The 72,089-nt window shown below is 43.2% G+C and overlaps 2 protein-coding genes across 2 annotated transcripts; one reads left to right on the top strand and one right to left on the bottom strand.

Moving 5' to 3' along the window:
- Positions 1-34,530: 34,530 nt before the first annotated feature.
- Positions 34,531-37,867, bottom strand: LOC146351403 (zinc finger protein ZIC 1). The gene is made up of 3 exons (XM_084842037.1): positions 36,877-37,867; positions 35,635-35,798; positions 34,531-34,728 (listed from the first exon to the last, which is right to left on the bottom strand). The coding sequence occupies exons 1-3, from the start codon at positions 37,865-37,867 to the stop codon at positions 34,531-34,533; spliced, it is 1,353 nt and encodes a 450-aa protein (XP_084698163.1).
- A 14,593-nt stretch (positions 37,868-52,460) lies between these two features.
- LOC146351402 (zinc finger protein ZIC 4-like) lies at positions 52,461-59,224 on the top strand. Its single transcript, XM_084842036.1, has 2 exons — positions 52,461-53,679; positions 58,764-59,224. The coding sequence occupies exons 1-2, from the start codon at positions 52,464-52,466 to the stop codon at positions 59,222-59,224; spliced, it is 1,677 nt and encodes a 558-aa protein (XP_084698162.1). The 5' UTR covers positions 52,461-52,463.
- Positions 59,225-72,089: the final 12,865 nt, after the last annotated feature.

Raw genomic sequence — 72,089 nt, 5'->3', positions numbered from 1 at the left:
TATGTACTGTTGCAGTTCTTCTCTTTCCTAACTCCAGTTTATATGACTTTTTTTCTTACCATAGCAGAGGTGGGCAACTTATGGCCCACCAGATGTTTCGACCTACAACTCCCATCAACCCTACCAATGGTGAGGGATCATGGGAATGATAGACCAAAACATCTGGAGGGTCACAAGTTGCCCACCCCATACATAAAGGGTTGGGTTCTTCTGCCCCACTTATACCATGGAATTAGGTATGAAGAAGGAATTGGGAAAGGTAATAGGTCCAGCAGGTGCTGGAATCACAACCTGATTGGCAAAGCTCAGAACACAGATTGTTGAATTTGTATTGACCCTGTGGTCCAATATAGATATTACATTTTTAGGTGTATACCTAAGAGTTCACTGTATATCTAAAAAAATATAAAGTCCTCTAATGCAACATATGTTTTTTCAAGTAGACTGAATAATTAAGGAATACACAACTGAATCGTGATTGGGTGCAGTCCACTACTGAATATAGATAGTGGCAATCCAGGTTTCTCTCTGCATGAAGTGTACGATGGACATCACTCTATAGTTTGATACATAATTTTGCATGCTGAAACCTTTGTATTTTACTTCCTGAATTGTCTAGATCCCTGGTTGACAATTTAACTTTTAATAGAGGCCAGATGTGGAGCAAACCAAGGTGTGAACGATCAGCAATATTGGCTCTATACTGGTTATGGAACACCCTCTCTGTAGAGATTTGACTCGCCCCCATACTGTTTGTGTTTAGGCATCAGTTAAAAACATACCTGTTTTTGCAGCCTTTCAGAGCACGGTGAAAGTTGATGGTAGTTATCCAATTCTGCTGCTGGTTGCTGTCATTGTATTTGTTGTTGATTGGTGATTCTGTTTGTGTTTTTAAGTTTAAATGTTTTTTGTTGAGATTGTTAGCTGCCCTGGGCTCTTTCAAGAGGAAGGGTGGGATACTAGAATGATTACTAAATAAATTAAACCCAAATTAAACCCTCTTCCCCATGTGCAACAACAGAAGCTCTCTAGCAGGGATCTTCCCTTATATGTTTATCAGCTAGGGAGGTGTGAACTCCCACCAAATTGATTTCAGAATCAGCTTGCTATTGCTTTCTGAGTGAGCATTTGCAGGGGTGTGGGGGTGGGAGTGATGTGAAATCGTTTTCTAAGAGGTCACTCCTGTATTGTAATAGATTGTTTACTGATGGAACCCTGATAGAACCTTGTACATGTGTTTACTGTTGGAACATTGCACATTTTTGTATTACTGCTGCGCATTATGAGCAGGACAAATTTGTTTACTTAACTTAAATAAAAATTTCAGCAACCTTGGAAATATGTCAACTGCTACTGTGTTCACATGGGGGAAAGAGAAGGGGATATATTATAGCAGTCTTCCCCAACCTAGTGCCCTCTAGATGCTTTGGACTTCAACTCCCATTAGCCCCTTTGCCTGTATGTCCATTTGACTATGAACCACATTACACAGAATGAGGTGGTAGCAGACATACAGAATTCTGAAGTGTACCATCAGATTGTAGAAAGGGGATCATGTTTCTTTAATGTTCCTCTATGAAGTAAACTAGCACTTCCAGAAGGGGGCTGTCCTAAACTTTATTCTCTGATGCATTTGAGGCAAACTAGATGTGGTGTGGGAAATCCATGAGTAGGACCTTCTATGGTTTCTTTGAAAAATCAAAGCAGCCATAATAAGCCCCAGCTTTTCCCTCTGTGCCATTTTCCTAGTTGAAATCACATACTTTCAATACTGTGACTTGCCCTGTGGAACAAACAACAGCTTGAAGGGGTGATTTCAGCTAAGAAAACAGCATGGCCATGGCTCCCTTTTTACAACACCCTCACAGACTACATTCCAGGCACAATTCAAGGCACTGTTTATGATCTATAAAGATCTATATGGCTTAGGATCAGGCTACCTAAAAGATCATCTCCTCCCATACAAGCCTGCCTGGATTTTCAGGTCTTCATGAGAGGCCTTTCTCTCAGTCCCATTTCCTTCAGAGTAACATTTGGTGGCAATGCGAGGGCCTGCTCAGTAGATGTTCCCAGGCTATTGAACTCTCTGCCAAGGAAGGCTAGGTTGGTGCCCTCTCTGCTGTCCTTCCACCAGCAGGGAAATACATGTTTATTCAAGCAGGACTTTGGCATGTAAGCTAGACTGTCAGGTTGGGTGCTATTTTTATCCTGTTATTGTTGTTTCTGTGTTTTTAATATATTTATTTTATTATTGTTTTAACCATGTTTTTATGTCAAAAATTTGGTTCCTATGATTGCTTGCTATCTTGAGCACCGTTTCATGGTGGAAAGGTGGGGTACATATTAAAAAAATGGAGGAGAAGAGGGTTTTTTTAACCCTCTCTTAGCACCATGATCCCACTCTGAATTGGCTTTGATTTTTAAATAAACTTTGGTAGATTCTGGCCATGGCTCTCTCTATCACATTTCCTATTGTAAGGTTCATCAGGAAATCAATTGCATGAGGATAATTGCCCGTCCTGATAAAATCAGAAATGAATAATATTTACAGATAAATGAAAATATATATGAGCAGATAAAAATATATTCAATTAATGAGGGAATATATTATATTGATTGTTATGATAATTTTATAAAAGGGACTTTATTCCATTCATGTGAAGCCACAGAATTTAAGTTGGGAGGGGAATCCAATAGATCTGAACCCAATGGTACTTACTCCCAAATAAGTGTGCATAGCAGTGCAGCCAATATTTTGAAATGTGTTCCATCAAAATTAATAGGACTTTCTTTCAAACAAGTATATTTAAGCTTGAAGTACCATTGTTTTATTACAAATATAAGAAATATAATAAAATACAGATATATGTAGATATGTCCTGTACTGCTTTACAGGATGGATCTTGTCTGACTTCATGAAGGATTAACTCAGCTGCAAAATGATGAACCAACCACAGACATGAAAGTGATGTTATTGTATCATTGCCTATCCTGACATAGCAACATAGCTGCTATTTAATTACATTTTACTAGAGCAGTAAATAAAAGTTAAATGCCCTTTCCTCTGAATATCAAGAGGCATGCATATATCTGCTTGAATAAAATGTCATTTCCAATTTATTTTCATGTAATAGGGTTGCAAGTGTCCAATTTGTAGGCTCAGTGCACAACTGCAATAAGGTCAGAACCTGAAAAATTGTGATCGTATTAGCCCTGTTTCCATATGACCTTGTAAAAATGTCTTTTAACTCAACACATGCTCTATCATGCAAGAAGAATAGCCTGACAAATGATTTAACTCAATTGAGGTTTATGTAAAAATAATTTACTGGCACCTGAAATGTTAGCAATAACGGTCTTTTTTCCTTTCAGTCTTCTTTTTGTGGTTAGTGTGTGTCTCTGTGTGTATGTGTGAGTATATCTGTATATCTATATCTGTATATCTATATCTCAGAGGGTTGTTTGTTTTTAATAAAGATAAGAAATATACATAGAAAAGTTTCACACTGTCTGTGGAACTTTGACAGCAGCAGTACATGTACCTTCTGTAACTGAATAACCATGGAGAAGATGAATGACTCCTCAAAAGTGCACTTTCTGGGAAACCAGTTTTTAATTCTGAAGTGTATAAGCTGCTAACTTTTATTGTAGAAATTGTTGTTGAAACACATGTGAGACTTTTCCAGATATTCATCAGGCTGAAATTTTGAGCAGCAACTTAAATTCAAAGGCTACAGCTGGTGCTAATTATGGGCCATCTAGAACATGATATCCCAGTAAACCATAGTGTATTGTGGCTTATTCTAGCCTTCTGGGCACAATTCATTTCTATACAATTCTACATCACTTGCTTGCTGCTACATATGGCAAAACATGTCTCCTTATTTCCCATCACAACTATTAAATCAATCAAGAGTGCTCTCTTAGAGTAACATGTTTGACTGGCAAGGGAATATGAAAAGAGGTTCTGCATCGCTGCCCCACCACTTTGGAACTCCCTTCATTTGGAGATTCATCAAAGCCTGAGCCAAGGTGGGGGATTTTCTGAATCCCAGACAGTGTAAGACCGTTCTTTGGGGACTATTACTAATTCACTTGGTAGCAGGAGCGAAGACATTACGGAGTTATTGTAAATGAATGTTATTTTATATGTTTTAATTAATGGAATTCCTTCTAATACCAACCTGTGCCTATCAGCAATGGCCCCATACAGACCACGCAGTAGTTTCTGCATATTTGGTGGATTTTCCATATAAGCAGAAAATATTAATTTGTAAATTAAGAGGGGAATGTAAAAACCCAAACTGGTGATGAAGACTGAGCATGGTCAGTGACCTCCAGGAGCTGACCAGAATGTTGAGGGTCAATTTGGAAAAAAGGAAAATGGAGGAGGCAAGTATTTGGCCTGCTTGAGTCCCTCCCTAATAGTTTATAGTGTCCTGATGGTAGGGATTAATGTAAGGGGGATGCATGGCATGAGGCTAAACAAAATATCCCCTCCCTCTGTTATATATGTGGTGGACAGAGGAAAGAGAAAAGGACACCTTTTTTTCTTACTCACTCACTTGAAACTTCCTTCTCACAATATATAGAAATAAATATGGTTAATAAATGATGTTTACAGTTGTTTGCAAAACAAAAATACAATTTAAAAACCATCAATGTAATATAACACAGTTACAGCAATGACATATAAACCACAACAGAAAACAGTATTGTCAACCAAAAGCCTGGTGGAGGATGTGTGTCTTTTACCCCTTCCGAAGCATCACCAAAGAGGTAGTTTTCCTTAACTATTTAGAGAGGAGGTTCCACAAACATGGAACAATTACTGTGAAAGCTTGATTCCTGGCCATCAACATCCAAACTTGCCTCAAAGTTAACATGGCCAGTAAAGCCTGCTAAGTAGACCTCAGGTGGCACACAACCAGGTAGAAATGGGCCTTAAGATATGACAGCCCCAGGCCATGCCAGGGTTTGAAGGTTAAATGCAGAATCTTGAACTGGTCTTAGAAGCAAATGAACAACTAGTGTAGCTGGAACAAAATAGGTTGAACATGAACCCCACGTGCCTCCCAGTACCCTCTAGGAGGTGTTCAGCAGCATTATGCACCAGCAGAAACTTCTGAGTCCTCTTCAAGGACAGCCCCATATATAGTGCTGAAAATTACAGAAACATGGATAAGTGCAGCAAAGTCTGACCTGACCTGAGGGGAAAGCTTACTAGCCAAAGAACAGTCTTAGCAATAACTCTGACATGCTTCTCAAGAAGTAACACCAAGTTCAGGACCTTTTTATCTGATCAGATACAGTCACCAAGAGACCACATCAATCACAGGCAAGCTGATCACCTTTCCAGACCATGGCTATGTCCTGTGAGCATCACCTCCATCTCCTCTGCAGTCAATATAAGCTTGTTCTCCCTTAGCCAATTGAATACAGCCTCCAAATACTGGTTTAGGTCAGAGACTGAGACAGCAGCTCCCGGATGTCTTATTAAAGATATGCCAGTGTGGTGTAGTGGCAAGAGTGTTGGACTAGGAGCTGGGAGATCCGGGTTCTAGTCCCCACTCGGCCATGGAAGCTCACTGGGTGACTTTGGGTCAGTCACACACTCTCAGCCCAACCCACCTCACAGGGTTGTTGTTGTGAGGATAAAATGGAGAGGAGGAGGATAATGTAAGCCGCCTTGGGTTCCTTGCAAAAGGAAAAAAGGCGGGGTATAAATGCAATAGATAGATAGATAGATAGATAGATATGTAGGTATAAATAAAGATGTATAGAATGTTTGTGCTACATATAGTATCTATCTATCTATCTATCTATCTATCTATCTATCTATCTATCTACCTATCGATCTACCTGTGTATACACACATACACAAGTATATGTTTTAGAGACAGGCATTTATTTGGATTTAGTCCAGTAAAGGAAGTGTAATTTCTGGCTATTCCAAACCAACAATGCTCTTAAAATACCATTTAATAATCACAGAATAGTAGGGTTGGAAGGGACCTACAAGGCCATCGAGTCCAACCCCCTGCTCAATGCAGGAATCCAAGTCAGAGCATCCCTGACAGATGGCTGTCCAGCCTTGTCTTGAATCCCTCCAGTGTGGGAGAGCCCACTACCTCCCTAGGTCATTGGTTCCATTGTCGTATTGCTCTTACAGTCAGGAATGTTTTCCTGATGTTCAGCCAGAATCTGGTTTCCTGTAACTTCAGCCCATTATTCCATGACCTGCACTCTGGGATGATCGAGAAGAGATCCTGGCCTTCCTCTCTGTGACAACCTTTCAAGTACTTGAAAGCGCTATCGTATCTCCCCTCAGTCTTCTCTTCTCAAGGCTAAACATACCCAGTTCTTTCAGTCTCTCCTCATAGGGCTTTGTTTCCAGTCTCCTGATCATTTTTGTTGCCCTCCTCTGAACCCTCTCCAGCTTGTCTGCATCCTTCTTAAAATGTGGTGCCCAGAACTGGACTAGGGATGGACGAATCCCGTACCTCCGGGTCCGGAGGGGGGGTCCACAGGGGAGGGAGGCCATCCGTCCCTCCCCCCAGAACCTGTCCGGGCTGGCTCTGCTCCGCGGCAATCCTGCGGAGCTGGCTGCCAGCTATGCTCCACTGGCGATATGGCCGGCTGCCTTTGCCGTGCCGTATCACTGGGGTAGGGTAAGTGAGTCTCCGGATGCAAATGGCATAGTGGGCGCCATTTGTGGCCATAAAGCTGGTAGATTAGCCTAAATGCAGCTGTAAATGGCTGCATTTAGGCTAATCTACCAGCTTTACGGCCGCAAATGGTGCCCACTACACCATTTGCATCCGTAGACTCACTTACCCTACCCCAGCAATATGGCATGGCAATGGTGGCCAACCCTATCGCCAGTGGAGCGTAGCCAGCCGCCGGCTCCGCAGGATCAACACAACGAGGGAGCCAACGCGCACAGATTCTGGGGGGAGGCAGAGGTGAATGCTCCGTTCCGCCATGGGCCCCAATGGGGCCAGATCCGGCCTCAATAGGGGCCGTGGTGGAATTCTCCCCCATCCCTAAACACAGTACTCCAGATGAGGCCTAACCAGTGCTGAGTAGAAGGGAACTAGTATGAAGAGAAAAGTCACTGGAATGCGAAGAGAAAAGTCACTGGAAAAGACCCTGATGCTAGGAAAGATTGAAGGCAAAAGGAGAAGGGGACGGCAGAGGATGGGAGGGGAACTAGTACTTCCCAGGAAGATCTCTAGTCTTTCCCATTCTATTGTGCACTCAATATGCCAACAAATTTGGAACACTCAACAGTGGCCGCAAGACTGGAAAAGGTCAGTTTACATTCCAATTCCAAAGAACAGCCATGCCAAAGAGTGCTCAAACTACCGTAGAGTTGCGCTCATTTCACATGCCAGCAAGGTGATGCTCCAAATCCTACAAGCTAGGCTTCAGCAGTATGTGAACCGGAAGTACAAGCTGGATTTTGAAGAGGCAGAGGAACTAGAGATCAAATCGCCAACTTTCGCTGGATCATGGAGAAAGCAAGAGAATTCCAGGAAAATGTCTATTTCTGCTTCATTGACTACGCTAAAGCCTTTGATTGTGTGGATCACAACAAACTGTGGCAAATTCTGAAAGAGATGGGAGTACCAGACCACCTTACCTGTCTCCTGAGAAACCTCTACGAGGGTCAAGAAGCAACAGTAAGAACCAGACATGGAACAACCGACTGGTTCAAAATTGGGAAAGGAGTACGACAAGGCTGCATATTGTCACCCTGCTTATTTAAGTTATATGCAGAGTACATCATGAGAAACGCCGGGCTGGATGAATCACAGGTTGGAATTAAGATTGCCGGGAGAATTATCAACAACCTCAGATACACAGAAGATACCAGCCTAACGGCAGAAAGCGAAGAGGATCTAAAGAGCCTCTTGTTGAGGGTGAAAGTGGAGAGTGCAAAAGCTGGTTTGAAACTCAACATTAAAAAAACGAAGATCATGGCATCTGGCCCCATCACTTCCTGGCATATAGAAGGGGAAGAAATGGAAGCAGTGACAGATTTTATTTTCTTGGGCTCCAAGATCACCGCAGACGGTGACAGTAGCCATGAAATGAAAAGATGCTTGCTCCTTGGGAGGAAAGCTATGGCAAACCTAGACAGCATAGTAAAAAGCAGAGACATCACCTTGCTGACAAAGGTCCGTATAATCAAAGCTATGGTTTTCCCAGTAGTAATGTATGGCTGTGAGAGCTGGACTATAAGGAAGGCTGAGCGCCGAAGAATTGATGCTTTCGAACTGTGGTGCTGGAGAAGACTCTTACGAGTCCCCTGGACTACAAGGAGGACAAATCAGTCAATCCTAAAGGAAATCAACCCTGAGTGCTCATTGGAAGGACAGATACTGAAGCTGAAGCTCAAATATTTTGGCCACCTAATGTGAAGAGAAAAGTCACTGGAAAAGACCCTCATGGTGGGAAAGATTGAAGGCAAAAGGAGAAGGGGACGGCAGAGGATGAGATGGCTAGATAGCATCACTGATGCAATGAATATGAATTTGAGCACACTCCGGGAGAGAGCAGAGGACAGGAAGGCCTGGCGTGCTATGGTCCATGGGGTCACGAAGAGTCAGACATGACTTAATAACTGAACAACAACAACAACAACAACAACAAAATAGCATTTGCCTTTTTTGCAGCCACATCACATTGTTGGCTCATATTCAGCTTGTGATCGACAACAATTCCAAGATCCTTCTCACTTGTAGCTTTGTTGAGCCACGTATCCCCCATCTTGTAAATGTGCATTTGGTTTCTTTTTCCTAGGTGCAGAACTTGGCATTTATCCCTATTAAATGTCATTCTGTTGTTTTCTGCCCATTGCTCCAACCTATCAAGATCACTTTGAATTTTGTTTCTGTCTTCCAAAGTATTAGCTATCCCACCCAGTTTTGTGTCATCTGCAAATCTGATCAGCATTCCCTGCACCTCCTCCTCCAAGTCATTAATAAAAATGTTGAAGAGCACTGGGCTATTATCAAAGATAATAGACTGTGGTTCTGAGAGTTCTTCTGCCAGTTCCTTGATTACTCTAGGATGCAGTTCATCTGGCCCTGGAGATTTGAAGTCATTCAAGTAATTAGGTATTCCTTGACCATATGCCTATCGATCTCAAGCTGCAATCTTGCCCCTTCAGCCTGTACTTCGCCTTTGCCAGGGGGGTCATAGACCCTCTTTTGGAAGAAGACTGAGCCAAAGTAGGAATTGAGCGCCTCTGCCTTTTCTTTGTCATCTGTTATCATTTTGTCATCCTTATTTAATAGCTGAGCCACCATTTCTTTCCTCTGCCTTTTACTATGCACGTAGCTGAAGAAAGCCTTTTTGTTGTTTTTAGCATCCCTCGCTAACCTCAGCTCGTTCTCAGCTTTAGCCTTCCTGACGCCATCCCTGCAATTCTGTGCTACCTGCCTGTACTCTTCCTTAGTTGCTTGGCCTTCTTTCCACTAGGGATGTACGAAAGTTCCACCACGGATCTTGGGGAGGCCGAATGCCAGCGCATTCGGCCCCCCGAAATCGGTGGCGGAATGGCCCGCTACCCCCCCAGGATGGGACTGACCTTGGGCGGATCTTCCTGGTGGTGGTGGTGGCTCCGGCGGTGGTTCGGCAGCGGTTCAGCAGCGGCGGCTGCGGCGGCCGGTCTTCCGACTGGCTGCCACTACTGCCATTTCCAGGTAAAAAAAACAAAAAAACCAAAAGAAGTGATAGGCTACGTAAAGATTTATGTAGCCTATCATGGCTAGATTTAAAAAAAAAACACAGTGATAGGCTACGTAAATGTTTACATAGCCTATCACGGCTGATTTAAAAAAAAAACCAAAAAACCGCGCGTACGCAAATGGCGGTGCGTTCCTTATTTTGGCACGTCTTAGTCTACGTAAACATTTACGTAGACTAAGACGGGATAATAAGGGGAACGCAAATAGCGTAGACACTACGCTATTTGCATTCCCCTTATTTTCGCCACCTTAGTCTACGTAAATATTTATGTAGACTAAGACGTGCCAAAATAAGGAACGCACCGCCATTTGCGTACGCGCGTTTTGTTTTGTTTTTTAAATCAGCTGTGATAGGCTATGTAAACATTTACGTAGCCTATCACGGCTGACTGCAAGGACACAAACGGTGGCGGCTATGGCCACCGCCATTTGCATCCCTGCTAGCCAGCGGCCGGATGTCCAGCTGCTGGCGGAGCTGGCCGGCGGCTCCGCAGAATTGCTGCGGAGCACAGCCGGCCGGCCAGGATTCCGGGGGGGAGGAACGGAGCACCTCCCCCCCCGGCCAGGATTCCGGGGGGAGGGACAGAACGCCTCCCCCCCAACATCAACATAATCCGCGGAAAGGTAAGTCACTTTCGTACATCCCTACTTTCCACTTCCTATATGTGTCCTTTTTTGTTTTCAGGTCATCTCTAAGCTTTTTGTGAAGCCACATTGGCTTCTTCTGTTGTCTTCCACCTTTTCTTCTTGTTGGAATTGTTTGTAATTGTGCCTTGAGAATTTCCTTTTTTAAAAGCTCCCACCCATCTTGGACTCCTTTTCTCATTAGAGTCGCTTGCCATGGGACCTTACTTATCATTGTTCTGAGTTTATTAAAATCAGCTTTCCTAAAATCCAGGGTACACATTTGACTACACTCGGCTTTTGCTTCCCTTGGAACCAAGAACTCAAGTATAACATGGTCGCTTTCCCCCAGAGTTCCTGTAACTGCTGCTTTATCCACTAAGTCATCTCTGTTGGTTAGGATCAAGTCAAGGATAGCTGATCCTCTAGTTCCTTCCTCTACTGTCTGTAGGAGGAAGTTATCCACCACACAAGTCAGGAATTTCCTGGAGGGGCCATGTTTGGTAGAATTTGTCTCCCAACAAATATCAGGGAAATTGAAGTCCCCCATTACTACTACATCATGCTTCCTTGAAACATTGGCTATTTGCTTTTCAAAAGTTTTATCCTCATCTTCTCCTTGATTGGGTGGCCGGTAGTAGACTTAGGGATGTACGGAACTCCCCTTACCTGGCTCCTCCGGGTTCCGCTGGTGGGGGGAAGCACTCCGCGCCTCCCCCCCAGAATCCTGGTTGGCCGGCTCCGCTCTGCAGGGATTCCGCGGAGCCGCCAGCCGGCTCCACCAGCAGCCAGACATACGGCCGCTGGCTAGCAGGGACGCAAATGGCGGCGGCTGTAGCCGCTGCCATTTGTGTCCCTGTAGTCAGCTGTGATAGGTCACGTAAAGACTTACGTAGCCTATCACGTCTGACTTTTAAAAAAAACGCGCGTACGCAAATGGCGGCGGCTACAGCCGCCATTTGCGTTCCTTATTTTTGGCCGTCTTAGTCTACGTAAATATTTACGTAGACTAAGACGGCGAAAATAAGGGGAACGCAAATAGCATAGCGGACGCGGGTGTTTTTTTTGTGTACACGTGTTTTTTTTAAGCCAGACGTGATAGGCTACGTCCGCTATGCTATTTGCGTTCCCCTTATTTTCGCCGTCTTAGTTTACGTAAATATTTACGTAGACTAAGACGGCCAAAAATAAGGAACACAAATGGCAGCGGCGGCTGTAGCCACCGCCATTTGCATACGCGTTTTTTTTTAAAGCCAGATGTGATAGGCTACGTGAGTCTTTACATAACCTATCATGTCTTGTAAAAAAAACCAAAACCCCGACAAGACTGCAAGTGGCGGCGGCGGCAGCCGGTCGGAAGACCAGCCGACTCCGCCGACGCCAGAGCCGCCACCGCCCAGAAGATCGGCCCCAGGTAAGTCTTGTCCCGGGGGGGATCCGCGGGGCGTGGGGGGTGGCAGGCCGTTCCGCCACAGATTTCGGGGGGCCGAATGCACTGGCATTCGGCCTCACCGAGATCCGTGGCGGAATTCTCTGCCATCCCTAAGTAGACTCTGACCACCAGGTTGCTTTTATTCTTTGTTCCATTTATTTTGATCCAGATGCTCTCGATGGGGCTACCAAGCTCATCCTCCTGTATTTCTGTGCAGAGATATGTATTTTTCACATACAGTGCAACCCCACCTCCCTTTCTGTTTCTCCTGTTTTTTTTGAACAAGTTATATCCTTCACTTGCTGTATTCCAGTCATGAGAGTTATCCCACCAAGTCTCAGTTATATCTACCAAGTCATATTTTTCCTCTTGTATAAGAGTTCAAGTTCGTTCTGTTTGTTTCCCATACTCTGGGCATTAGTATATAGACATCGAAGACCATGTGCTTCATAGTCTGGCTTTCTTCCTACATATGTCTGAAGACTATTATTGGGCGCTATCAGAGCTGTTCTCTCCATTGCGGTGTATGAGCCTACGTCCATTGTTACCGCCAACTTTACATCTCCCTTCCCCGTAGGATTCAGTTTAAAGCCCTCCTGATGAAGTTCTTCATGCTGTGGCCAAATACATTCTTCCCACCCTTTATGAGGTGCAACCCGTCCCATGCCAACAGCCCATCTTCCAGGAAGTATAGCCCGTGGTCCCAGACTCCAAATCTCTCATGCTGGCACCACCTTCGTAGCCAGTCATTCACGTGGAGTATTTTTCTTTCCCTTTCTATCCCTCTTCTAACTACTGGAAGGAGGGATGAGAAAACTATCTGGTCCCCAAAGTTCTTGAGCTTCCTTCCCAAAGCTTCAAAGTCTGACGTGATTTCTTCATTGCTGTGCTTGGCAGTGCATCAATACTTACTGTTTATTATTATTAACATCTATAATAATGATGTTAATAATAATATCTGCTTTACCTTATCTGCTAAAAAGCCATCAAGGCAGGATACAACAATTTAAGCAATAAAACCTGCAACAATAAAACATTGCAACATTAAAAACTACATATTTTAAAGGCCTAAACTGAAAAGATGCATCTTTATACCACTTCTAAAGGCCAAGAGAGTGGGCGGCCAATTGCAGTTCTTGAGGGAGCACATTCCATAGTTTGGGGGCAACGCAGGAGAAAGCGCTTTCACACGTGCCTGACAAATTGGCCTCTGTGGGTAAAGGCACCTCCAAATGGCCTCTCCTGCAGATCTTAGTAACTCAGTCAGGTTCATAGCTAGACAGGTGGTCCCTTAGCCAGTCCTAAGCCATTCATGGCTTTAAAGGTTAAGACGAACACACTGCATTAAGCCAAGGAAGCAACTGGCAAGCAATGTGGGTCTTTCACGACAGGTGTAATATGGTCCTGATACCATGCACCAGTTGGCAGCCTAGCTGCCACGTTTTGCACCAATTGGAGCTTTCAGACACTCTTCAGTGGTTGCCCCATGCAGAGTGCGTTGCAATCATGGAGTTCGTTTGTTTGCTTATTTAATGTTTGGTTTTTAATTTAAAATAAAAGGGTAACATAATCATAGTCCCAAAAAGTTGTGTTCTTTTAAACTAACTATTAAGTTCTCCTTGCTTACATGTTTTAACGTACACTCGAATCACTTTTATGAAATAAGTATAAAATGTGAAATAACGTGTAATAATAAAAAAAAACACCATGGAATACAGTCCATTAGACTAAGAGCCCAACCATTCATTTACTGTGCACACAGAACACCCCAAACTACATCAGGATTTTCACATGTGCACCTGTCAAAAACTTCACCTATTTGTTAAATGTCATAAAGAGTAGTGGTTTCATTAATGTCTATGTTTCATTTCATTTATTCTGACTGTTCAAGTTTCTTCTTTTACATTGGATTTTACACTTCAGTGGGAGGAAAATATGTCTTTAGAAATAAAAAGAAAATATTTTCACTCAAATAATATAGTCATTCTTGGAGCAGATTCCCTATGCTATTCTTACACAAAAAGTGCCTATGTAGGAAATTATGTGCGTCAATTGCATGTGCATATATTTCATGGGGGCCATGACTGTCTAACTGGGATTAAGACCTATTCACCCTGAGCAATATGCATTTGTCACACCAACAGATATCTGCTTAAAAAAAACTAAGGTGAGGGAGGTCATCTTTGTATTTTATAAGCTCAAGGCTATGATTCACAATTACTTCAGAGAACAATGGGCTTTTCAGAGTAGTTAGTCCCACTGAATGTAATCTAGGGAAGTTATATTATACAGAATCATAGAATGGTAGGGTTGGAAGGGGCTATAAGACCATCGAGTCCAACCCCCTGCTCAATGCAGGAATCCAAGTCAGAGCATCCCGGACAGATGGCTGTCCAGCCTCATCTTGAATCCCTCCAGTGTGGGAGAGCCCACTACCTCCCTAGGGAATTGGTTACATTGTCGTATTACTCTAACAGTCAGGAAGTTTTTCCTGATGTTCAGTCGGAATCTGGCTACCTGTAACTTGAGCCCGTTATTCCGTGTCCTGCATTCTGGGATAATCGAGAAGAGATCCTGGCCTTCCTCTCTGTGACAACCTTTCAAGTACTTGAAGAGCGCTATCGTATCTCCCCTCAGTCTTCTCTTCTCAATGCTAAACATGCCCAGTTCTTTCAGTCTCTCTTCATAGGGCTTTGTTTCCAGTCCCCTGATCATCTTTGTTGCCCTCCTCTGAACCCTCTCCAGTTTGTCTGCATCCTTCTTAAAGTGTGGTGCCCAGAACTGGACACAGTACTGCAGATGAGGCCTAACCAGTGCTGAGTAGAGGGGAACTAGTACTTCCCGGGATTTGGAAGCTATGCTTCTATTAATGCAGTCCCAAATAGCATTTGCCTTTTTTGCAGCCACATCACATTGTTGGCTCATATTCAATTTGTGATCGACAACAATTCTAAGATCCTTCTCGCTTGTAGTGTTGTTGAGCTGTGTATCCCCCATCTTGTAACTGTGCATTTGGTTTCTTTTTCCTAGGTGCAGAACTTGGCATTTATCCTTATTAAATTTAATTCCGTTGTTTTCTGCCCAGTGCTCCAACCTATCAAGATCACTTTGAATTTTGTTTGTGTCTTCCAAAGTATTAGCGATCCCACCCAATTTTGTATCATCTGCAAATCTGATCAGCATTCCCTGCACCTCCTCCTCCAAGTCATGAATAAAAATGTTGAAGACCACTGGGCCCAGGACTGAGCCCTGCGGTACCCCACCTGTTACCTCTCCCCAGATGGAGAAGATCCCATTGATGGGATCTTTGAGTCTGATTCTGTAGCCAACTGGGATCCACCTGATAGTTGTTTCATCCACTTTGAGCTAGTTTGCTCATCAGAAATAATTGTTAAAGCCCATAGAAATCAATGGAAAATTAACTACAGATTCAGGTGATGCTCATAAGTCCTGAAGGTATTTAACTTGCTTGGAATTGGGTTCATAGAATTTAGTGAGGGGTTTCAATCCTCTTCTGTGAACTTCCATGGACAAATGTTTCATCACAAAGTCACTGCCTTTTGGCAGGGTAGATTCTCTCTCATATGTCAGAGAGAGAAGCAAAAGAGGGGTTTCATGCTCACATATAATCTTCCACTAACATCTAAAGGGCAATTTTTCATATCCACTTCAATACATCATTGTTCCATCTTTTCATCTTCAGAATTACAGCACCACCCTGAGTCTATGGGAACAGGGTAGGTTAAAGAGCTAAACAAATAAAAATTTGATTTGCAAGCCAGTTAAGAGGAAGTACTTTTATTTAAGTTGAATTAACCTTACTGAAATAAACTAAGTTGTATCTTCAGCTGTCAACCAATAATATTAGTTGCTAATGCATAACTTGAGAATTAGAATTTCACAAAGGCTTTGGGGCTTAATGCTGGGAAAGCAAAGAATTTATTTAATATTTACTTGCTTATTACATTTCAGAGTTCTCCTCTAGGGTCATGTCTATATTGCTGTTATTTCACCACTTGGATCTCTGCTGGCTCATAGCTTTGAAGCATTTCTGTTAGCTATTTGTTCTTTCTGTTACTCCTGTATTAGACGCACATCCTGTGTCTGCATATGTTGAGTGGTTCTAGAGCAAATGTGCTGACACTAGACATTTATGCGATTGGTTTGGTTTCCATCATCCGCCTATGTTCTCCTATTGATTATGATGACGATGCATGACAACTATCCTATTTGAAGATAATTGCACAATGATATGATTATGCATCAAGATGGTGCCTATTTTTAAATAAATATTTTTATTTGCATTTTATATAATATTTCCTGCTACAGAGACAAACTGGGAAACCTCTAATGAGTTTGAGGAATTGTACAAAATATGATTGGGGGGGGGGGAACCAAGCTATAAACCTTGGGGTTTAATGCATTTAAAAGCATTCACACAGGCTTTTAATGATGTAGTTTGCACCTCTTATGATTGCCATGATATAGCTTGGAGACATTGCCTACCTCTAACAGCTCTGGAGACCAAAGGAGGCTGTGGCCCAGCTTCTCCCCATTTCCACCATAGTAATATTGTGCTTACACAAGTTCCCTAGTGTTTTCAATGCAGAATGTACTGCTTATCGCATGCACATTGCGTGCACCTCAGATGTACAGTACTTGCTGTCCCCATGGCAAACTTTATTACAGGCTGGCCAAAATTACCTGTTAAGCTATGGGAAGATCCCATTTTATAGTTAGCTCTGGATGAAGTGTGTGTTCCTTCACACAGTCCAAGTGTAATGTCAACTTCTGTTTTAAATTCTTGGGGAAAGCGATTAGTGGAGACACTGCACAGAGGTGCTATAGTCTCCTCCTAGACAGAACTCCCCTTGAAGTCACATGAAATATTGTTTTCAGAGTTAACAGCAACAGAGGATTGGGGCTTTTCAATTTATTTTAGGGAGAACTAATAATAAGGGTGTTAGAAAAGCCCTATGGGACATTCCAAAATTTGTTGGTCTACAATCAGTGATTGTCAATGAGGTGCTGAGAAACCAGTTCATCAAATCAGACCATTACATGGTGTCACATGCAGCTGCGCAACATGTTGTCAGTGCCTCTTTGTAAATCTTCAGAGATTTACAGCACCTTACACTGGGGCAATGGTATCTAATATTTATATTCTTTCATTATTTTGTTTTCCTTGGAACAAAACCTACAGGCTTATATAAAATCCAGCATGGTATGTTAGAAATAACAGTGCTCGCTTGCAGGATTTATAGTCGTACACAAAGCACGGACCCAGTACTACAGTAATTGCAAGCTACCAAACAGCTGCATAGCATTTATTCAAAATAATCTTTTCCTTAGTACACACATTGGGATGGATTTCAAACTGCCTACTTTGAATCTGACAATGGCAAAAACAAATGGATCAAAAAATGCCATAAAAGTACAGGAGTATACAGGAAGTCACGTTATAAACTAGATTGTTTGCCATCTTTCCCCTTTCTCTGAAATATTCTACATAGAATCTGCTATGTGATATGGAATTTGCATTCCTGAGACTCTGCACTTTCTTCATTTTTTAAGAAAAGGAAAGTTTCTAGCCCTCATAGTTCATGGTGTGGCGCTTCAGTAGTTACCCAGCATTTATTTTTTCCTACACATATATCCCACTGTCCCTTAATAAACATGTATTTTCTCCCATCACCTCACAGCTTCTTGCAAAAGAACAACCAAAACTCCACATTCTATGCATGCAAAAAGATGTGTGTTAAAGATGTGTGAGTCCAGAATTTTAAAATGCACAATACATTTATAAAAAAATAGACAACTTACATACATTCTGTACCTCTTTTATTTTGTAAGGCACAGAGTAGTCATTTTTGGCACATAAAATTAACACCTATGGCAAAAATGCAGTTGGCATACAATTGTATAATGTAATCTGAATATGAATCTTAAAGGACTCTAATTTATCTGTGTGCTGATAACAGATGTTAAAAAAAATGTAATAATAGATACCCAAGGGGAAAAAAAGGTTCAACAGAGACTGCAGCTTTCATATCCTCCCCCAGGGGTCCTGATCCTGAACATGTTTACTTATGAACAAGTGATGCTGTTTTGATGCAACTTACTTCCAAGTAAATGTGCATTTGACAAAGGAGTTTGACATTTGTTGTGTATTTATGTCTCATACTACTGACATAAAATATTCTTAAGAAGAAGGAAGAGCTATCTGTTTAATACATAGATAAATAAATGCTCACTGAAACTCGCTGGTTTAAGGATTGAAGCCTATTTATTTTGCTTCCTAACATTTCTTCTGTACTTTCCTAGGCAAGCAATTTCATTCCCTAACCATGATATATTCTAATAGCACTGCATGATGGATAAATACATTTTAAAAAATTATCTGGTCACAACCCAACACAGGCTTGAAAATGTTTAAACCCATGAATATCAGTGATTTAAAAACATGTAACTCTGTGTTGGATAGTGGCCCTTATGTGATAAGGCATAGTTATAACATAATACGAGCCAATTTCTCATTAAAAAGTGACTCCAAGTATATCTTTTTAGAGGTCTAGAAGTGTATTGTAAATATACAATATGATTTTCAGTTTAGATAGATAGATAGATAGATAGACAGACAGAATAAAGAACTGGCTTTATTGATAACATAATCAAAAGGGTGTGTAGAAATGAATAAAACACTCCAGATGGTTACCAGATAGTTTTCAGTCCTTTTCCCCACCATATTTTTATTCCTGCCTCTCTGTGCTTTTTAGAAACCAGCCTGGTCCTGTTGTGTGAGTATGACTTTGATACAATACTGAAATATACTTGTAGCTTTGTTCTGAGAAAATATTGGTAATTTCAGTGGGAATTTTTCAATAGCAAGGAATAATTTGGCACTTTGTGAGAAATGGAAACCCCATACTGTATTTTAGAATATATTTTTAATGAAATGCACTATTTGACCATGATATACAAGAGACCCTACTTAAAAGAAATACTTGTAAGAAAACATTTGTGTATGAAGACGATATAATCATAAATATATCCACCATATGGTATTGATAATTATTTAATTTTGGAAACCCACCATATGATATATAGTTCTTATTTAAAAGGGGCTAAGTAAATTAAAAATATTTCATATACTTTGAATATTAGATAATAGTACTAAAATGATATTAAGCAGGTTTTACTCTTAAGACATTGCCTCATTGTCAGGAATTGTGTTAACCCAATTTTTAAAATAATCAGTACCAGAAATATTAACATCATTGTGCAAGTATTGGGGGGCATTTTTATAATGTTAATAATTAAGGCAATTATTAAAGCTCTTGATTGGCCTATAAAACTTCAAGGTTGCAATCCTAAACATGCTTACAGTGAATAAGTCCCACTGAATACAGTTGGACTTACTTGTGAGTAAACAGGCATAGGATTGTGCTTCGCAACTGTGAAAGCAGCTGCATTTATTTTGTTAAGGTTGGATAGGGAAGCTACACAATCTCCTATTGGAAATGTGTACTTTGTATCTTATAGTCACTTTCACACTCTTTTGGGGAGCCAAATATATTTATCTTTAAAATGAAATATTTGACTGCATGAAAATAACTGGTGTTATAAGGTACATTAAGCCTTCAATAAGTTATATTATTATTATTATTAAATCAAAAACAGCTCTGCACCTGTGAAATCATTTTACTGGCATCTGCACTTTAAGTCTGATCCTGTCCTTAATAAAGCAACATGAATGTCCCAACTGAGGACAAGAAAATGGATATAGACAGGAAAGATGGATGAACAGAGCCCACGGATCATACCTCATGATTATTAGCATGTTAAAGCCTTAAAAACATTTTCTGCCTCTTTCTGCTAATGGCCAGCCCAATCCACAAGCCAGTTAATATGGAGTACATCTTTTTAAAATTGGGATGCCCCCTTCCATGTCCGTGGGAACACACCCTTATACATCTAGCAGTTCTGATTTAATGGCTCGGAGCCAGGAACATTCAACAATTCACGATGTTGGAGCTTGGGTTGAGAGGAGAACTAGTTATAGAGAGATGTGCAAATTCAGAACATGTTATGCAGTGTTTTGCACCTCGTAGTTATGTAAATATTACATCAGGCCAGTTACGTAATGCATCGCTTTTATCTTAGTTTCGAGATCTAAACAACAGGATTCGAAGTGCTCATTGGAGTGATTCTGCCCAGCTACCTGGCTTCTGCAGCGAAAAAGGAAGCAGGTAAACAGGAAGATGTTACAGAGTCTGTCAATAAAGAGTCCCAATCCTAGTTTCATTATATGAAGGCAAATCCTATCGCAATCAATGGGACTTACTTACAAGTGCTCTGTTGGGTGACATTCTCTCCTTAGAGTACTCAACAGAAAACCTGACATTAACTTTGGAGAGGAGGAGGCGAGGGGTTGCCCTGTTTACATGTATGGCCATCTTTTATTCTCCCTGCCCTAAAGTTATCCGTTTGGTATAAGCCCAGATATATAGGTATGTCGCAGTTCTGCCTTACGACCGACGTGCTAAAACAGAGATAGCAGCAGTAGACAGTCAACAGTCAACTAAAGCCTAAACTGTGCCGAGCCATTTCGCTTTCCACGAACTGCGGATTCCAGACAAGAAAAGAAAAATGCGAGCATGATTAATTAACTAAATGTTCTGGGGATACAAAGAACCGTCTAAAAATGACAGACCGTAGACGCAGATAGTATAGAGGGTGTTTACAAACTGCTTTTATGTGATGCCTGGCAATAAAAACTGCATTGAAAGAGAAGAACTGATAGCAATTCTAATTTATTTTCAGCATATGCCTGTTTGCAGGATATTGTCACACGAAGCCCCCTTTTAGATGAGAAGCTATTTTGCTAAGACTATTTTTAAATCTGCCATGATGTTTCCATTCCGAATTTTCAGTATACTTCAACCTTCTCTTTATTAATGTTCCATACATTGTTATCATATTCGTGTGTGTGTGTGTGTTCCTAAGGTGATACTTAAGGCTGGGTGGACGGACGTTTGCCGGCGGAATCCACCTCCAATCAAGCTGTAAAAGAATTCCAATTGTTTTAAAAGTGTCTTTGGATTGCTTTCAGAGAGTTCAGAATTCGAGCTAAAAGAAAGTGGTGTGCACCACGACATTGGCACGTTTTCCTCTTGAAAGTGGGCTGTAGCCTTTCATAATATCAGCAGTGCGATCAGATATGTGGGGCTGTTCCCAATACTTGGGTTTAAACCTGGTTACACCCGAATCCTGGGCACGATCTACCAGTAAAACCTCCTGCATGAACCTCATTCTCAACTGACTTCAAGGAGAATTCAACTCTCATTGATTTCAGTGGGTTTTGCATGCTTCCAGGTGATACGATGTGGTTATGGGACCGCGGGCTGTCAATCTAAATGCACCTATTGGTACCTAAGCCCCACTGAAATCAAGGGTACTCGTTCCGACGATGTTTAGGTTCAGGCTGACATTCCTATCAACTTCACATCTGTTCAAAAGCCTGGCATTTCCACTTAACCAAGGTTGGGTGGATCGAACTAAAACATGAAGGCGACTTGCATTTTGTGATGTGAGAGTCTAGCTCTTGGCCGGCATTAAATTATTCATTTGCAACACCTCCGTCCTACACGCATTTTCGTGGGACCAAGTCCGCCTGGCTGATGCCGAAGACGAAATGCCAAAGCAAGTCATCAGCATGGAGCCTACGGGGCCGGACCTGCTGAAAAAAAGCCTTCTGAAAAAGGGAACTTCCTGCTGCCAAGACTCTTGCAGCTGACACCCGTCTCTTAAGCATATTTACTTGGACACGAGTCCCCTGGATTTCACTAGAATGGATTTCCAGGTAAATACGTTTAGCGTCGAGGTGCCGGTATTCCAGATAGACTGTCATGGCCTTTTCGCTGCAGTCTAAAAAGGGATGACTGAGGGCGATAAAGGAGGCCTCTCACGACGCTTTCATGGGCCATACGTCTCTCATTGGAGGTATAGCTGTCTTACCAAGCCAACTGTCTTACCAAACCTGTCTTTACAGAAGGGAGGTGTGTGTGTGTGTGTGTGTGTGTGTGGCGTGAGTGGAGTCCCGTTTCTCTGTCATCTGCCTAACTGCACACTTTCCTGAAGTTAATCCTAGATCGTCAAATTGTCTGTGCGAAAGGCTCTAGTCCTCAAAGGTCTTGAGTGATGGGAGTAAATCTCTCGCAAAAGCGCGCGAAAGAATGGAATAAAAAATGCATCTTCTTCAGAGATAGTTGTGCAACTGAAATGTCTTTCTGATTAGGAACGTGATTTTGTTGAAGCAGGATCCTGCACATGATTAATTTTGTCCTGGCGATTGTAGAATTCTACCCAAACCACCTCACCATTTGTCTATCGATAGACAATTTGCTAGTCTAGGAATACAGATTTCTCCCTTCCCTTCTTACCTAGACTCGTCTTTTATTGCTAATTCCTACGAACTGTAAGTCTGGTGGTCTGAGATCTTTTGCAGAATTGCTTAGAAGTGAGTTTCATCGACGTGCGCCTGAGCGGAAAAAACGTCAGCTAGTCAAGGTGTTGGAAACCTGGACTCTCCCCCCGCCACTCAACCTGTCATTCTGGGTACCAGGTGGAACTTTACTAGGTAGGCAAGGCAGGAAAACTATTAAATGGATACTTTCCCCAACATACTGTTGATTGGAGGGGTGGGGGAGAGAGAACACTCCTATTGAAAGCAACTTACACAGGCTAGCCCATCGCAAAAGTTGTCAATGCCACGACTTCATTAAGTAACCTTAGACAAGTTAACAGACCAGGGGGCAGGTGTGCGAAGAAAGGGGGGGGTCCTCTGCAGTTCTATTGACATATTCTAACACTGTACCCAGTCTTCGCCCTTCAGACAGTGGGAAGTCTCATATTACTGTACCAAATCAAACAGCTTGATTTTAATATAACACCAATACTGTAAAACAGACGTGCGTACTAAGACCTACACTAAGAACCGAGGTTATGCTAATATGTGCTAGTAAAGTTTAATACAGAAACAAACGAGGGGTGGGGGAGTCATAGCTTTTATTTGTTTGTTTAGCTTTTGCTTGAAAGCAAAAGTCATTTTTCCCATCGAAAAGATCCATGAGTAAGTTCTCTGTGTAGTTTTAGAAAGCTCGAGGCTCTTTATTCAGATCCCTTTTAAAAAAAAGAAAGGAAGAAAAGAAAAAAAAAAAAAGGATGCGGTTTTGAGAAATGCAATAGGCTAACACTTCTAGCGTTAAGAAAGTAACACCACTTGTTAGCACAAGTGTTAGCACGCTGTTTCACACGCTTGCTCGGTGCCTGGTTTTCTAAGAACGGAAATCACTGTGCCACTCTATTGTTATAACTAGTAGAGAAAAGTGAGAACAACGCCAAAGCTTTCGAGAAGCGGAAAGTGCCATGAACTTGAAGGTGCCGCTGCCGCCGCAGTCTCCGTCGGTGTTGCCTGTGTTTTAACCCGAAGGAATCGTCTTTTTCCCATTGTGATTTCTAGGGCTCACTGGAGATGCTGTTCCAGCTCCCTTGAACTTTGCTAAACTTTCAGGCCTCAAGGGCTAACTTTTTATCTGGAGAATTTCAATGGACTTACCACCGGGTTCCACCTAAACTCAGCTAACTTTAGTATCCAATTTATTCAACCCTCATTTGCAAACTGTCTTCTACGAAGTCGTGTCAACGAAAGGTCAACTCTACACAGCGGTTATGTTCACTTTCCTCTCTTTTATAAAAAGGAGGGGGGGAGAGAGAGAAGTGTTCAGATCAGACTTAATCTTAAATACCTGTGAGTTTCAATCACTGAGTTACAATTTAATATAATGGGTGCATTAAGAAGCCATTTATAAGAATCATATTTGGAGTGCGTTGAAAAACACTCTATGCAGATTTATTTATTTAAGATTGCAGAAAGTTAGCTTAGGTGCATTTTTCCAACATTACTCTTACCATACTGGTGTGTGTAGAGAGGATTTAAAAAAAAAAAAAAGTTTAATTTTTTTTTAAAAAAATCAGCCCTGAATCCTAACCGAATCATCTCAGAGCGCTCCCCCCCCCCCCCTGCATACAGTCTGGTGCAAACTGTAAATATGAAGCTAAGACAAAACATGGCCTTGTTCTCCTCAAAATAGTAGTACCAGCAACAATAGCAGCAATAAAAAGTTGCCGGCACATTCAATGTTCGTGCCATGAAGTCTGTCCGAGCCAACAAATACTGATCGTGCTGGTTCCTGTTGAGATTTCGGACGCCACAATAGTTTAACTCTGTGCTGCTTGATGCGAAACTACTTGGGTTGGGCAACTCTGCTCGAAAACAACACACACACGCACACGCACACTTCGACAAGTCTCGCACACGCCCGCGCACACACACAAGTCATCCGAGCAGTGCCATTTTGCAATGGAATAACGCATCACTTACCAAAGCTGGAGGGTAGATTTTCGGCAAATGCTGCCAGTAGGGCTGAGAAGTGAATAACTCTTGGAGGGAAAGTTGGAAGAGGAGGTTGTGGTTTTTTGTGTTTTTTTTAAGGAAAGCCAAGGGGAAGTGAGAGCACAGCGCTCTCTTGCTCTTTCTGGCCGCCACCACCGAAACAAAGATCTGGGAGTTAAGAGACCAAGACCGTGCCAGATCTATACACAGAGACAGGGAGAGAGAGAGAGACGGGGGAGATTATAGCCAGGGCCAAATCTCAGTTCCACATTCCCTCCAGTTAGCGAAAAGGGTTAACGCTCCGGAGGTAAGAGACTGGAAGAGCGGGGGTAGGATATCCCCTGACAATTCATTATTTTGTAAACAAAACAGCGTTCAGACAAAGCACCAGGGTGGTGTTGGTGGGGTTTTTTGGGGGGGTATTTTTTAATTATTGGCACACACACACAAAAGAAAGATGCGAATATTAAAATAGGCTACATATTTAAAATGGAAAAAGAGAATCTAAACAATAAAAGACTCATCTCGTTCTATTTTTCTTCGTGTGCGTGTGTGTGTGCGGGTGTGTGTTACCCTAGTTAACTTTTTAATGTTTTCTTCTTAAGGAAAAGGTCTTAAATGGCTTGCTTCTGGAAGAAGAAACTGGGAAGATGGAGCCTAGATTAATAGGTTAATTTAGTGTAGATAAAGGAAGTAAATTTGCAACAGTGTTTAAAACCCACAGTGACCTTAAATAAGAACGAAAAGGAAGGTGATCAATAGTTGTGGGGCCAGAGGTTTTTAGCACCCACCTTTTCAACTAAATGAACCCATCTGTTTACATAGAGACTGACCGATCACATGATTAAGGTGTGTGCGCGCGCGCGGGCGCAGTACATCTCTGTGCTTCGATCCTTCTTTTTGAAAGTCACCAACATCCCTTCGTCATCTGATCTGAGCTAAAAATGTGCTCTTTGGCCATTAGGTTTTAGGGCTGCAATAAACTTGCTTGAAGGTATCTGCTGTATACACTGAAACGCACACACACTTCCAGCTTTGAATTTCAACCTGGTATTTAGAAGAAGAAGAATCTAAGGAAATAATCATGGGGTCAAGACTGAAGAATTAACCTTTATTTCTATTTACAAACTAAGCTTTACTTGCTTGTTACATATAGTGTTGCGTAGGTGTCTGTGAGGTCTGAATTTGAACGCCAGTTATCAGAAGAGTGTTTATTTGGGGAGTTTTTAGGGGGGAAGAATGTAGATAATGGATTATTTACTGTGTGAGGAGGAGGAGGATGGCCACAAATGAGATGGGGCTGAGTGTTGTTAAGGCAGCCTTTGCTCCATCTATAATGGCCCATCCACTAACACTGAAAATTAGTCACTAGACTAAACCAGGAGATGACCCTTTTTGGGTCAGCTTGGGGAAGGCTTAACAAAAGGAAATTGCCTTTAAAAAAAAAAAAACAACCATTCTTCAAAAAGTGGGCGAGAGCCGACTCCGACTGAGGTTCCATTGCATTGTGTGAGATATTTCCATTTTGCACACATTTAGTCCTGTCTACTGGGAGAAGCTGAACTACTACTGAGAATTAACCTAAACCGGTGCCCTCTGACTGACTTTAGTGGGACGCTGTAGGCTGAAATCCAAGAGCTTTGACCGAGTTGTGAGGCTGGCTAAACATAGTTGAAACAGTCCACTGGTGTTAACCTGGTGTGTGATTTCATCATAACAAAGGGCTAGAATATATTCTCTCCCTCATTCTCTCTCTCTCTCTCTCTCTCTCTCTCTCACACACACACACACAGAGAAGCTTAATATTAATATTGGCCCATCCGGAAGGGTCCATTTTCACTTTTTTATTTTTTTTAAAAAAACTCAAAATAGCTGTGAGTGGTTTAACGCTATCCACATTTACGCAGATGCATTGAACTCGTTGTACTTCTAGGTTCTGGGTCTCAGTAATATTTCGTGCTGTTTACCTTTTCATTCAAATGGCGAGGTTATGATTTGCAAATAAACTACGGCGTGGTGTAGAGAGAATGGCTTTGGCAACGAGGACCTAGTCCGTAGAATGGCGCCAAACAACACCAGTGACGGCTCGGCAACACCTCTTTTTTCTTTCTTTCCCCTTTCCTGGGCGTTCGCCACTTAATACTATAAAAAGCAATTGGGCTAAGCAGACATCTTCTCTGCAATTATTAGGACCGAAGGGTCCAACTAAAAGATCCGTTAAATGAGATGGGGTGCATTAGTCCAGAGCGAAGAGGCTTAAGAAGACGGGAAGTGGGACGAACCCGAGAACTGCTGCCAGACAAACCAGGGCGAAGCGTCAGTAGGCAGCTCTAGCGAAAAGACATCCAGTGAACCAATACCACCGTCGAGGCCTAAGGACCAATTTATTCGGGGCGTGATTGACTCCGCCTAAGCCGGGAGCAAAATGAATTTGAGAACATTATTAATAACAATAGTGATGTGAATATTGGGGTGAAGGTGCGGGGACAGAAAGACAGCCAAGCCGTGGGGATCCCTTTCAGTTCTGGGTAGCCTCGCCGAGGCTTTCTGACCCAACCGCGGGGAGAGGAGGGTTCATGGGTTGGGCTGCTCTCGGAGAACGCGTCTTGAGAACGCCGGTGTTGCGGCTGCGGTTGCGGCTGTTATCGCCCCACGGAGCCTCTCGCCTCTTTCTTTCTTTCTTTCTTTCTTTCTTTCCTTCCTTCTCTTTCCTTCTCTTTCCTTTCCTTTCTCTTTCTTTTTCCTTTCCTTTCCTTTCCTGTCCTTTCCTGTCCTTTCCTTTCCTGTCCTTTTTTTGTGCTGTATTGTTCGTGGTGCATCCCTCCGTCAAGGTTTATGAACCTTCTGTGACTGGCTGTATTACCATCTTACTTAAACCATCGATGTCTGAAAACAAACACGTGCATATTCCCCTACCATACTATTTTGGGAGCCACGCCAGCGGTTTCCCGATGATTTAGGCTCTGTGTGGTTACCTTCTCTAGACAGTTTAGGAAGTGCCGAGAGTTATAAATATTCAACAGCACGTGGAAGCTGTGCCCCAGCGTGGGGAAGGCGCATGCGCGGCGAGGCTGTGTCTAACGCCGAGCGCTGTGTGTCTACTTAAAGAGCGGAGCCTATTTCATGCGTGGCAGTGGGAAACTCTTCCAGGCACCCCTGGCAGCCCCGATGCCGCCGGGAAGCACGGCGAGGTCCCTAAAATGCGGTCTTTTCCTGTTTTCCAGAAACTCTCCCTAGCAAAAAGCGAACCAATACACGTTACCTATCTCTACATTCCCAGATTCATTTTTCGTGAACGAGGCAGTATCGGAAAGCAAACACATGGTCTGGCGGCGGCGGCGGCGGCAGGGGGTGTTTGTTTTTTAATGCGATTTCTTATTCTTTATTTTGCTTTCTTTCTCTGTCGCTGTTCTTTGGTTCTTTACATAGTTATAGTTTAAACCCTCCCCCCCCCCCTCTCTCACACACACGCACACTAGAGAAGGAGAGAGAGAAGACAGAACTGGGTGACGTAATTGAAAAAAAGTTATAGAGTTTTGCCAGAAAATGGATGGGAGACATCCATAAACATAAGCTTCACAGGTATATGTTTGTGGATTTCTGTGTTGTGTAATATTTACTGAAACAACTGTTTATTATGCTTGACAACATTAAGCACATGCAGGTCCCATTGATTGCTATAGACGTGAGGTAAGCAGATGTGTAACACTCCCATTGAAATAAATGTCGTTGCAAAGTGCTTAATTTTGCTGGGTCATATGCTATCAATCCTATCTTTTCTGTGTATTTTAGAAATGTGTGCATACTGTGTTTTAGAAGTGTGAACTGTCTGTCTGTCTGTCTGTCTCTCTCTCTCTCTCTCTCTCTCACACACACACACACACACAGACACCCCCATAGATAGATATTCTGACTAAAACAAGATGTATGTAAATGTATATTCATGTACACATGCACACTTAAAATTTTAACATTATCTTAGGGGAGTCGGTATGAATGGTAGTTAATTTGATTTATTATTCTTCAAAAACCTGTCTCCAATAGCGGCGTCATCTGGAAACTTCATGCTATTTTATACTATCATTCTAAAGCTGAAATAAATGTTACCAATTGATGACAGCTTCCAGCTGTATGGTAAAAATAGCCCACTGGTTTCACATGATCGTGTTTCTTGTTAATGGAGGATGAGGCAGACCTGACTTACAGAACCTAGGATGGGAAGGGAGGGTTTAAGATTGATTTACATCACTTGAAAGATTTCAATAGACTTTAAACGTTTGTGCACATGCAGACATATATATATCCATGTGTGTGTATATATACGCATGCACACACAAACACATGCATATATATGAACACACATATATGTATATATGTGTATAAATGTATACACACTTATTATTTCTTGTCCACAATTAATAGACTAGAGACCATTTTTATAATTTATTTTTATTATTTTGGCATCTTCATAATCATATACATGCATATACACAGTTAAACTAACAATGGGTTCAGCCCAAGTGGAGTATGTGGCAAATATGCAGAACTGAAGAGAGTGAGATAACTCGAGTGTGTGTGTGTGTGTGTGTGTGTGTGTCTGCATGCGGAACAGAAAGAGAAAAAAGAGGGGAGGGGAGGGGGAGGAGAGAAAGAAATTGTGTACTATGGTAAGACCACAAAATCAATAAAATAAAAACCAAATAAGGATTTGAAAATCAAAACAACTAACCAAACAAAAAATTAGCATAGATATGTAATCTGGACCAAATACAGGGAATTTATAGCTAACTCACATAATGTGCAGATTAGGTACAGATATGTGTTCTGTGTATTTTAAGCTGAAACATAGATGTTTTCTGTATAAATAGGAGAGCATAAACATGAGGAAATACAGAAAATCAGTGTAAAGAATTGCACAGGTGCATAAAGTGACTTATCACAATTTCTGAGTGAGGAAAATTGTGCTTTGCCTACTTTAAAAAAAATAAAATAAAAAAATCACCATTTCCATATATACCCCTTTGTCCACAACTGGTTGCCAGAAACACTTGTTCAAGATACTATGACTGTCACTGTATTCAGTGGCTTCATAGTTTATCTTGTTCCCCTCTTAAAAATACTACAGAGTATTCTCTTTATGTAGCCTTTTTAACTGTTTGTGATTAGTGAATGGATTAGGATCTTGTATTCTTACAGCATTCACACAGGTCAGGTCTATTAAAGTATGCATACAGACAACATATATACACAATAAGAAATGCACAGAACAGTACAGTGATGTGTGTGTATATGGGTGGACAGCATAGATACACAAATATATATGAAGTAGAACTGATGTAGAAATGCTTGTAGTTTTCTGATGCTGGATTCATTTAAATGCAACTGTATTTCCCTTTCTGCCAAAAGACACTAACTACTGTTCCACTGCCAGAAATCCCGCCTAGGTTTTATATGGGGTGGAGGGGGGGGGGCTCAACCCAACTTCTATGAAATCAATGCTTACAATGCACTGCAGCTACTCATTTCCTCTCGCCCATCCCTCTTCCCTTAGAATGCTCATACTGTAGGCCAGAACGCCTTCTCACTTGTCTCTTCTTCATTCTTCCCATATATACCCCAATTCTAAACAGTTAGTTGGAAGTAAATTGTATTGAATTTCAGTGTGGAGATCAATGGGACCTTCAGTAAGATTTCTCTGAAAAATCAACAATGCAAAATGGAATTTCATTTTCAGATAGTTCCAATGGAATGTCATGGGAAATCAATAGTTCCCATGATTTAGGATGTGGATGTACACTCCCCCCCACTTTTTTTTTTTTTTGAACGGAGAGGAGGTTTTTTGTTGTTGTTTTACGTTTGTACAAAAACAAAGAAGTAAAACATGCAGAAGATTGATTGTTCTTGATGTGAATACAACATCTGCAACTTTTGAAATTCCAGGTAATGTTAGTCACCCCATATCCATCTATTTCAAATATGGCTCATTCCAAAACCATGTTTACTGAGAAGTAAATCATATTGATTTCAGTGGTTCTTACTGACATTATTGGTCTCACAAGTCATACCCCCCTTTTTGAAATGGGGAGAGTGAATGATAGCATTGTAGCAACTACAGTTTGAAACACAATTCATTATGAAACACAATTCTTTATGAAACCATCAAAGTACAGACTGCTTCTGCCTTCAATTATTATAAAACATTAACAGTCCAGTCCTATGCATGTTTACTCATAAATAAGTTCCACTAAGTTCAATGGCTGTTACTCCCAAATAAGTGTGCAGTCAAAGAAGTCTATCTGCGCTTTGTGAATTCATATAAAATCCACGCAAACATGGTCATCCATACACTTTGGACAGTGTTTCTGGGTGGTCTTCAAAGGCTCCATATTGGCCTAAGATTTTTTTTTTTATCCTTCGTAAAGTGATGGAGATTCTGGGAATAAAGCAGCAGCAACATCATCTGAGCTAGAGGCTTGGGCCTCAGTAATCCAAACGCACGGCTCTGCATGCCCCACATGCCCGCTTCTGCATTGTCTGAGGTTTCTGCTAAATAGGCTCTAACAATTCATATTTCTCAACCAGCATTCACGTCTTTCCAGACCTAATAGCCCATGAAGAAAAGTATGAAAAATACATCTCAAGAAGACATTAAAAGTAACCACACAATGATAGACTGTGCAGAAGTTTAGAAGGCCATTTAATGCAACCTCTCTCCTTAATAGCATCCTTGTCAAGTCTTTTTAAAAATAATGGTCTTCGCCAGGTATTGATTTCTTCAATCAGGGCAGTGTTAGGGTTAATTAAGCATTCTTACAAGAAACCACAATATCTCTCAGACACACATACACACACAAACAAATATATATACGTGTGTGTGTGTGTGTGTTCAAATCTAGACAAAGACAACAATGTGATGAAAGAGATTAGCATAAAAAAATAGCACTGATATCTGAATTCACTAGTCAGAGATGCATGGCTCACAGGTTATTTCAACAAACCTGTTATTAGGTGAGTGCTCTAAAAAATAATACAACTTTTAATAGAAATAGAACTTAGTGTTAAAGATGTTTGAAATCACCTGATTTTAAATGCTTATACAATATTCGGTATCCAAGTGATTTCTTCAGATAAAGCAGTGTTTCTCTAACAAATCACTACTGGAGACTTTAAAAATGTAAATCCCCCAAAGCTATAATACTTATCTTTTAAGATTCATCTAGATATTGTAAAATGAATCGATGCTTCTTTTAATTATGGTGGGTGGGGGAGTAAGGGAGAGACATACACTTGGTCCTATTTTCCCCTATGTACGTCCTATTTACATTTGGGTTTGAATACTAAGTTGCTGAGACTGCTACCTTTTAGCTAAGGTTTACAATCTGGAGACAACTAAACTTTGATAGTGAATTACATTTCTTTAGGGTTTCATGAGTAGCCAATGTATCTTTCAGCTACAGATGGTCCCGGTTGTTGTACTTTGCTTCTACCATTCTCTTGAACTTCTTTCAGTATCTGTAGGCCCTGCAAGGGGGCGCTCTTTGCACTGAAGGAGCTAAGAAATGTGTTTCTCATCAGAATAACATTTTCTAGAAAGTAAAGGTTTTTTTAAAAAAATAAAAAATAAAACCAGCTCTACCATTTCTTACTATTTTTTTTTGTAACTGGAGAGGTCTATATAAAATTGCAATAATCTCAGCACAACTCCCCACTCCACTCTCCACTTCTGTAAATCAAGACAGGCCTACCTAGACTAACACCCAAGCAAAACATTAAAACACAGCCTCTCCCTCACCCAAGACTGTTTACAAAAATTCTACAAATAATAAGGATGATATACCAGTACATTAATATACTATGAGTAGTAGATATATAAATACTTTAAGAATTGGGGCAACTGATGGATCCAAATCACAGACCATCCATCTCCAAATCCTCTGCCCTTGATGTTAGAACTGACTTGCTGAACTTCTGAGTATCTAGCCATCTATCTACGTATATATTTTTAAATAATTTGTTAAAATGCCATCTTGGCCTATGAGAAGGTCAGCAGGTGCAATTCACTGAATGACATAATATCCCAAAGCCAGAGAGCTTTAGCCAAGCTCATGATCTGTGTTGTCTGTTGATATGTTGTCTGCTTAATGGGGCGATCATGCAAGCTACACCAAGGAACAAAGCCTAGCGGTTCCTACAAGCGTCGCTAAGTTAACGGAAGCACCACAGCTTGCAAATCTATCAAACTAAACTGCAAGAAAGACAATCTGATTTAGAGAAAAAGGCGTTCTGCCACAGTCATTAAGCACAAGTAATTTAGATTTTTTTTAATATATATTGTCTTCTCATTTACAAATTTACTGTATCACCGCCAGCCAATGGAACGAATTTCTTAAGTAAATGGGGGGGAAAACAAAAGACATAATCAAACTACATAAACTCCCCCCCCCCTTCCCTGAACTGGTTTATTTTTGCAGTTGTTATTGTTGTAAGGAACTATTAATGCTGGCAAAATTATAGGGAAAAATAACAATTCTAAGAGAGGATGTAATTGATTTAAATCAACTTCAGGTCTGGAGAAATATAAGGTAATGGTGTCATTTTAGTGGGTAGAAATTGGGGGGGACAGAGAAGGCATTGTAAGGAAAGGATAAGACTTCACTTGTGACTGCAAATTATTTAAAATAAGTTTTAGCTAAAGCCTCTCCAGTTTAAAAATCTTCTTATGTAAGTTATTTCAACAATCCCTGTCTGTAGCAAAGGACACATTTCTTTTAAGATATTCTGACAGGGCATGCCTCCTCATCTTTCTTCTTTCTCCACCATTAATATCAATGCGCCATATGCAATATATTGCTGTATATTTATTATTATTATTATTATTATTATTGGTGTTATTATTATTATTGGTGTTATTCTATGTCTGCAATAGTCATTTAAATTATATTGCAACCAAAAACTTTTGTTTCATAGATTTTGTTATAAATACCAATTACACAGTTCCCTAATGCCAGCAGGGACACATGCATTTATCACATTTATATCAATGTTGCTGTTTTAGTGATGACATAATGGGAGAACAGTGGGGACAAGAAGTGGGGGAGGGGAAGGTCCTTCATCCAGTCTGGAGTTTAATGTCCTAAAAACTAGCTAAGTTGCAGCAGCAGGCTGAGTCAATAAGGATTCCTACCACGAATTATGGGATTTCAGAATCTTTAATAATGTACGAAATGTTACCAAACAGTTCTGTAAACTAAATTGTACATACCAATTTTTCTAGTCATAAATATTGAATATCTGTAACATGTATAACCAGACCTTTACATGCGGATAAATATGGAAATTAGGAAATATATACAATATGTGGTTGTATTTGCCAAAAGCAACGGACAGGTTATAGTTTATAGCTTTTTTTAATATCACTTTACATAAACAAATGTAACAGTTTGACACGCAGATCCAGGCTTGCACTATACGAATTTCTTGACAGGACGTGTAACAACATTTTACTGCACTACTTAGACTGGACTTTGGGACGAAATGTTTGCACTTTATACAAAATAAAAAGCACATTAATACCAATAATATTCTGTTAGGTTGACGTTTAGACTGTAATAATACAAAGTAATTCACATTTTGGTACACATTTACTAGAACATCCTTGCCATTCAGTACAAATAGTTGATTTGCTACCTCCACCCTTCTTCCCCCCTTCAACCTCCTCCCTATTCCCCTCCCCCTCCCCTATTCCCCTCCCCCCACATATATGCAAAGACCACAATTCCACATATCCCCTTATTCAACTTGTGGTATAACTATTTACAAAATCAAACAGTACATTGTAAGCTAGTATTTCTGTATTTACAGAAAACAACAAGGCCTCTGCCCAAAGAGACATGCAGTTTGAGAACTCCAGTCAGTGGTTCCATTTAAAAGCCCTGCACATTGGCAAGATGGCCCGGTAACCCTGCCCTTCTCACTCACGCTACAAAATCCTTTGCTCTCCAAGGCTTTGCCCCAAACACGACAAAACCAAAGCAAAACAACAGAAATGGAGAAGGAGAGAGAGAGAGAGAATACTTGATTTGATTCGGTCCTGGGTCTATGGGCAGCATTAAAAAAAAAAACCCAAACAAAACACACACGCACACGCACGCACACGCACACACGCACACACACACATCAATTTCAAAGTGTTCATTAATTTTTGGAGTCTTTTAAATAGGTTGGATTTGCGGGTTTGTTCGTTCGTTTGTTTGTTTGTTTGTTTAAACGTACCATTCGTTAAAATTTGACGTGAGCGTGCTGTGGCTGGACGTGTGATGGACTGCTGAAGATGAAGGGGATAAGGAGCTTGTGGTCTGGTTTTCTGTGGATGGAGAAACGATTGTTGGGGGGGTTGAAGATTCATAGCCCGAACTAGCAGCGGGAGAAGGCTGGGACCCCTGGGAGGAGGATTCGTGGACCTAGAAAACAGAGAAATGAATAACAAAGGGCAGTGCTTAAGGAGTGTGTGTGTGTGTGTGTGTGTCTACACATATACGTGTGTCTCTGGGTGTACACACACACACACACCCCTGGCTATATACATATTGATATATACACTCATACAATACATGTAAGTGCTGTGTCCCATTTAGTTGTCCAAAATGCTAAACTGCTGAGCTCAGTTCATAGATTGAACTCTAAATGCCACAGAAGGGGCGGGGGGGGGGGGGAGGAAGAGAGAGAAGGCGTGAAGTTTGAAATACTGCTTTGCTAATCAGGATCCTGGCGGATCTTATAGAAACGTTGAGGTCTTAACTAAACGGCGAGATAGCCCGTTCTTAGCTAATTTCAGTGAACTGCCACGTAAGATAAATACGACCCTGGGATACACAAAAGAAGAGCGATCTGCTAGCGCAGGCTTAAACAAGAAACCCAGAATTTCTATGCCTGCCTGTGTCCCTTCAGACTCCCCATCGAGTCTTTTCTTTAAATTCTTCCCCTGAAGCAATGCATAACCCCAGACTAGCCCAAACCGGGATCCCATTGTGAGACAATTTACAGCGTAAAGGACTGAGAACTCGGACGTCCAGAAATTGCCTTTGAGCAACGTAAACATTTCTCCCCTAATAAGTCCTTTCTAGAGCGGCATTACCATTCGGGCCAGTCTCTCAGTTTCCTGTCTGGAACAGCGAGTCACTTCTGTTTATAAAAAAATAAACGCATGCCTCTCTCCCCTTTCCCCTCCCCTCCGTTCCCCTCCCCCACTCCCAAGTAAATAGCGGTGTTATCAAACTCGATGGTGGAACAGGAGACACGGAGGCCAGCCGGGCCAAGAAGGTCCCAAGGAAAGGAGACACTCAGAAAAAGCTGGGTTTGCCATTTACCTTCATGTGTTTTCGGAGTGAGCTCGGGTGGGTGTAGGACTTATCGCACATTTTGCAAAGATAAGGTTTGTCGGAAGTGTGGACGTGCATGTGCTTTTTGCGATCACTGCTGTTGGCGAAACGCCTGTCACAGCCCTCGAATTCACACTTAAAGGGTTTTTCACCTATTACAAAAACAAAGTCGTCCCAATTAGAAAACTGGCACCTATATTTTATTATTTTGATTAACACCCCAGACCATTTTTAACTCCAACTTTACTATATATAAATATTGAAAAAAAACAGAACTTGATTTTCTTTCTTTCTTTCTTTCTTTCTTTCTTTCTTTCCTCTCTTTAGTTTTAACAATAAACGCTGGCATTTTATCAGAAGACCAACGCCTGGCAAATAGCACATTTGCAGTCTTGGACAGGGGGAGGTTAGTTGCCACTTGTATGGCTATATCTTGTGTTATTTTACCTTCCCTCCTTCTCCCTGTTAAATATGCAGCATTCATATAAATCTTCTACAACCGTTCAGTTGTTAAATTTCCAATGGATTATAACGCTCTAAACTTCTCAAATCAAAACAGTGTCTGCTTCTGATTCTTAGATAAACACACGACATAAAAAAAGGCCGGGGGGAGGGGAGAAAAAAAGAAAAGAACACCAGAGAAATGAAAGACAAGGACATGGTGATTTACAAGAGATTTCCGTGATCCCAACTTCTACGTTACCGTGTAATAACAGATAAATCCGTGCAACTCAGATTACTTACAATTGCCCCACATAATTAAATATTTACAGAGGAGAAAAATTGATAGCAAGTAAAGGTGGGCTTAGCTAGCCATATATTTAGCAGGATTTCTCACTGTAAGACAGTAAGTACCCTGGACTACCAATTAATTAAAACCAATAAATTTAACCATCCAGATCCCTGCAGTCTCTTCCTCTCAACCCCCACCCCACCTCCCTTCTTTCTAGACTGTTAGATTGCTGCCTTTCATTTCCAATTCCCCTTCCCTTTCTTTTTTTTTTAAATTAGAGAAGTAAAATAGTGTTCTATTTTGGGTGCAACTTAATTCCAAATCGGAGTTGATTCAGGTTCTTTCTCTAGGTCTGTTCAGACAACAAGCCTGTAGTACGATGCTTCTGCCCTCTTCCCCCACCCCCCACCAATTTGCTTTGAGTTGCCTTCTTTGGGGAAGAACCATCTCAAGGCAACAGCGGCCGACAAGGCGATTCGATCTGTTTGTCGACGTACCTGTGTGAGTCCTTTTGTGGATTTTGAGATTTTCCGACCGAGCGAAGACTTTCCCGCATCCCGGGAAAGGGCAAGGGAAAGGTTTCTCGCCCGTGTGGACTCGGATGTGGTTGACCAGTTTATATTTGGCCTTGAAAGGCTTCCCTTCTCTGGGACACTCTTCCCAGAAGCAGATGTGGTTGGACTGCTCGGGCCCCCCAACGTGTTCCACGGTGACGTGAGTCACCAGCTCGTGCATGGTGCTGAAAGTTTTGTTGCAGGACTTTTTGGGGTTCGCCAGCTGCTCGGGCTCGATCCACTTGCAGATGAGCTCCTGCTTGATGGGCTGCCTCATGTAGCGGAAGAAGGCCCCCGCGCCGTGGTGGGCTGCCATGTTCATATTCATGTGCCCGTAGCCGTGGAGCTGGGGCGACGCGTAATGCTCGGAGCGCGGGCTGGTCACCTGGCCGTACTGCTCCGGCCGGCCGTACATGTCTCCGGAGAAGCCCAGGCGCATCTGCCCGTTGACCACGTTGGGCGACGCGTGGCTGGTGGCTTGCTCGTGGAGGCCCGGGAAGAGGAGGTGGCCCGCCGCCTCGCCGTGCCCGTGCGGTCCGCCGAAGCTGCCCGCCGCCGAGGCGAAGAGGCTGTGCTGGGCGCTGGCCGCCGCCGCCGCCTCGCCGAAGCCCCGGTTCCGGAAGAGAAAGTCCCTCGTGGAGTTGAAGGCGGCCGCGCTGGAGTACGAGCCGACGTGGCCCGGGTGGTGGTGGTGGTGCCCCAGCGCCGCCGCGGCCGCGTAGCCGGGGGCCTGCGAAGTGAAGGCGGTCTGGCCGGCCGAGGCCAGCTCGTGGCTGCTGGGGTTGAGCTTGAAGGCGCCCATGCCGGCGTCGGCGAAGGGGTTGATGCCCAGCCCCACCTCGCGCTCCGCCACATCGCCCGTGGCGTGGTGGCGAGAGGAGCCGAAGGTCGTCACTCCGATGGCGGGGTACTGCGGTCCGGCGTCCAGGAGCATCTTCTCCCGGTTCGCGGGGAGCTGCGGCGGCAACCGCCCAGCAAAAGTGAGGTCTCGGGCGGAAAAGGAAAAAAGGGGGGGAAATAAGGAGGAGGGGGGGTCGAGGAGGATCAAGAACCAGCAGCCGCCAGCAAGCCGACGAGGGAGAGCCGCCGCCGCCGCCAATCCAACCAGCCTGGCTCCCTCTTTCTCTTGCAAAAGTCCGCGCGACGATCACCACTAAAGCGACCACATCAGGAACTCCCCCTTCGGCATCCGCGCACCAAAAACACACGCGCGCACACAGACGCGCGCACACACACACGCACACACACAACAAGAGGGTGGGTGAAGAGGGTTGGGGGGGAGAGAGAGCGGGGGAAGAAATCTAGAAGCTGCAAAAATGGGAGAATAAAGATAAAACAGACATCGGCGCGCGCGCAGAAAAACCGATCTTCCCCCTCTTGCCTCTCGGACTGCACTTTTTGGGGGGTTTCGGTAGGGAGGAGGGAGAGAATTCAAAAGAGCCCGCTCACAAATAACGACAGTGAAGAGAGAGGAAGAAACAGGCGCAGACGCGGATAAAATCAAAGCAAAAATTAAACTTCCTTCAGTTCTTTCTTTCTTTCTTTCTTTCTTAAAAAAAGAAGCTAGAGGAATGTAACGAACTAGCGAGCAATTTTCTCTTCTCTTCCAGCTCTTCCACTCTTTTCCCCCCTTCCGTCTCTTTTTCCCCTCCTTTGGCTTTTTTCCCCCTTCACTTTCCTTTTTTTCCCCCTGCTTTGTTTTAAAAAAAACCCGGCGCAAATCATGCACAATATTGTCTTTTGCGGTTTATCTTCCTGGGGAGAAACTTTCACCTCCTCAGCCGGGCGGTGAACGCGAGACTGATAGCGGCAATCATTCCTGCAGATAAATGAATTGAAAAGACGACACCGTCCCCCCCTTGATGAATGGGAGAAGGGGGAGGAGCTACGTGAAAGCTGACGTCGCTGTTCATTGGTGCCTGGAGGTTCCTACTTTCGTTTGGAACTCCCTCCTTCCTCTCCAACTAAGGGTGCGCAAAACCTCTCTTCTCTCCTGATTGGCCAACTCCGCTCATCAATCCCAGGTATTGTGAAGCGCATTGACATCGCTTTTGACAAACAGGCTTGTTCAGGAGTAGCAACTTTTTATATACACAAACATATAAAATATATAATTTTTCGGTTCGAAAATATTCCAGAAGCCTCTTTTCTGTAGCTCTTTTATGGAGATAAAGAAATAGATGTTATTCCTGTTCTGTGTTTTACTTCTTTCTTTTGATGGCGGTGATGGGTTCCTGGCGATCAAGACCTTTGAACAACACTGAACAACTTTTTAAGGGGCTTGACCAAGGAAGTCCTTTTGTGACCTGCTCCTTTTCAATTTGCGAATCCTCCTTGTTTTGTCTCTGAGGCTCTCCAAAACTCTTACGCTGATTACATTAGATTTTGCTTTAAAACAACAGGCGTGCTTTCTGTGGGAAAACGACTGTAACGTTTCATCATTTTTTTTTTGTTTTTCTGAAAAAAAAAAAAGTAGCACCCATCAAAAGGCAGGTGGGTGAGAGCGCTTAACTTTCTGCTTTTTGTGTGTGTAGTACTGTTGTTGTCTTTCCTTCCACCCTCACTTTGTTTCTTGTTTTTTTCTCTCTTTAATATGCCATTTCTTTAATTCAAGTTAAAAAAAAAAAAACCTGTAAATTTTCTGAAAGTTGCTTTTGTCTCTTCTATACTGCATGGAGTTCTCGGATCCTGGGGTTTTATAATGTATTTGAAATCCTCGCTAGATAGGAGCAATATAAATTTTCTGATGCTCAACCCTTTTCTAGTTCACAAATCAGTCACCCTTGTCACATTTATTGAAATTCCTCAACTTGCCACACCAGGACGGTGGAAAAAGCAGGCGGCGCCTTTGTTGCTGACCAAGCTTGTGATCGCCAGAGAAAATTTACTTACCTTCAGATGAGTGAGCAGAAAAAGAAATAACACTCCCTTTGATTTAGTTAGGAAAATGCAGACATTTGGATTCAGTGCAAACATACAACACTTGCTTGTTTTCTAGATGCAACCCCTCGATTAACCTGCCTTTCCCCAACTCAAGCCTATTGAAAAACTGCGGATAGTTCTTCTTTGTTCCTGTTCAAAGAGCCATTGACTATATATTAAAATGATTGTCGAGATGTAGAAGTATGGTACTTTAAAAGAGACCATCTTTGTGACTCAATCAATTAAGCAAAGTAACTTGGCTATGTTGTTCTCCCTGATGCCGGGGTATTCATTTAGTGTTAAGAGGCTGCATTTACTGGGAATATAGTTTTAAAATATGGTACATTTGCTTGGACCAATGGTTTTCTAATATCCAGAAGTTGGGAGAAGGAAAAGGGGGAGGGGGAGATAAAAGTCAACAAAAAATCAGAATCCTTTGTGATTTGAACCTTTTGTCCACCTTATATGTGACTTCATTTGGCTTTCCCAAAAATCTCAGAATCCCCCACAAATCCCACAAATTCCCCCCACACCCCATTTCCTATTTAAAGGCATTGGGAACCAATTCCCTTGTCAGATACAGGTGCGTGATATAATATTCCATATTTCAAAGCTGCATATTTTAAGGAAATGGGTGGAGGTCACCTAACAAACTAATTTGATTTTTCAAAATATTCCTCTTTCCTATCATTCTCTGTGCAATGAATGCTGTATATGAGATTTCCGTGTATATCCAATACAAGAACAAAGGCTATCTGAACAGTTCGATCAGCACGGCTTCATGGTTTCTTTTTACTATTAGCAGTACTGTTTGGGAGAAAGACTTGCCATAAAATACAATAAAATAAAAATCTCCAGGGTCCTAAAGCAACAGGTTTGAAGCAACTCATCTCAAAAAGAAATATGTCTGATCATGCATGTGTAGCACTTGGTGTGAGAGACGAGGTGTTGCTCTTTCGCTCGAGTGTGCCTAATACCAGAGCCAGGGGCGAAAACCTCGGGAAGATTTTATCCCACAGAGAAATCTATACTTACTTGGGCATAGCAAAAGGCAGCAGATTCGCTTCCCCAAATGTAGACCAACACTTGCCCCAAGAATTCCCAATCATGGAAGGTTATGGTCGAAAGATTATTTATTTATTTATTTATTTATTTCGGGTAGGAGTATGTGCAAATATACAATCCATTTGTGAGTGTGCGCCCTGCGTGCACAAGTGTTGTGGGTTGTAGAAGTTATCAAGTGGGATTTGCGGCATGCTCTCTGCAGGAAGCGAAAGCTGCTCCAGTTCAAAGCCACATGCACCAACGCGACATATAAGCCATTAAAATATCATCCCGACGGTTCATTTCTGCTTCATCATACATTTCCCAACTGCTCCCAGAAAGCGAGAAAAAGAAGAAATGAAGGATGACCGCCTCGATGGAATCGCCAAAGAGGTGTTTTTATTTTTGTTTGATCCAACCGCTGCCCCCTCCCCACTCCCCTCCCTCTGTCTTTCTCACTTTTATCTTTTTTGTTGCTGTTGCTGCCAGTTCTGGCTTGGTAGGCAGAAATGAGGGGATGTCTACTTCAACAGGTGGAGTGGGGTAAGTAACTGAGGTGGGGAACAAGGGACGGAGTGGGGGTAAAATTGGGAAATACGGCTTCCCTTCAGCCACCGTCAGGCCAAGCGGGAGAACACCATTTCACGTCGAGGAGGCTTGGTAGGTGCGGGTGTGAACCTAAGGAGCGACCCTCTCCACGCACGCACACACTGTAGAAGTGATTTGGTAGCTCTTTAGACTTGGCATGCCTTCCTCCACGGGAGGGATGTAAGACTGCTCATGGTGCCACAGCCAAAGCGGGGGAGCCTTTTCCCTTCCCGGACCTGGAGGTCCCAAGGCCAGGAGATCAGGACGTTTGTGGTTAAGGTGTTTCTCACGCTGCCGCTGGGGACGGGCGCCCTATTTTTGATCACTCCAGGAGGGCAGGCGGAGAAACCAGACCGTTGTTGCGTGAAAACTGCGGCAGCCGCGGAACAGAGGAAACAGAGACGGTAGAACATAAAAGCCCGTATCCTAAGCAGATAACGCTCCCCCTTGCGCGCCGTAGAGAAGTGCGGTTATCGCGATCTACCTCCACTGCACCCTTCCAAGGGTAATAGATGAGCTTTGCTTTGGGAAACCGAGAAGCTGTGATTGGTCAGTCCGAGTCTTGCCCTTTGGGAACTTGGCACCAGCTCCTCTCAGTCTCTCTCTTTCTCTCTCTGTCTCTCCCGCTCAGTTCAGAAGGAGTTAACCCCGTCTGTGAGTAATGGTTTAGCGGCCAAGACCTTGTAGCTTTTCACAATGGAACTTTCCAATCCCACCTCCATCGGGAGCTTTACTTAAACGAGCTGATTCCCCACCACCAACGCATACACACGATGCCGCCACTGCCATTTAACTCCCTGTTCCTTTGACTCGGGCAAAGAGATTTACAAACTTGCACGAGCCTTCCAAAAATGCAGCAACCATCACCTCCAAATCCCTAGTTGATTAATTCGCATAGCTATAAAATCTATGAAGTCTGGGCCAGAAGAAGGAGGACGACAGAACTTTTGGTGACCGAAGTCTTAAAGGGCACCGGGAAGGATTCCCGTAAAGCCGCCCCTCACCCCTTCACCACACACACTTTCAACCCAGTCCCCCCTCGGGGTCTCGCTATTCCTTCCAACCGAGAGAGAGGTGAAGCCCGCTTCATTTCTTTGGCTACTGTTGATCATGTAGTTAATCAGTTTGGATAAGTGTTGAAGGCTTGAGCTCTTGAAGTGGCCGGCTTTGGAAACACCCTGGAGGTTGACCTCTGACCTGCGACCGGGAACATGTGCCAGGCCCACAGTGTCCAGCACAATGACTCAAGTGTGCAACCTTGGGAAGGGGGGTGGCCATTGGGGTCGCCCTTTCGTTGCAGACACTAGTCCTACCTGATTTCCAAACTTGTCTCGGAGGAAGTAGCTGCCGGAGGCTCCCCACAAACTGTTTGCAGAGCTCTTGAAATAGGAGTCGATGGGCCTTGCCTTCGCTCCTCTACAAGAGTAATAGGGATTTGAGACTACCTTGACTCCTCTGTGTTCATGGTCTGTGAGCTTTTAACAAGGTATTATTTATATCTTCAAAAGAACACATCGTATTGATAGGAGATGGATTAATTGCAGCTTCCCTAATGGTAACCAAGACTATATGAGGCTGAAATATTTCATCACATGTTCCCCAAATTTTTCACGGTAGGTCGGCTGAGTCTGTAACAGATTTGCCAGAAGTTTATTAGAATGGCCGGCTGCGTGAAGGGTTGGGTTACAAACAACTATTTGCTTATTGCCAAACTATTTTTAGAGGAAACAGAGGTAGGCTATATGGCCTGCAACAGAAGTCAAACATCTTCTGGATGTAAATACAAACACACACCCCAAGAGATATTGTCTGTCTGTCTGTCTGTCTGTCTATCAATCTATCTATGAAAGTGTGTTTTAAACTTGAAATAGGACAAGATAAGTGTTAATACAGGAGGCAAGGACATATTTGGCCATTTTTCATTCAAGGACTAAAGCACTTTAACACTTCCCCTCCCCTCCCCTCTTTTTAAGCCACCAAATGCATTATTTTCTCACTACTCCAATGCTAATTATAATCTTGAATTGTATTTGATGTTTGGTCAAATAAAACACATCTTTATGGCTTTCCAGCTTCTACCCTTCCCACCCCAAGGTGAACTGTCTTTTAAATAAATAAATATCCCAGGTCCCAAATAACTGATATCCTCTACATTGAATAATGTCAGGTTGGGGAGTTTTAGATCAAGCCCCTTCTTACACAGTAACATCCTCCAGAGTTGTTGTTGTTGTTGTTGTTGCTGTTGTTGATGATGTTATTGTTGTTGTTTCAGTCTCATTTATAATATTTCCTATTTAGCATTGTTGCTGTTTTTAACTAGAGTGCACATGGACACCCTGATTGACTTCACATATATGGTTCTTATATAATGACATAAGATATAAATCCATCTCTCCCTCACTTTCAGATACATATTCCATATCCAGAAAGAGCTCCTGCTGCAACAATGTTCAGTCATGAAGTAATGTACTACTGCTATTATTGGTACCAGACTTATGGTCACTATTGCATGTTATTACTGACTATTCACATTTACCACTACTAGCAAAAGTCATGGGTTGCATTTGTTGTTATTTGTAAAGACGGCTTTTAAGTCTCTATATCTGCAATGAGAGCTGCTCTGTCTGGCACAGCCAGGCCATTGGTTCTCCCCTTTGTAAAGCAGAGACAGGAGGTGCAAAAGCGGCATCTTTAAAGCATTTCATCCCTCGTGATTTAAACCTGAGAGAGCATCTTTGGTTCCAGGAGTTTCGCAAATGCAACCAGGTTTAATATTGGATCCAAAAAGTCCATGAACAATGTAGCCAAGTCCGTGGTAACTTTTCTCAATTCTCTGCCAGGAGGTGTGTGTCAGATCAAAGCAGAATGGGGAAAATCTCCTTTCCTATCTCTTTCTCTAAATCAACCCTAGGGCTGCTGTAAAATATGCATAAACTTTTGAAATGTTTTATTGTAAACAGGTTCTCCCTTCCCTCCCTCCTCCCTCCTTTATTTCTGCCATATTTCGTAGACACGAAGATTGAGTTCCAAAACATTGTGAGGCTTTTCTTCTGGGTGGGGGGAAAAGATTTCATGCCATTCTCAAATTATTTATCACTCGCATATAAACCAGATGCTTTTTTTTTAACCTGTCACTCCTCTTTCTTGAACAGGAACCAAAACAGAAAATAAGGCACAAGGTTCCCCTTGTAATGAGGAAAAGAAAACGACTCTACAGAAACCTTCTGGAACACTCAAGTAAGTTAAAATACGACTTTTAAAAAAGCCCAGTAACAATACAGGATCCCCACCCTTAGTGTTTAACTTGCTTGCATAAACACAAATCAGCCACATAAGGCCCCACCAGCAACTGCTTAATCCTGCTCTATGCCTATTCATTTGGAGGTTCTAGAATTAATATTTGACGACTCTCTCATTGAAACAACAACCCCTGACCCTCTGTGATTGCACTGTTACATTATTCTATGACATATTCATCTTGCATTCATTTACAGATGATTTGATTGGAATGAGGTTTGACATGTATTGGATCCTATTAAAGAAGAAGACTTTGATCTTGGTGATGGGCTTTACATGATATGTATCATCCTTACCAGTATACCAGCCTTCCACAATGTGGTAGCTATCCAGCTTCCACTATGTGAGGACTTAAGTGGGGGCATTGATTGACATCTTATCTGACAGGAATACCTTAATCTGGAGGCAGTGGATTAAGCATTCCATTTGAAATAAGCATTTGATTGGGTTGATCTCCTTGGGTACTTCAGGTTTTAAACTGGTAGAAGGGAGATGACTTGAAGGTACCTTACTTTCACAACTACCTTTACCTATCCCTTAATATGTTAACTTTGCTGGCACCGTAGCTCACATAGATATAAAGTTATCTGCCATTAATAAAAGGGAGGCAAAATGAAAAGTGAATAAAGGAGAAAATGATGTAGACTTCTCTCTTTTCTTTCAATATTTCCTGCAACATTTTCCTAACCAACACCTCCCTCTGTAGAAGGGTGGATCCACATTTCATTCTCATATTATCTTTCTGCCTTTCTGGGTGGCTCTTTTTTTTTTTTATTCCTGCAAATCCATCACCCATCACATTCCTTCCTTTCCCTAAAGTCTTCTGATTGTCTAAACACTCAAGAGGTGATCAGGAAGTACGGATTTCCCCCTGTATTATGTTTTTACAGCCCATCATGAACTCAGTTAATCCCCCAGGTAGTTTGGAAATCGTAGGCACAACTCAATATCTTGAAACCAGGTATTTCAGCTTAACAAAGCCTCCTATCTGGCTGATATTTTTTTTACTCTCACTTCCCACCTCACCATGTAAAATCAAGACTATAATTTCAGTAGTGGACCCTGAAGAATTGCGTTGAAAGGTGATTTTAAGGGTGGGTGGGGATTGGATGGAAATTCCTTCTGCACAAGACTTTCCATCTTCATAAGCAGTGGAAACCCTCTTCCAGAGGGTCAGCGCTTCCCTGCACTGGTTCATTGACCAGTCAGCGAGACAGACACACCTCGGGAAAAGTTTCTGCGGATCCCAATCGCCCAAAGCATCCAGCAGTTCAAATTAAAAGTTAAAGGTCAGATTCTGTTAGCAGATAGAGCCGAACCAACCCTGTCAAAGAGATAGGTTTAATGGAAATACACGCGACTAGTAAGACCAGATGATTTGCCGCGCGTTTCGAACTGGTTTTTTTCCCTTTCTTTATAGGAAAGTGAAGCAAGTGGGCAGTATTCCTCCAGAATAAAATGTTATCGATTTGTTTCAGACCCCTTGCGTGGACTGAGAAAGAGATCCTAAATAGGTAAGAGTTCTACAACTGCCCTGAAGAAGATCAAGAGCAATGTGGAAAACAGTGTTACAAAAAAATTACCATTTTTTTTTTTTTAGTGGAAATTAGAGGTCAGCAAAGTTAGACCTTCGAGATCCTCTGAAGGAAGGTTTTAGATCCTTCATTGTAGTATAGAAAATAAGGTATTTTGAAAATAAGGGGTTGTGTCCAATGTTAGTCCTACTTAGGTTAGACCCACTGAAATGAATGGGACTTAAATTGGATACAACCCAAGGCGTGCGCGTATCCTCCACAAAACTGATTTTTTGCAAACCAAATTGAATCCCGAACCCAAAGAAAGAATACAGTGGTTTGTGCGTAAATGTTAAACACACCTTTTCCAGCTACCGCACAACATGGCCTTAGGCTGCGATCTTGCAGTCACTTAAGCAGACATAATTGCCGCTTGTGTCAATGCAACAGAGTGCGCACTTAACTGAAGGCAGAATGGATGTTTTCCTGGTTGTTTCTGGGATGTACTTATTTCCTAGGATATACCCAAAACCTGAAATGAAAGAAGTCAATTGTCACTCGTTCAACTTTGCAATAGCTGTTATTAGGTACTGTCTAAACTGCCTCTTTCTGTTTGATTAGGAGGCCTTTTCATTCCATAAAGTCTGTTGCCGACTGCTTGGAAGGGCAAGTGTGTGTGTGTGTGTGTGTGTGTGTTCGTAAGCTATTGACTGGGTCATGGAGTTAATATCATACAGATCTGAAGACCAGTTCAGAGGGTAGTTACAGAAGCAATCTCAATGAAACCCACTTATCTAGTCCAATGACTTCCATGGGTGGACTTGGCTGCGATGGGAACCGGTCAGGAAATGGCACTTAATCCCTCCAGTGTTCTCAGTGGAGGAGAAATGGGGTAGTCCCCTTTATTTAAGCGTCTTTCCAGCACTTTAGACAACGGGAACACATTTGCCTGGACAGCGAAGAGGAAGGCAACTTCGGTAATTCACGAAACATCCTCAACAGCCAAACATGCAAGAGGTTCTTGTCTCTTCCACCCTTGTGGGGCTGTGGTGGGAAGGAAATGAAATCAAACCCGACAGAGTTAGCAGCAAAAGAGCCCCACTGCCTTTGGGGATTTTTAGAATCTGCTTCTGGCTAATGGCCATGCTAACGGAACTGGGCGTCATTCTTGGAAAGTCCAGCTCTCCTTGTCATCAAGTTCCTCAGCTCCAGTATTTATATTAGAAACGGAATCCCTCCATGAGGGTCATGACAGTTTTAAAATATGCGGCGGAGTGTCCCTGCCATTCAAATTTGTTTATGTGTGAAACGGTGACCTGTTCTGCTCTTTTTGCTGTTTTATTTACTCAGTGTAGAACCAGTTTTCCTGGCAAAATGGTTCAATAAATTAAAGACACACAACCCCCCCTAGGAGATCAATGGAAAGTGCACAGCAGACAGGTACGAACAGCTTTCCATATACATTCTCCTGGATAAATGTATAACTTTGTTCAGGTCCTCCTTTTTCTGTTTCCTCCTCCCTCTCGTCATGTGTACAACTCGATCTAGCATCATCACCCTCCCTCCCTCTCTCTCTCGCGGTCTCTCTTTTCCTCTTCTCTACACACGCACACACACGCACACACACGCAGATATGTCTCCCAAGGTACACAACAAATGCTAGGAATGAGAGCACTAACTTCACCTAATATAATGAGAGAGACACCATGGGCCATTTCTTTTCCATTGGATTCATGCAAAGAGAGGGGGGAGTGGGGGGGAACCCCTGTGTAGAACCTCAGGGTTTTAAGTAAGAGCGGATAAAGCCATTAGCGTTTGACAAGAAGCCATGCCAATATTTTAGGATGGCCTAAGCCAGCCGATGGTTATACACACACACACACACACACACACACACAGTCCCAGATGTTTTCTCCCTTGACTGAGGACTGTCAGGATTGAAGGATGTCAAGTGTGTAGAGATGAAGTGGTTGTAAGGAGGGATGAGGAAAACAGCTTTATTTGGAAGTCACACACCCTCAGTACCTTTGTAAGTAACAGCCTACCAGAGTCCTGCTTCCTATAACGTTTCTTTCTTGTTGTGATCACCTTCGGAGGCGGTCCGGGATGGGGAAGGAAAAACTTGAAATGTTTTTGACTTCGGGCAAAGAGACTGACAGGGAAGGTTGCCTTGAACGGCTGGGGGGGGGGGGGAGGGGTTCTCTACGTAAAACATGTTATGTAAGGATAGTTAGCTAATTACAGCATGTACATGTTTTCAGGTCCTGGGGGTACAAAAGTAAGTGTGTGTGTGTGTGTGTGTGTTGCTTTCATATAATAATAAATATTGATTTAGCTGCCTTTTATTTTATCCTCAGTATTACAACCTGTACAAAAATGGCCAAACAAGAATATAACTCCTGCTATGTTATAAAATATAATGAAATGCCTCTTGTAGAATTATTTGTGTGTGTCCTATATTTTAAGCTCACGATTCCAAGCCCTTAACTAGAAGTCTATTAGGTGCTAAGATATTTTAAACTGCCAGGCTTTCCCCGATTTTACTGCTTAACCTAAAAATGATTGATAATGGCTTTTGTCAAGAATGATTAAGATCCCATGTAAGCAACAACAACAAAAAATTACTTATTAGTTTGAGAATAGTCCCGGAAATTGTAGGAGGTTTTCTTAGTTCAGTCTCTGGAGATGCTTTAAAAAAAAATAAAAAATGTTTCCAGTTCAATGACTGGTATGTGTTTCACACTATAGTCAAATGTTGCTTACATTTTAAAAAAGAAGTGAAAGCATTATTTGATTTAGGCTTTCTGATGAAAATGCTGTAAGTGTTGTGTGGCTTGGATAAGGTGCTCACTTTATGAAAGGATCTGAATTTTGTGGTGATCAGCAAGAGAAATATTTATGCTTGAATCTGAAGTCCTCTTTCCCGTGGGATTTCCCCACCACCACCAGGACCATTACCCTTTCCCCTTTCGTTTAAAAGGCTTTTCTTTAATACGTGAATGGATACTTCCTTCTTTGGTAAAACTCTTAGGAGGCTGCAGTCCTATAACACTTACCTGAAAGTAAGTCCCATTAAAGACATTGGAGCTTAATTCTGAGTAGAGAAGTATAGGACTGCAGTTTTAATAGCTTGCATAATAACCCAATGAAACCGAAGTGCTTGCCTCTGAGATCACTTAAAGCTTATCCTATGCATGTTGAATTCAATAGGATTTACTCTCAAGTGAGGATCTTTAATAACACTGATCTCACTAACGTTGAAGACATTAGCAGAAGTAAGATAACAAAGGCTTTAGATTTTCAGAGCATCACTTCTCATCGTTATTAACCCAGAACAGAAGGTGGAAGAGAAACAGTTTTAAAAGTATACCTAGAGTTTGCATTTGATTTAGAAATGCTATATGTGTTGGTATGTATTAAAACAAGTGGCCCTTACAAGATTTTATTCAGAAGTGAGAATAAAGGATGAAAATATACTCAGAAGTTCAGTCCATTAATTGATTTTTTAAAAGTAGCCCTTCCACCTGATCCTGAATATACTTATTCTAAAGTAATACTTATGTTCACGGGTTAGGGTATGCTGGTAAAGGTCGGATTTTGATGTCATCAGGCTAAATGGGGGAGGAAAGAAATATCTTGAATACAGTAAAGTCAGAATCCAGTCTTCTTTGGAAGGCCAAAGGCTTAAAGAAGAAGAGGAATCCCTAAAATTTATTTTAATCAGGGATACACATATTTGCATGCAGTTTATTTTCCTTTTACCAGAAGCATCTCATCAGAGTAGTCTAAACGTGGTAATCTAGAGGCTGCTTTACCCCCCCAAAAAAAGAAGAAGGGGGGGAGTGAAGAAAAAGAAAAAGAAAGAGAGAGAGAAAGAGGAGTGGATTGTTATTCCTTTTTACTGAATCTGGGCGATTGCATTTGGGTGGGTGGGAGGGATTTAATACGATGTTTCAGATGCCCCCAGTACTTCTGGTAAATAAACTTATCAGTTGCAGTGGGCTTCCTAAAAGGTCCTGTAAGATTTAAGTAATTCTGCACTTACTTGCAAGTTTGAATCACTTAAAAAAATGGCGCGATCGTGGGAAACAGAGAATGTGGAAGAGCTTAACCCCCGCCCAGACCTCCTTTTCAGACCCGGTTCTCCGGGCCGCCAACAACTGTCAGAAATCTAAATACCTACTTGCCCAGCTCTGCTTCTCAGGACGACTTCTGTATGCAAAGCCTGTTTCTTCCTCATTGTACCCATTTCTGTTGGAAGCGGGGGCCCTGGAGATTTGTGTGTGCTATAAATAATCAACAGTCAAACTGATGGTGGGGTGGGACAGGGGGTTAGGAAGCGTGGGTGGAGGGGGGAATGAGTGTGCCTGCGTGTTTGGGGAGGAATGGGTCCTTCGAAAGCATCTTGTTGTGGAAGGATCCGGGGGTCTGGGACCATCAGCATCGCCACCTTCCTTAAAAAATAAAAATAAAGATAGACATCGAGACTTCTGGTCCTGGCAAAAGACTGGCATGGTTAAAAAAAACAAAAACACCCCCCCTCCTTCCTACAAGGGTGACTCGCAGGCAGAGGAATTTAGGAGACGATTTCAGGAAGTCCCAAAGCGGAGCCCGACTTCCGAGTTCATTCCCAAACTGGGCGACTGTAAGGCAGAGAAGGCAGACGGAGGAGAGCTTGCAACATCTCGGGATCCTCCCCGGGACAGCCTCTCTCCTCCCTTCCTCCTGCCCTGCGGATCCCTGCGGAGGCTTGGCCTGGCCACGATTCCCCCCACCCCCTGTCCCCGCAAAGCGGAAGTTTTGAGAAAGTCGCTGTGTGATGTGCTACCTCCCCCCCCCACACACACACACACACACTCCCGCGCCTTCTCCATCTTTGTTGTTGCTGTTTCAGGCAGGAAGCTGGAAGGAGTTGCGAACTACACTTTTGGTAGCTCCACAATGAGCAGTTCGGTGGCCAATCAGGCACTCCGCCCACGAAGCAGACACCGATCTGAGCTCTCCATTAAATCGTCTGCTCATTATGAGGCTTAGTGGGAAAGAGAGAAGCGGGAAGGCATGGGGGGGGGCGGGGGGGTGAGTAGAGAGAGAAGAATTCTGTGCGTGTGTGTGTGTGTAGACGGTTGTAGGCTGGCAGGAGGACAGAATCCTTTTGAACCAGGATCCGAGCCATGCGGCGGTCAGAAAACCAGGGCACGTCCAAGCGCCTCACTCTTCTAAGCAGCTGATCCGGGACAACCACAGTGGCCTGGGAAGGGGTGGGAGAAAGCGATAGCCGACAGACAGATAGACAGACAGCCTCGCCTTCCCACACTCCCAGGAGCTGCCGCCTCCGCCGCTTCCTTGTGGCCTCGCTCCTCCTTTGGCAGCAACCGCTCATTAGCGCTTAAACGGCGCGGAGGACCCCTTGGCTTGTACCTGGGAGAGTTTCCAGCCGCCCTTAATCTGTCAGTTAAATGCAGATAAAAACAAAATGCGGGGAGGAAAGGGAAACACCAGACAAACTAGGCGCGCTGGCCGGGGCGGCGGGGAGGAGAGAAGGATCATTTGCAAATTACCCACAAGCGCAGCGCACGCGCAGATCTCTCTGCATCCTCTTCATTCCCTCCCCGCCCCGTTCCCCCCTTCCTAAATCTTTTCAGACTTCAGCGGGGACCCGTCATCACTGACGTCGGCCAGGCTGCTTCGGCCAATCAGCGACGGCCCTGATTGTTTAGCTCTCTGGGTTGGAGCGGAGTCTATGAAACTCTATTCAGTAGCCTCCCAGCGTCCTGCTGCTGCATCTCAAAGCGTACGGGATTCCACGTAGGCATTTAAAAAAAAAGGAAGGAAGGACCCCCCCCCCCGCAAATAAAGAAAAGGGAAGGGGGAGAAAAGAAAGGGAAAAAAAGGGGGGAGGGAAGAGAAGAGAAGCAAGAAGCAGCAGCAAAAACAAAACAAAACAAAACAGTCCAGACCAAGGGACAGGGAGAGGGAGAGGGGGAGGGAGGGAGGGAGGGGGGGGACCTTGGAGGGGGAAAAAAACTTTCAGAAAAGTTTTTCCACCTCTCTCTCTCTCTCTCTCTCTCTCTCTTTCTCTCGTTACCGCCTCCCCGCTGTCAGGTGACTTTTTTTTTTTAGAATTATAGAACCAAGTGAGCTTGGAGGCTTTGGGAGAGCCCAATAATGGACTCTGCTGCACTTCCCAAGCGGAACACGGCGCTGCAATTAGCAGGCTTGGCAGGGGCTCCTCCTCATCCTCATCAGCACCACAGCCATCACCACTCCCCTCAGAGCATGACAGGCTTCGCCGGGCATCCCCACGCTGTGGTTCCCACGCACCCAGGGGAGTGCGCTGCAGAATCCCGCCTCGGGCTGCGTCCATTCCGGTCAGAAAACATGGGACACCACCACCACCACCATCTCCATCACCACCACCACCCTCCTCCTCCTCCTCCTCACTCAGCGGCCCTTAAACTCAGCCCTGCCCCGCAGCCTCACCCCAGCCATCCTGTGACAGGCCAAGGTGAGGGGGCTCCCAGTCCAACAGGAGCCTTTGGCCCGGCGCATTCAAGCAGCCTCCCTTATGCGGTCCCTCACCCAAGCCAGGCGCTTTCGGCAGGTAGGGATTTATTCCTGCGCAGAGATCTGACAGCCCCAGTCATGCCAGGGCTCCCTTATCAGCACTCTGCTGCTGCTGCTGCTGTTGCTGCTGCAAGTTCTCATCACGGAATGTTTGTCTCAACAACAGGTAGCTACCCCGGACACCATGCTCACCACCACCACCACCACCACCACCTCCACCACCACCACTCAGAAGCCGGGACTCACTCGCTTTTTACTGGACTCCACCATGAGCAACCTCCCCATACCGCTCCGGGTGGCCATCTAAACGGACAGATAAGACTGGGGCTACCTGGAGAAATGTATGCCAGGTCTGAGCCTTTCACGCCAGTACCAGTCTCCAGGACAGATCCTTTCGCTGCTTCCTCCTTCCACGGCTACGGTGGCATGAACCTGAACGTGAATTTAGCCCCACACCACGGCCCTGGGGCTTTCTTCCGCTACATGAGGCAGCCCATCAAGCAGGAGCTCATCTGCAAGTGGATCGAACCCGAGCAGCTGGTGAACCCCAAAAAGTCCTGCAACAAAACTTTCAGCACCATGCACGAGCTGGTGACTCACGTCACCGTGGAACACGTTGGGGGGCCCGAACAGTCCAACCACATCTGCTTCTGGGAAGAGTGTCCCAGAGAAGGGAAGCCTTTCAAGGCCAAATATAAACTGGTCAACCACATCCGAGTCCACACGGGCGAGAAACCTTTCCCTTGCCCTTTCCCGGGATGCGGGAAAGTCTTCGCTCGGTCCGAAAATCTCAAAATCCACAAAAGGACGCACACAGGTCAGTATGGAAAGGTCTTTCTTCATTCTTGTTTTGTTCAACTATCTGCTCCACGTGCGCTTTTTGTCCCTTCTAATTCTACGATCGGCAGTTAATAGTAGCCAATTAATACTAGACTATGAACCTGAGGAATAGTTTATTTTGATGTTTGTCTTTCATTTGCAGAAATGATGTGCGTGTATGTGTGTGCATGCGAGTGCCCCCCCCCCCAAAGTGTTTTCACAGTTCAGGTCTGTTTTTTGCGGGTAGGGGGAGTTAAAAGCCTCCTGGAGAAGGAAAAACATCCAATCTTGGTGCAAACTCGCAAATTAAGAGCGGACAATGGAAGCTGCAACTTGTCCAGGCAGTTTTGAGTGATGTCGCTGGGATGCTGTTTTCTACCGCCTTCCTTGTGAGAAAAGCACAGCTGCAAGGGCCCCTCTTTTTGTTTTGGACGAGGAACCCTGCAATGTTTCATTTCAGTTCTTCGATAGTTCGAAAGGGCCCTTCCCTTCTCAAACTGTTATGTGTTCCAAAATATGGGACCTGGGAAGGAGACAGGGAAGGGGTGGAGGTGGTGGTGGTGGTTGGGGGAGGGGGGCGAGGGTGTGTTCCTGGCCTATCCACTTGGAAAGGTCATTGACCAGAATTCTGAAGGGAGTTTGTGTCAGAAACATTAGTTAATTTTCGTTAACGGGGAAAAGGCAAATTATTCGAAGGGAGAAGACCTTTTAGGAGCTGGGTTTGACCTCAGTGGATCACAAAAGTAGTGAATAAGAGTGAATGTACAAAGTTTTCATACTTCCGGAGTCAGCCTGTGAAGTTCTACACTATGAATTAGCTTAGCAGCCAGTGTTTGTAATTTTTATTGCCTTATCCCCTTCCCTCCTCCTGATCTCTCTCTCTCTCTCTCTTGCTCGCTTGGCAGAAGATAAGTAATAAGCTCTTTGGGAAAATTAAGAAGGGGAGGGAAGCTATTTTACAGTAATGTGATATAGGTAAAGACGGGGCAAGGAAAAGCACTTCCTTACCATTAGTGTGAGAGCCGTTTCAGTGTACCGTTTTTGCGCAGGGACACACACACACACACACACACACACTTCCTGTCAGGCCTTATACTCCCCTAAGGAAACGACATAATCCTGTTGTAAGATCTTCTTACAACCTAACGATTTCACCCCTCCCTGCAGTTGTAAAATGCTTTTGCCTTACCAGTGGTATGGTTTTGTTTTGTTTTGTCCACCACTCACCCCCCACCCATAATATGTTTAAAATACTGTGGTACACTTGATGGGGAAATGTCGTTACTTATTTTATTTAGAATAATTGTCATTTATACAAATGACAGCCAAGGCATCTTCGTGTTAGGTAGGAAAGCTTTAAAGATGATAGTTCACCCCTTAATTACAGTGTTTAAGAACAACAAACTTTTACTGCCCTTTAGCTGCCTTCTCCTTTGAAGTCTATGAAGCAGAAAATGGTCGGATTCTTGGTAAATTTGACCTACATCAGTGCATGAGAATGGTAGTAGTTTGGCGTTTATTGTACAAAATGTCCCACATTATGAACCCTTTCACTTGAACTTTGCCAGTTAATTAATTTCTTTTTGCATTGGGTGGTGGGGGTAATGTGGGGGGAGGGATGGAAGTGGAACCCACTAGGCCTTATTACAGTGTAGCATTTTCGATTGATCACCCTAAATTCTCAAACCCAAATGCTTCTGAAACAGCAATGGAACTTCCTGCAAATTATTCACGAAGACAGTTCTAGATTGAAATGAGAAAATAATTGCCTACTCCAATATTAATGACGTTGCGTTTCCGAGGCTGGGAAAAAAGGAGTGGGTTTCTGGAGAGGGGAGTGAGGGAAGGAGGGAGGGAGGGAGAGAAGGGGAGGGAAGCTATTTTACAGTAATGTGATATAGGTAAAGACGGGGCAAGGAAAAGCACTTCCTTACCATTAGTGTGAGAGCCAGTGTGGCGTAGTGGCTAGAGTGTTGGACTGGGAGTCAGGAGATCCGGGCATGGAAGCTCACTTTGTGACTTTGGGCCAGTCACAGACTCTCAGCCCAACCCACCTCACAGGGTTGTTGTTGTGAGGATAAAATGGAGAGGAGGAGGATTATGTACGCTGCCTTGGGTTCCTTAAGGAGGAAAAAAGGCAGGATATAAATGTAATAAATAAATAAATAAATAAATTAGAACAGGCCAGTGACAATAATGTCCTACGTGGTTTTTAGGGCGCTGTAAGAAAGGTCAGTTTTAACGTTTAGTTTATAGTGGTAGTGCTGGTAAGCTAAATCTTCCTCCTCCCCTCCCCATCGAGAATTTTGCAAATACTTTAATCCAGTCCCAGAGTTGGGAGGATTATGCTAATATCTCCACGCTATAAGTATTGCGCTCAGCAGCGAGGCCTGCGAGAGCCACAAGTGTGGGGAGAAAATGGCGGTGGAGATTCTGTGGTGTACGTGCGTGCGTGTGCGCGCGCGCGCGCGCGCGTGCCCCGCTCCCCCCCCGCCTCAATTCTTGCCCCACGCCCGCCCGCCCGCCCTCCCCAATTTTCAAAAATGAAACCTGTCGAAGAAAGGCATTGAAACGTATTTTCTTTGGAATAATCCACATTTACATACAGAGAAGCCTTCGCTTTAGTAGAGAACTCTTAAATCAGCGCCAGTACTGGAGGCGTTCAAAGCATGCGTCGCAGCCAACAATGAAGAGACGCTTTCTCCGTTCATTTCTTGTCCTCAAGGCTATTTTTTTTTTTTTTTTGCCCCAGTTCAGGTGGTAGAGGGGTTAAGAGGAGCTGGCCGTGTTTTGCTGCTCCCGATAAACCAGAACCAGAAGAAGGCTTTCCTTACCTGAATGCCTGCAACTCAGTCCGCTCGATCGCCGGGTTTATGACGATGTTTTTCCCAAGGGCCTCCTAAGTTACTGTTCGCTTGTGCTACAGCAATCCCCTTAATTTGTTATTTCAGCCGACCAGCGGAAGGTCAAACTGCTTCTTTACAAGAAACTATAATTAAAATGCTTAAAGAGCCATCAAAATATACATATGATCTTTCTTTTCTCCCCTCCCCCTCACTGCAATATAAAATGAGTAGACTAAATACCCTTCCATGCAGGTACACAGAAAGCGTTATTTGTCATGGTTTGTATGCAGAAAACATTGTTTTCTCTCAGGGCCTGTGACCAACGTTGGTATGTCCAACCAGCATTCTTGAAAACGTGCGGTTTCATCAGAACGTTTCTCGTTTTTAAACCTCTTGCAATATTTATAGGCGTCTAGTACTGCAGCCCCCCCCCGCCCGAATTATTACACAGACAATGGGTACCCACTTTTTTTAAATGAGTAGTTTAATTCCCCACTTCTCTGCTTTAAAGAGCACTTTTGCCTTGCATGTTCAATAGACGCTCTAAAAGGATCTGCAATGGTGTAAAAATAAGCTTTGTGCTGAAGTCGGAATAGGCAACCTGGCCTCATTAAGGAAGTCATGTTTAAGGAATGCTACATAAAGACACACTCACACATATATACACTTACCCTGCTATTTGGGCTAAATATGCTTCGAGGAAGCACACAGTATCTTGGCTTTCATTCCCCATTCCAGTCAAATCTGCGCTCTATCATTTCTGTGCGTCTTTTGTACACTAGCATCACTGTTGATTTTTCGAAATGATACATCCGTGCCCCGTAGAGACTTCAAAGCACGTGGCTTCACTGTGTTTTGCTTTATAAGTGAAAACTCGCTCATTCAGTATTTGGTGTATAAACCACCTCTAGTCGATTTCTTGGAAACCAGGCATCCTCACCTTCAACTCTACCCCCTTTCCCGAACCGCATCCCCTACATGGTATTTAATATGGTTCTAATGTAGATCTGTTCAAATCAATGAGTTCTGCCATTGACTTCAGTGCACTGTGGGATCTTTTTCCTCCCTGCTAAATTTGTCCCTGTTTGTTACTTGCCGCAGATCTTCCTTGATAGAAAAATGAAATCTTGGCCTACTCGCTGTTACAGTGAAACGAATAATATTGGCTTTTAGGAGTCGACTGCTACCGAGATCCATCTAGATTTTCAATCATGACAAGTATACATTAAGAGGAGATACTCCATCTCATATTATTTGTCATATTCTGGAAAACACTGCATCAACTGCACTGACGACACACTGCGTAACACTGGCTCTTCAGCTATGACATACATAAAGGCTTGTAAAGGGTTGCATTTACTCCTCTTTTGTCAGTATTTCCTATAAAGTCTATTTTAAGCTTTGCTTGGAAACCAAAGGTTTGCTGAGAAAGTCAAATTTGAGCTCTTGTGCGACTGTACAAGACTGTACAAATTTGAGCTCTTGTGCGACTGTATTTGAGTTTGGATGTGTAAGAGGGCAACTGGAAGGTAGCATGTGGAGTTTACGTGGGAGTGTGCAAGACAAGAGAGGAACGTGGCAGCAGAACGCCAGAATACATTGGTTTTGATTTTGCTGGAATTCAAACGAAAGGCACCTAGCCCTCTCTGAAGTAAAGGCTGGTAGATGGGGTAGCGTGGAAGGGGCGTTTATGATAGGGGCAAGAATGTCTCTATGGAACTAGGGCTAGGGAAAGAGAAACAAGCGGAGGGTGCCTCGAGTTGAAGAAGGTGGGCAAGATGGCCAGGGAAGAAAATTTTTTGGCCCAGCTAGAACTCCATCTTTTCACTCCGGGCCCTTCATTCAAGGCCTTTCTGTGGAAGGAGCAACATGCTTTCTCCCTCTGGAAGGGAGGCATTGATAGGGATGGACCCCCCCCCCGCCCTTCCCCCTTTTCACTGTGAAAAAACGCCCCCCTCCCCGCAACTTAGAGACTTCCCCTAGTATCCTTGTTCAGATGAATTTGCACCAGATGCTTCTTCTGTGCATGGTCCCCACTGTTCCCCACTGCTCGAGGGGAAAGCTCCGTGCTGGGAAAGGGTTTGGGGGAAGGAGAGAGGGTTTTAGAGTACTTGTGACCTGCAACAAATCAACACCCAGTTCCCCCTAACCCCAAATCACCCCTCGTTCACACACACACCCTTTCCCACCTTGGCCCATCAAGCAAAGTCTCCCTGGATTGCTTCTTTCTTTGCAGGAGAGAAGCCCTTCAAGTGCGAGTTCGAGGGCTGCGAGAGACGCTTCGCCAACAGCAGCGACAGGAAGAAGCATTCCCACGTGCACACGAGCGACAAGCCCTACAACTGCAAAGTGCGAGGCTGCGACAAGTCCTACACGCACCCCAGCTCCTTGCGGAAGCACATGAAAGTCCACTGCAAGTCCCCTCCTCCCAGCTCGGGCTACGAGTCGTCCACCCCGTCGCTGGTGTCGCCGTCCTCCGACTGCGGCCGGGAGCCCCCGCAGCCGCCGCCTCCGCCGCCGCCGCCGCCGCCGCCTCCAGCAGCGGCCTCCTCCACCCAGGCGGCAGCCAACCTGAGCGAATGGTACGTGTGTCAGAGCTCCGGGGCCGGCGGCATCCCGACTCCACCCAGTAACTCTCCGTCACCTCACCCGGGAGAGGCCGCTTACACAAACTGTGAGCCGCGGCCCAATTATTAAAGTCAATACGGTAGGACTGCCCGCCGCCGGCGAGACTGCCTTGTCCTTTCGGGGTGCTTTGGAACCTTGGCTCGCCCTGGGCGGACGGCGGGTCGGGTGGCCCGGTTCGCGGGGGAGGGGCGGAAATCGATCCCAGATCTGGTGAGCACCCCTCCCCCTCCCCTTCTCCCAGTCACCTTTGGTCAGAAATGCTGCACAGGCCACCGGAGAGAAGATACACTGTAAAAACAAAAACACTCCCACCGCCCTGTCCCCTTTTGTATTTATTATGGTGTCAAGCACACAGGACGGCAACCCGCCCCCCTCTTTCCATGAGCTCTTTTTATTATTATTTTTCACCATATTCCTAGACTTCCCGGACCATCTATTCCCCATACGTTTACAAAGGCCTCCATTTGAACGGAAACATCCTTTTCTATCAATAAACCAAAGTGTTTTAATACGGATTTCTAGTTGCTCTACAGCTGCGATCGTCGGTGCTGGTACCTCGTGATGGTGTTTTTCTTGGACGATTCTGTTAGTCCAGTGTTTTAATTTTTATTATTCTTTGGCGGGACCTGTGTCTCTCTGTGTGCATTTGCTTTTTTTTTTTTTTTTTAAGGAATATCAGTATCTATAAATATATTATTTGTTAACCAATTGTACACCAATCGATCAATTAAATGCTTTGATTAATTTACCAGTTCAGTGAACGTTTTTGGAAAGAATCTCTTTACTGCCCTTATTTCACTAATATATTCTTCCCACTTGTCACTAATAATACAGGCCCGTGGGTGGCTTAATGATTTATGGTACATTTTAATTTACACTAGTAATGGATTTAAATGCATAAACATATTCTCCTTTTCTCTCCCCCTCCCCACTCCCCGAGTTATTTCTGTTGAATTGTGAGTTCTTGTGATTCCTTAGTGGATGGAAGGTGAGATCCATGTTAATTGGAGAGGGAGGGGGGTTGTTATGAGTGACGTCATTGTACTGAGTTGCTTGGATTGTCCAAAAGGGTTCATGACGTGTAGATTTCTCTGAACCGATGGTGTAAATCCAGTGGTGGTCTTGTTTTCAAATGCACAACAGTTGTTATGTAAAATAATAATTCGACATAATAATTTTTTTTTTTGTAACGGCAAAATAAAATGGTTTTAAAATCTTGAACACATCTAGAGGTCTCTAAAGTGATGATTCTTATCAAGACTATGTGATTCTTCCCCTCCCTCCAACTCCCCAGCCTGGGGCGGGGGGGAAAGAAAGCATTTCAGTTCGATAAGGGGGTGCCAGGCATTATTATAGGGGTTTCAATGATTTGTGTCAGGTCCTAAATGCATCACTTTGTAGCAAGTGCCATATATTTCAATGGGACATAGTTACAGGCAGGATATTTAAAATTTGGGATTGATTCTGATTGATGCTCCATTATCTGAAGACACATTAAGAAGTGCACTCCAGTTTGCATTCTTGCCCACATAGTTCCTACAAGCCAGTCCCTTCCGTTCAGTGGAGAGTGGTGCATAACCCACCCTGGGCATTTGTACACAACACCACCAACAGAAATCTCTATTCTGAAGCTTTTTTTGGGAGGGGGGGGTGCAGCACAGTAAGATCCACTAGATTTAATGGGACATTCCATGTCAGTGGGAACACTGAGGTACGTCTGTCTGAGGATTGGGCTATTGCTGTTATTGAGTTCTTCACATCCCTATGAAGGTTTACCTGTCCGTCTCTCTCTTTCTCCCCCCCTCACCCCTCTCTTGAATATTTTGCATGGGTACAAGAGGGGTTTGTGAGTCTCCAACCCTTCACACTGTCTCAGCAATAGAGCGCCTCCTTAACAGTGCAGTCTTATACATGTCTACTCAGAAGTAAGCCCAAATGAGTTCAATAGGGCTTACTTCCAGGTAAGGGGGTATAGGATTGCAATTGAACAAAGAAATAAATATCCCGTCCTGATTATCAGAACTAAAAGGAACTAAAAGGAGTATTTTATTTCTGTTTTTGTTGTTTGTTTAATCCGTTTGAACTAGTGAAGGAGACGGCGCCGAGATGTGAAGGTATGGAGGCCATCTGCAAGAGGAGAAGATGTTTCCACCTTGTTTGGAGTTGGACTTCCCTCCTTCCTACTCAGTCATCCCCCCCGCTTTTCTTCTTGATTTCTTTCTTTGCAGAAGCGGTTTTTGGATGTGTAGGTTAATCACCTTTAATTTTTCATTTGCTTGTTACAGATGTCTATCCCGTTGCTCTCAAGGTAATCTAGACAGAGGCAGCTGAAAAGCCCCGCATCTTATGCCTTAGACATCAAAGCAGCCTCTCACAATGAAAGTATTTCTTCGCAACGGTGAATCTTCATGGTGAGTTAAGATTTCTATAGCAATAGGCAAGTCATACTTTAAAAGAGTGAAAAGCGAAGTCTGGAGCCAGTCCAGTCTTTTCATGAAGGACATAATATTTAGGTCTAACAGATTCTCCCCCCCCCCCGCAGCCCCCCCCACTCGGTTTTCTTTTAAAGCTTCCTCCCTGTGGTGTGTGTGTGTGTGTGTCTCTGTGTGTGAATCTCTGTGTGTGCGTGCGTGCGTGTGCGCGCGCGCGCGCGCGTGTTTGTGTGTGTGTGTGTATATATATATATATATATATATATATATATATATAATGTTGTGTTGGTGATGGACGTCTAGTATGCATCGCTTTCCTTCGAGTTTCCGGGACAAGAAAACCCCACGCGAATGGGGGACCTTGTTCCAGCCCATAATCAGAATGGATAAGAATGTCAGGAAGAAAAATGGGGCCGCTTCAATCGCCGCCCGTCAGTTCACTTTTGTTTCTCTTCTTTTGGGCCCTGATCAGAGACGGCCTTTGGGATTTGATGGCGACTTTTCTAAAGGCGAGGAAATGGGTTTGAAGGAGGGAAAAGAAAAGGAGAAAGGTCTAATCAAGCCCGGCCTTGTTCAAAGGCTCTGATTTTGGGGCGGGGGGGGGGAGAGGGTGAAAGTGTGAGCTTTATGGTGCATCAACATGCCACGTTAGGATCGCTATGGTAATGAGCGGAGCAATAGCAAGCGCCCTTGAAAAGGAGGCACACTCCATTCGAGACAGTCTATTAAGATACATTTGCGCTGACCTTTGGTTTCATGCTAGCTTAATACATTCAGTCTGCTCTTCCTCCGAGATGGACTTCCTCCATCTCGTCCCCTTTGCCTTGCCTTGCTGGCTTGCCCTCTAAGGAGAGCTTTTGTTGCAGAATCTTTGGGCCGCTGCGATTAAGAGACTGAAGCGGAGAGTGGGAGGGAGTCGCTTAGGTAGGAGCTACCAGTACAGAGTGAAACTTTTGCACCCATGGAAATCTATGGCATTACTTCCAAACCAATACGCTTAAGGTCGGGGCTGTAGCTCTGCAATAAAGGACGCACTTTGTGCAAAGCAACCCAAGTGACTTGAGTAGGATTGCTCGCGAGCAAGTCAATGTGGCTTCCAGACTGAACAACACTTAGGTTTACTAGTGAGCTTACAAAGTTCTTTCTCCCTGGGCCCCACGCCTTTTTCCTGACACAAATGTGGCCCAATCTGTAGCTGCGTGTAATATTCTTATTCATACAGGTATACAAATTTGTAGATCTTTGTTCTGTCGGTGCCACTTAGATACTTCTGCCTTTGAGGCCCATCAGCCTTAGCATTTAGCTCCTTTCCGTTGTTTAGTTGTTTTTCACAATATCTATTCCTGAATGTCTATACAGATATATAAGCGAATATCTATATGTGAATGAATCTAGGCACAGGACACTACTCTGCTGAAGTAAGACCATGAAATATGAAGGAGTGCCACTTTTGTTTGATGAGTTTTAATAACAAAGCCGGTGTGATCTTCTGAATTTTTTGGATCTTTCACTGAAACAAACAAGAACTAGATCATAGGTATGCAGCAACACCACGGCTCCCCATGACCTGTATCCAATGTTAATCTACCTTGAATCCCATTAATTTCAATGGGTCTACTCTAAGTAGGGCCCACATTGGCTACAACCCTATGTCCTCCCCACAAAATCAAGGTTTATTGATTTCAGGGCTGCAGAACTTGACACTCCCAAGTCTGAGGCCACGGGCGATGGGCCATGGTCCAGGGAAAGTTAGAAGTCCATGTTCCAGTAATTGTCTTCTTGTTTATTTTATCCAAGTACCCCAGTGAATAGGGGAAAAATAAACACGCTGAACAAAAAAAAAATTCAAACAGTCGAGTCGTCTTTAGTGCTAGCCCTTGTGGCCGAATAAAAAAGGATGGTCCATTTTCTATTGAGCTGAGAAATCTTTGAAGTGGGAGTTATTATCTGAGAAATTCCCCTTCGTCGCCCTAACAACGCTGATGAAACGTAAAAAGGTTCTTTGTCAGCGATTTGTTCTCCCCTCTGTCAAACTCCCTCTGCCCCGTTAGCTGGGACCGTTTCTAAAGAGATGAAACCAACCTTCTTAAAAGATAACGTTGGGATGGAGACAGAAAACGTCCCAGTATACAGCCAGATACCTAAGTCTACCTACCTCTGTCTGCCTGTGCCTGACTCTCTGCAGGTGGAGGGGGCGTATAGATCTAGGATGGGGAAGGTGGGAGGAGAGAGGGAGAGAGAATCCCCTCGCCCCTCTTAACTTCTCTGCTCTAAAGGAAGCGATCTCCTAGGTCTTCTCTTTTGAACTCGTTTGTTTTAATTCTGTCCAAGGCATTGTTCTCTGCACAGAATCCAAATTCTTGTAAACAACATCAGTCATTAGGACCAAGTCTGTAACTGCTGTGCCTCCCCACCATCCCATTACTCCAGTGTAATGAATCCAACAGCTCACACAAGTCTTTGTACAGGCTCGGCTCGTGTTAATGCTGGAACTATCTATTAAAAGCACGTTTCTCTACTGCAATGCACTAAAATGGGGACGCCTTGAAAACGATGGTTTCCATATGCTGCAATGTTTTATTGTCAACGAGTGGAAAGAAAACTAACACCCCACTTGGTAACCTCAACTGACAACTGCAACAGCCAACAGTTGAGAATGTCCTTAGAAATGGGATAGCGAGAGGGGGTGATGCATTGCTTACTTGTTTTTGCTTTTCTGCTACTCCTATGGCTTTGGTTCCCTCTGAAAGTGTAAAATCTGGGCACTATGTGTCACACCCAAGTGCTGTAAACTAGATGGCCAGTAGCCCCAATGGATTTCTCCTGGAATAAGGGTTGAACAAAGAAGGGTGGGTTAACTGGTACACAGGTACTGGAAGGTATTGGACCTCCATTATGGAGGCACTTGGGAAATTCACAGATAGCTCAGTCCATAATTTAGTTAAGATGAAAGACTTGTAATTTAAGGAAATTGCAGCTCTATCCCAAATGTATGCGGAACAAGTCCTGCAGAAATCAATGCTAATGACTTCTATGTATCATTTTCCATTCGGAGTGTTTCATTTAGACTCTAGTCTGCGATCTTAAACCATGTGCAAAGAACAAAGCTCCACTGAAATGAAAGATGTTTGTTTGTAACTAAATATTTAAATGGGAGTAAATCGTACTTCGTCTTAATCAGAACAAAAGATGTACACAACAGAGCAAGAGCATCTCACCAAAAAAAATCCGATTACAAAATCATATTTAAGTAACAACAGAGTTTATAATCCAAATATTATTTTCAATCCACCTATAAATTCAACTTTATTTTAAAGGTTTGGGCTTTCTTGAGTTGTACAAAGTCTAAGTGATGTAATTGTTTTTACTTTAAATACCTGCTTTAAATGTTTACAAATGTCCAGTGGTACTTTTCATAAACCTGAATTTATGCCAGTGTTTTGCCTTACTCCACGATTTCTGAAAGGATGTTTTATACTTCCCACCTATCATGTATATAGACTGAGTCTGCAATCCTTTACTCAGGTAAGGGTCCCATTGAATTCAATGGGACTTACTTCTGAGTAGAAATGTATGTAAATAATGAAAGGAAACAGTTACACAACTACCATGTAGGTTTATGTACCATGCGTAATTTGGGTCAATTTCTAATGCGATGTAATGTCAATTATTGTAGTTGGACTATTATAGATATGTTATGGATTTTTTAAAAATAAAAGCGAATATTGGGCAAAAACAATCAATATTCCAACAGTCAATCATATTGATAAAGCATTTGTAGTTTTTAAATAAAGCCCCACGAGAGAACTATGAAATGTGCTTTCTTCTGATTAAATTCTTCTTTACTTTTCTCTCTATTCCCCCCCCCCCCTTTCCATCTGATTCTTTGAAAATCAAGTATCTGTTGTAGTTTCAACTACATTCTCGAAAAAGATAAATGATGTTCTCAAGTTAGGGTTGGAAAGCTATTGCTGACCAAGGAACTCTTTTACTAAGGGAAACAATCACCACTTTCCACACTAATGTTGTGTGTGTATGTGTGTGTGTATATAATATTGAAATTAGTTCATTGACTAAGTTAACCAACCCTACTAACCTACCCTTTTTCATGTGAATATTTCATAATGAGCCCAATTACACACACACACACACACACACACACACAGAGTCTATCTACGGAAGGCTCCTAGCTGCCTTCTGCTTACTGTGTTTCGGTGCACATGCGCATTGGCTGAATAAAACTTCAAAGACGTTGTCTTACACGGCCACTTGGCTTTCTTCTCCTGAGACATATCGTGTGAGGCCGAAATCGAGACTGAGTCCCGTTGAAAGCAGTGGGAGTTATTCCCCCAAACAAGCATCTATGAGATCAGGCAACCCTAATCAGGCTTACTTAGAAGAAAGTTCCACAAAAATCAATGGGGCTTCCTTCCCAGTAAATGCGTGTATGGCACCACTGGCGGCGGTGGGGCAGGAAGCCCGAGACCGAAAGCACTTTTTGTTCGGAAAGGAAGGTGTTTTCAGTGGATGGTGTTTGGTTACTTCTCAGGAAACCTGGATCGCGGGCGAGGCTTAGCTGTGTTTCGCACAGTCCTGAGCTGTTGTTGCCTTCCTTTTCACAACGTGCTTACCTATCTGCAAGAGAAGCAGAGCTGGGTCAGAGGTGGCCCAGACAATGGGAACATGGGAAAGGCGATCAAGGAAATGTGTGTGCGTGTGTGTAGGCTATTCCACAGTCAGAAAGACTGGTGGGCAGGAGGCAGGACGACCAAAAGTCGAAGCCAACACTTCTGTGGCGCTTCATGGCGGATGGGTGCCCTGTTAATCGTTACACTCGGCTGTAGTCAGCAAGCAAGGGAAGGTTCCCCCCTAGGACAACATGGGGAGAGACGTGTGGGCATTCTTTCGTGGCCTTTCTATAGACGCTGCTGCTGCCTTTTTCTTCCTTCAATGCTGACAACCCATTTTGGAGGGCTCCCTCCCCTGTGGCTTTCTAGCACCGATCCCCCTGCAAGCCCCTGCATTGTGCGGACGCATTAATTAAAGACCATTCATTTCACAAAAGGCCATTTGTATCTTTAGGAAATGAAGATTAGAAATATGAATCAGGACGGCCGAGCCCCGTTTCCGCCCAGGCACACTAGTTGTGAGGGCGGGGGCGGGACAGAGATGGAGGCGAGCAGAAGAAAAGCCCCTCGGTGTCTCTGCGCCTCCTGTAATTGAATGCCCATCCGAACGAAGAGCCCGCGCTTGTGTCTAGAAGTAGATGACCCCGGGGGTCGCGATTCCGCCGCTCTCGTCCGGGCTTCTGGGACAGGGAAGGCGAGATTCAAGTGTGGTGTCAGAAGAGATGCGTGAAATAACTTCGCCCTCAACCCGCAGAGCCGCTCCTGTTGAGAGATTTCCGCTTTCCCTTCACAGGGCTGCGCATTAATTTCTCAAGAAGGAAAGTTTTGCCACGGCAAAACCGGACGCCTCGTTTGTAGAGATTGTCCGCCCCACCGTCACGAATTAAAAAAAAGGAGTCGACTTGATGTGAATTGTTCGCTGCGTGCACCATCCCTGGAAGAAACGATGGATGTCTAGATAGACACATTTACAGCGCAATTCGGAACATGTATACTCGGAAGTAAGTGCCATTGGGTTCAATGGTGCTTACTCCCAAGTAAGTGTGTATCGTTTGCAGCCCGGGGGGGGGGGGAGATACATTTCTAGACATGCAGATAGGGTCGATAAACCAATTGTATTCGATTGCTCTTGTGGGAAGAGCTGGTGGGATGTACTAGAGTATTCCGAGCTAGAGTACTGCTTCGGAGTAAGTGGTTTAGGGGTCGCAACCTACGGTGGCCTAAGAAAGCAAGAGGAAGCCCTATCGTCTTCTCGGCTACTTCCCTTTCTCTTCCACGGGGCTTGTACAGGAGAACTCTCCGGTGTAGAGGGTCACCATGTTTTCAGGCCAGGTGTATTTAGGTCCACTATTTATTTATACCAGTTGGAAATGCGTGGTAAGGGAGCCCATTTTCAATAGGCGTGTTTAAGGTGAGAATGTTCCATTTAAATCGGTGAGAATAATACGAATTAGAAACCCTAACACTTTAGTTGAAGGATTCCTCCAAGCACATACCGGAGAGACACGTGTGGTGTTGCACACTACCAGCTATTCTCTGACTTCTTCCTAATGGGTTTAAGACCATGAGAGACGACTGTTTTCTCATGAACAAGAACTGGATTTCAATGCACTCAAAAGGGACAAAACTAATAAAGTGACAATGTATTAGTAATATGACATGTGAGATGTATGCTGCAATTTTTGCGTATATGCCATGGACGTAACATCGTTGGAAGCTTATACAAACATCGTTGTTGTTGTTGATGATGATGTTGTTCAGATCCTTGGGTTGGATCCAGACATGGCTAACTTAATTCCCATTTAGTTCAATGGGTCTCCTCTAAATAAGTCTGTATCCAACCCATATCCGCAATGGAAGAAAGGAGTAACAGAAACCAATCAGAGTTGAGGTAGGAAAGCAAAAGGAAGTTTAAAAAGTCCTTGTCAAAGTCTTTCTCACACGCACACGTCAGAAATGCCCTTAGTTTCATTTAATTTTTTTCACGTTATCTGGGTTATATGTTGGTTTAGTTGTAGTCAAATCGATTTTGGTAGCCTTTTGTGAATTTTGTTTTCCACATTTAAAGGAAATTCCATTACTGCCGATGAAGAAGAGAGAATATAACACACACACACACACAGCACATTCCTCCTTTTAGCCTCTTATGCTTCCTATCGATGAATACAATGCCTGCCAAACAGATATTTATTCAAAAGGACAACAATTGGTTGCAATCTCTGCAATGGTGAAAAGTATTTCAGTTTTTTTCAGTTTTTTACACACTTAAGAGTTCATCTAAGGTCAAGTAGGAGTCTGTATTAAACAACTACAGTATATGTTAAGTTGTTGTTGTTATTGCAAAGACCAACACAAACATTATAACCAGGATCAGAAATATTCGTATTTTCGCTGACAGATCTGGAAGGTTTATTCAAAGTGCAGTTCCTTCACTGGTAAATTAACCTTTGAACCTTGCATGGATTTCATACCAGTAGCATTCAACATGTAGTTTGAAGAAGGTAGATTTACTTGATCAAAACTGTTATTGTTTTCATCAGGCAAAGCTTTCATTTTCAAAGCAGGAAATAAACCACTCACAATTGCAAAATGTCACAGATTTTGGTGGATACTTTCCAGGTAAGTTCTTCAAAAAATGTGATTCAAAATACAAAGGAGTTTTCTTTAAAATGGCCAAAACTCAAAAACAAACCTTCAGTCATTCGTATATATTTTGAAAATAATTGACACATGATCACCAGTCTCTTGTCCTCAAAGACCAGACTTTGAAAGCAAAGAATTTAATCCCCTTTTAAATTGCAGGAACACATTTTAAGCTCAGGCTGCAATCCTAAACACACTTACTAGGGAGTAAGTCCCATTGGTGGGATTTACTTTTAAGTAAATATACATAGGTTGGTACTGTTAAATATATTAAATTGTGCCCCATTAACTGTGCTAGTTTTCCAGTGTTGGGAGACTTGATCCACAACCAGTTAAGTGAGTTGCTTCACCTAATTGGTCCATTGTCTTGCAGTGGGAATTAGTGGCCTTACACCTTAAATCATACATTCAAATGACTGAATTCTGGGGAGTTCTTTAGATATTTTAACATAAACTAGCCATTTCTTCTTTAAAACTGGCCATCCTAATGAGTTGTTGAAATTGTTTACTGATACAAAGAAAACAAACCACTATTGACTTTCCTTGGATAAATTTTATTCATCTTAATTGCACTACTCTGGAGTAACCATAATTTTTAGACACGCAAGATAATCCTATTATTGTATTGACTTCTAATCTAGTCACATACTGAGGAGTTTAAATATATTATAGAACTCTTTAGCATATCCCTTTATTGATCTTTCTAACATGATACATCACTTGGTTAGCCTGTAACAATTAAATTCTCTCCCTTGGAAGAAGCTTTATTATAAACATTGACAACTCTGGTTAGGTGTTAAGCACCCAGATAAATCTTGTCTCTAATGCAAGTAATTGTATTTTTTTCTCCTATACTCAAATATGGTGTGTGTATGTGTGTGTGTGTGTATGCCCACGCATGTGTACATGCTGCACATGCCCGCGTATGTACGCACACATAGAGTGAGAAAAGAAAAACAAAACAAAACAACAACATTTGATTTAAAATGTGTGTGTGTGTATGTGTGTGTGTCGGGGTGGGGGGTGGGGAATAATCATTTTGATTTTTCTTGTCCAGGAAATGGACCAATTTAAGGGGGTGGGGAAGAGTTGTACAATTTCAGACACTCCTTTAAGTGTGAAATATCATTTCATTGTACAAAGTTAAAAAGAGGGTCGGTAATCCAACTTCCGGAAAGTGTTCTGAATTATTTCAGCAGGCTCTCTTAAAGGGGATTAGCAGGGCTTTAGGCCTTCTGTTTTATTCAATCTCTGATTTTATGTTATAATTACGAGATGTAAAGCCTCTTGAATTAGTATGCAGCCGTAGTCCAGACATTATGCAGGTGCTATTCTAATCATTCAGCTTTTTAATTAAGGGACGAGGTAAGAAAACAGAATAATAAAAACACTTTTGTGAGAGCTGAGAAAATTGTGAGCGACTGCATGAATGAAGCCTTTATACCTTCTCCTGACAGGTCAGACACCAATTGCCTGACTTACGACCTTTTCTTGGTGAAACAAGGCTGAGCAGCTTTCTCACCTTGTTCCCATTATATGGCTTTTATCCTCGTAGAGAACTTATGGAAATGCCCATAAGATTCTTACTTAAATTGGGGAGGGAAGCGGGGAGGGTGGGGAAGAAGTGGTAGATATTTCCATTATAATGGATAGGTAGTTTATAAGAAATTACTTCCTCTCTGAATGTTCTCAAATGGGTGGCCAGCTTGTGTATATGTATATAAGTGATTGCCATGTACATTAATTATTTGTCTTTTTAAAGCATTTTTGTAGGTAACCCTTGCAGAAGACATTACAAGGATTGGGGGAGGTGCCATGGAATAAAAGTTTCTGGGGTTCAAGACATAGCGTTTCTCTAAGGCAGCCCCTTATCTACTTAGCCTTAGCGAGTTTCATTGCTTTTGAAGCTGAGGTAGCCCTGTCTACCTACTCCTTAAAAGTAAATGGATAGGATTTAAGACCATTTAGGGTGCAATCCTATGTATGTTTAGACAGAGAAAAGGCCTACAATTCCCAGCATGCCCCAGCCAGCTTTGCTGGGCTAGGACATGCTGGGAATTGTAGACCTTTTCTCCATCTAAACATGCAAAGGATTGTGCCCTAGGGCTTTAAGTATAATTCTGCATATTTACTCGGAAGCAAGTCCCTTTGCGATCAGTGGGTTTTATTTTCAACTCCATGTCTTACTAAACATATTCCCTTAGCAGCGTGATCATAGGCACATTTACTTAAAAGTAATTCAGGGGAGTTACTTACTCCCTAGGATAAGTGTCCTCGCTCTGACTGGGAGGAGTTCGTGTGGTGTAAGCAGTTGGCTAGTTGGACTACAACTCAAAAGACCCAGGTTCTAATCCACCGCTATCCCCCCCACCTCCATGATTTGCACCGCATGATCTTGACCTACTCACCCTCTCTTCTCCTAACCTAACTCACAGGGTCATTGGGAGGGAGGGAAGAGCCGGACACCAACCTTGTGTTCCTTGAAAGAAAGGTGGTCAATGAATGACTTGAACGGGAATGGCTTACCTTTAAGTAGTCATGTATACATTCTGACTCCACCAAAGCAGTAAATCTGGCCCCTACCAGTATGGTCATTCATTATCACAATTTCAATGCAACAAACTGGCATTTTGTTTGTTTTGGGTTTCCAAAACATTGTTGTGTTTGTTGTGGTAAAACTCTGTAAGGCTCTCAAATATTTGACTGGCTTTCTTTGTATAAGAGAAGAAATGCCTGGTTTGGAAGGCTTCTGAAAGCCATTTTCTGTTACACAAGACCCCACTTTTCTTCCACTGAACTCAAAACAGCCTACGAAAGATTCCCAGGAGGTCTCTCAACTAAGCAATGACCAGACCAGACTCTGCTTAATGGAAGTCTGCTTCAGATTTCGCCCTGGGTGGAACCTGTCCATGCCCTTTCATTCCAAAGGCCGGGCCTTAATTCCAGATTACACTCAGCTCATGCCCAGAGTCTGCTTTCTAGCATACATTCTGGACAGGCGTCAGTCCTCCTGCCTCAGATGAATTCCTTGGACAGAAGTACCATCCCTTCTTACTTCGTGTGGCTAATGTACATGGCAAAGCAAAGCGCACTTATACCTCAGTCCCCATCATGTTTTTTTCCCGAAGTATATCTCCTAAATCTATCCAGTAAGTGTGAGTAATTATACTAATGACGGACACCTTACTCAGTAGTAATGGCACTGAAATCAAGGACGCTGTTCTTAGAACT

This window comes from Heloderma suspectum, chromosome 3 (assembly GCF_057233095.1).
Source record: "Heloderma suspectum isolate Gila_16-S chromosome 3, 16-S_ref, whole genome shotgun sequence".
In the NCBI taxonomy this organism is placed as follows: Eukaryota; Metazoa; Chordata; class Lepidosauria; order Squamata; family Helodermatidae; genus Heloderma; species Heloderma suspectum.
This window is presented reverse-complemented; position numbering and strand designations above follow the sequence as displayed.

What these genes read in the sequence shown, in the direction of transcription:
- LOC146351403 (XM_084842037.1), bottom strand. Translation starts at nt 37,867, where the DNA reads ATGCTCCTGGACGCCGGACCGCAGTACCCCGCCATCGGAGTGACGACC. An exon ending in CCACAAAAGGACTCACACAG is followed by an intron (nt 35,799 to 36,876) that starts GTACGTCGACAA and finishes TTTTTGTAATAG; the next exon opens with GTGAAAAACCCTTTAAGTGT. An exon ending in CACTCCGAAAACACATGAAG is followed by an intron (nt 34,729 to 35,634) that starts GTAAATGGCAAA and finishes TCTGTTTTCTAG; the next exon opens with GTCCACGAATCCTCCTCCCA.
- LOC146351402 (XM_084842036.1), top strand. Translation starts at nt 52,464, where the DNA reads ATGGACTCTGCTGCACTTCCCAAGCGGAACACGGCGCTGCAATTAGCA. An exon ending in CCACAAAAGGACGCACACAG is followed by an intron (nt 53,680 to 58,763) that starts GTCAGTATGGAA and finishes CTTTCTTTGCAG; the next exon opens with GAGAGAAGCCCTTCAAGTGC.